The sequence below is a fragment of the Brachycentrus maculatus genome, unplaced genomic scaffold, assembly GCF_059751285.1.
Source record: "Brachycentrus maculatus isolate JH-2025_06_01 unplaced genomic scaffold, ASM5975128v1 h1tg000090l, whole genome shotgun sequence".
Lineage (NCBI taxonomy): Eukaryota > Metazoa > Arthropoda > Insecta > Trichoptera > Brachycentridae > Brachycentrus > Brachycentrus maculatus.
In genome coordinates this window covers 2753754-2825842 of record NW_028280844.1, presented here as the reverse complement: position 1 = coordinate 2825842, position 72089 = coordinate 2753754, and the positions used below count along the sequence as shown (strand labels likewise).

The 72089-nt window shown below is 30.2% G+C and overlaps 1 long non-coding RNA gene across 2 annotated transcripts; it reads left to right on the top strand.

Moving 5' to 3' along the window:
• The first annotated feature begins 18672 nt into the window (after positions 1 to 18672).
• On the top strand, positions 18673 to 66190 carry LOC148310668 (uncharacterized). 2 transcript variants are annotated; one of them, XR_015837376.1, is made up of 4 exons: positions 18673 to 18795; positions 20897 to 20979; positions 43727 to 43808; positions 65935 to 66190. It is a non-coding gene; the product is annotated as an uncharacterized LOC148310668 (long non-coding RNA). The 2 variants fall into 2 exon arrangements; XR_015837377.1 differs by lacking the exon at positions 65935 to 66190 and adding an exon at positions 45668 to 45812.
• The last annotated feature ends 5899 nt before the right edge of the window (positions 66191 to 72089 follow it).

The window sequence follows — 72089 nt, the reverse complement described above, 5'->3', positions numbered from 1 at the left end:
AAATTCAAATCTCAACTAAAGTTTAATTTTAATCTGTCACTCAGCGAACTAGTATTACAGCCAGCGCCACAACTCCAGGCGAGCTTACGCGCAAAAAATGGCAAGTTCACGAATCACGCCCTGGCAATATAAATCACAAGAGCTAGAGAGAGAGAGCCGGCGGCCATTTCGGTCACGTGAGGTCAGCCTGCACTGTCAAGGTCATCGAATAAAACGCATCGTGGGTAGAGCGCTCAAGATGCATTGTGAACTATGCTGTTATTGTTGAGTTTCACGTTACTACAGGGGAGTTAGGATAATATAATCGATACTTAGGAGAGATACAGCCTGCATAGGAAGTAACACATTCAATAATAATTTTGTAAATAAATGAACTCTTTCTAGATTATCTAATAAACGCGGTTCTTTTTTCAATATGCGTGTAAAACATTTATGTACCGATGTAAATTGCAAAACATTTTTTTTAAATAACTCTATAATCCTACGTAATTGGGTGTTATTTCATGTTTTAATTTGATTTTGATTCTATAAATATTCTGCTTTTTAAGTGGTAACTAAAAGCATTTAAATTATTCATTTCCATATAAGGGTCATTACTTAAAATAAAACAAGTTACTTTTCTTTTAACAAAATAATAATTTAATAAGAATAATAATTTTTATGTAATGTTAGTATATAACACTCACAGATGAGTGGTTATATACTAGTATAACTAACATTTTTGAAAAAAAAATAAAATAAAGTTTAAATGACTACCCACAAAGAAAATACTTAAAAATAAAACAATTAAATATAAAAGGTGTTTTCAAAAGTTTGATTTGAAATACTTACCCCCTCAAATAATTTATATAAAATGTGAGGTTTGTGGTTTGTAATAATTTATTTCGTTTATTTTAATTACATATATAAAATTATAAACTAATTTTAAATATTTTTTTTCAAAATTATTATTTTATATACTGATCAGAATGAAAAAAAAATATGGGTACATTATTAGGAGCTATGGTTACATTATTGGAAGGATTCTTATTAGGAGCACATAAAATAATGAGATAGTGAGGAGTAAAGCAAAGTAGATCAGGATTTGAGTTTCGAATGCCGGACAAGGTGTCAAATGAAGGAGACGAGCTCGTGCGGCCAACTAGCATCACGACCATCACGACATGCATATTTCATCCTTCTCCTTAGCCCCTCACCTGCCCCGCGCTAGAGCGAGACAGCTCCAAGTATCACCTAACAATGATAAAATGATGACTAGGACCGTTTTTCATTAGTGATCGGCCTACCGATTATCCCTTTCTATTCTCCTGGTATCTACCGTTTAAAATTAGGATAATTTGTTCCGCTGTGCACGACCGTTAAATGGATTTAATATGATTTACACCTGTAAAAACTGACATTAGTTCCTTATCTCACGTTTTGTGAAATATTAAACGTTTCGTGCTAACTAAACACTTTTGAATAATGAGAAAAATAATTTTAGATGACATTAAAAAAGTATCCGAGTTTTTTAAAATCGTGAAAAATAACGCGTTTGTATAAAAACAACACAAAAATACGTGATAAGGATTTTAATTTAAAATAATGATTTTTTAAACATCTTTGTATTTCTGTTAAAAAAAACATTTTTTTATACTCAATGGGTACCTCTCAATTAATATTTTTAAAAGTCAATATACGATAAATCGCAATGTATTTTTCTCTAAATCCTAGTAACATTTAACATGTTTTTTTTGCTTAAAACACGGTTTTTGAATAGAAAAATAAGTATTTCTTCAAAATTAAATATAGTATTGGAACGAAAATATTTGTTGAAAGGTGAGGAATTAAAAAAAAATGTAATAATATGTTTTCAATATTTGTACATTTAAAAAAAAATGCCTGGTACATTACATCTAAGAAAGATTTATATTATATAAGTATATTCATTAAAAATCCTTTTGAACATTCTTGAATCACTAGAATTCTAGTGATTCAATAACAACGCTTCAAATTTGGTTCATATAAATAGAACTTCTAAGAATTTGAGTAGTGTGGTTGTCAATAATGGGTAGAATTGGTGAATGTTACACGTGTGTAAAGTGATAACTTAAACCAGCCTATGACGGTCGTCTGCCCCGTAAATGCCCAGACTTCCACATTCTTCTTCATCTTTGATGAGATGTTAAAAATTAACATATACTTACATTTGTACGCAAAAATAAGGAGCATTTTTATTTGATAAATATTTACGGTATTTGAGTTATGACCTATGTGAGTCATGATAAAAATAATAATTGATTGAATATTTTTGTAATGAATTAGCTCTCTAATAGAGCGTATTCCTCGTGTATCTTTTACGAAGAATCCTGCATATAAGCCCGCAGATCTAAAATGCGTTAAAAGTGGGCACCTAATAGTCAGACGATGCAATCTCAACATGACGTGACACATTTCGAAAACACATGATTTCACCGCCGTAATGGAAAGTGAATAGATGAAAGAAAATATCGCTATTTTGAATCTGCAAGTCATCACGACACAATGAGATTACAACATCCCTATTTCACGGGAGTAATCCAGATGACTTCGAGAGGATGCTAAAGTGAATGAATCGAATGAATGAATTTAATAACACGCATTCTGCGAATTGGGCAACAACTGTTTTTTAATGGACAAAGCTATCAATATAGGAAAACTTTAAACTAACTAATCATCACGTCGCTTCCTCGCAGCGGTAAGCAAAGAGAATAGAACGCCACACTGTGTTTGCAAACAATCTTCGCCTCTTCCAAAGTCATGCATCTCCTCATACAAACACCCCGATTATTCCGACTCCTGACTTGTAAGTATTTGAAATACTTGATCACGCCAAGTTTTCCTCGATCTTGCTTTCCTTCTATTTTCAACGATATTCAACTCATACATTTGTTTTACTGTTTTTTCCTTTCTTATTTGATTCATATGCCCAAAAAATCTCAACACACCTTACTTAATTTTATCGATAGTGCTTATCTCAGCCCAGCATTTTTCTTATTTCACCATTCGAAGATCTATCACACATCGTTTTACCGCACATTCGTCTTAGATATCGGATTTCAACTTCATTCAGGCTACTGTAATCCTTTTTTGAAACCTCCATGCTTTTATTCTATACATTATCTGTACATACGTTATCATAAATTAACTGTTTCTATAACTTCGAAATAACAGCAATTTTTATTTTCTTAATTTTTCTGAGATATTAAAAGTAAATTTAATTTTAATACATTATTCACCTAAAATTTAAATAAAATTACTTAAAATAATATTCGTCTGCAATTTTTAATAACCCGTTGTCGGAATTTATCTTGATCAGGTTTAACAGAAAGTGTTCAGTCAATGAAATGTTTAGTAATACTAGAATAATACAATTAAAAAAAGCGTTAATAAAAAGCACTTAAAACAGACTGAGAATAATGCTTTGACATTTAAAAAAACGTTAATATAACCTTTGTTTGTAGTGCAAAAAAATCTCGTAAAATCTTCTACTTTTTATGAATTCTCGGAAAAGCCCAAAATAAAAATTAAGCTTAAGTTATTAAACTCGTAGTAGGTACATAGCATGTAATAAAATAGGTTTATCTTGAACAATTAATACACGTCGGAACGATAAATGACCAAACACCATTTAAATAAAAATAATATTTAAATGATACAATTTCCGAATGCCAAAAGTGAAGAATTCGCCGATATATTTTTTTTCTATTTCATTTCGCCATCAATATTCAGCATTGATATATTAGATTCGCCCGAAACCGTTCGTCAAAAGTGACATTTATTCCATTCTTCGGCGCAGGATATAAGTGAGGCCGGCTATGTGTTATGGCCACAAGTATCCATCCCATAAATCTTCCGTGTATTTTATTTAGTATGAATAAATCAAGAAGGACTATGAAAACGGCGGTCTTTCGTTTCGCAGAATTTGGAGCCTCGGAGTTTCTCGCTGAGAAATGCCTACCTACATTTTTCATTAATCGTGATAAATAAAAAAATTATTTTTTCAAAATATTTTTTTGACTAATAATATATGATAATAATATTGTTTAAAAATACGATTTCACAATTGTTGGGTAATATATACAAAATTAAACATGGTTATTGGATTGAATTATACTTTTATTTACATAAATATATGTGACGATAATATTTGATAATATGTGACGCGTTTCGTCTTATTAAAACATTATCAAACAGCGCTTGATAATGTCTTCATAAGACATCTTAATAAAGCAGTGTTTGATAATATCTTCATAAGACGAAACGTGTCACAAATTATCATATATATGTAAATAAAAGTAGAATTCAAGCCAATAAGCGTGTTTAATCGTGGATACATTACCCAAAAATTCAAAATGGAATTTTACCAACTGTCTGTAGTTACAATAAATACGATTTTACAAGTTTAAAAAAAAACTCCTAATATTTTAAATATGTTCAAATTTTGGTTCACAATATCTGGATATCTCCAAAAAGTATAATTAAGTTATATATTTTACGTAAATCTAACTTAGTATTTTTATTCATTTTTATTCAGAACTGAAAAATAATTAAAATATTGTATGATTGGCTGTTCCACTAAAAAAATGTTAAAATGAAAGAATTTTCTAACTTTTCTTAATAATGATAAGTTATTTATATTCTGCAAAAATACACACCTCCAATAGAAATTTTAAAGCATTTTTTTATTATTTCTTCCCTCAGACACTGGATTATTCATCCTACAGATAGAATATAAATATTATAGGTGTCTCAAATTGAGATGAAAATCTTTTGGTTTTATACGAAAGAAGTTGAAAGTCTGAGCATTTCTGAGCTTACTAGTGGCATTTGGCTGGCTTAAGTGATCACTTATATATTTATGAAACGTTGACCATACAACCCATTATTTACCATCCATATCACATTCATTTTTTGAAGGTGCAATTTTATTGGTTTCCATCCATATGCTAGTTCTCATATGATAGATTTTGAATGTATAGCTGATGGTCGGCTTTCAGTTGAGTAATTTATAAATTTTACTCCAATTGAACATAGATGAGATTTATTCGGGATTAGTTCACTTTTTTTTAGGAGGAAGAGTATGAAATAACATTTCAATTTTAATCCCTAGGATGGTCAGATTTCCATCTTCTTTCGCATAAAAATGATAAATCTTTATCTTACCTTGACTCTTGTAATTCAATTTTATTACTCACATGATAGATTTTCTTCAAATTGGCCTATAATTTATTAGATTTTTCTTTTTTCATAGTATTTTTTTTCGATACGACACTAAGATTTTTTAACATATTTCAAATCATTACACACGCAATATCTTTTGAATCTTTAATTGTTTCATGGGATAGAATTGTAAGAATTTCCGTTCGGTATGGCTTTGTATTATGCAAAATGAATGTCATGGCATGACCCGTATTTTTCACTTAAGGAATATGTTCGATTTTAGTGCCGTCTCTTAGTTCTTCGAATTATCGAATAAAGGCCTTAATTTTCCTGCTTGCGTCATATGACATCCTTAAAGGTAATAAAATTTGTTGATTAATATCTCCATTTATCAATAGATGTCTACTAAGAAAATACCCATTTACGCTTTGAAAATATATTTTATTTTTACATTTTGATATTTCAACATAGAATATGGAAGTATTTACTCCCATAATCTTCTTCGTCTATTTTGAGAAATCAAAAAGTAAAAATAACTCAAAAAGCAAATGGAAAAACCTAGATTTGTGGAGACGGATTTGGACATACCCAAAATGTTGTAAATATATTTTATTATTTTCTTTACAATTTTTATGATTTTTTTCTTAGGAATAACCCGCAAAGTATATTCTACTGTTACAGGCCTGTGTGCAGGTAGGATAGTTAGGACAAGGAAGGAAAATGTGAATAAATACATCACAAACACCCAGACAAATTAAAAATGAATCTTCCTTGAATTTATTTTGTAATTGGCGGTAATCGAACCCTTGACGCCAGTTTTGCAGTCGAGCATCTTACTCAACTACGCCATGGTGCCTGTTCATCACATTAATTTATATAACAATGGTTTTTCGGAATGTTAACTTTAAATCAAAAATACTAAAATTGTATCTTTTATCAACAAAATGTACAAATATCATTTTCTTTTATAAAAACTAAAACCTCAATTGGACGTATTTACTGGGCACGAAAAAATATAAAAACACCCAGATTTTTATGTCTACCGGTTTCGAGACGTACCCGTCTCTTCGTCAGGACAATCACTACCACAGCATGCAAACAATACTACCCTTCACTACCATAGCACTATTTACACACTTATTGTTTACATGCTGTGGTAGTGATTGTTTTAACGAAGAAACGGGTACGTCTCGAAACCGGTAGACATAAAAATCTCGGGGAGTGGTTATGTACTAATATTATTAACATTTTTGTAAAAATATAAATAAGTAAAAATGACTTACCACAAAGTAAATGCTTGAAATATTAATGATATCGAGTATAAAAAAAACCTTTTAACTTTGTTTTTTAGTGAAAAACATACGGACGGAATACTCTATCGAGATTAAATTTTCATAGATTTCGATGGCGAACCTTGAACTCACCGCTGTGTTTAATTTTCAACCACTGGAGAGATATATTAGTGTTTTATTTTTTATTTGTATTTGGCTGCCACTTTTTCAGGAGCTAGGCATAAAATTATTGAACACATTTCTCTCGGGGAAAAGTTTTATAAATTATTTTTTTCCTGACCTGAATATTTGGCATTTTGGATATACGATTGTTTGCCTCGCACCAACGCAACATTCAAATCCTAAAAAGGACAAAATAATGTGCAAAATATAATTAAAACTTATTTTATAACACAAAAATACTGCTCTACCCAATAGTGCATAGGGCACTGCATCAAATTGATTCAATTTTAAAAACGTACAAAAAATTAACTAACCATGACCCCGCTCTCCCGAAAGGGTAAGAAGAGAGAATAGAACGCTACACTATTCGCCTTTGCAAACATTCTTCGCCACTTCCACATTCATGCATCTCCTGATATATAATGTCGATTATTCCTACGCCTGACCTAACCACGTTCAAGTATTTGAAATACTTAATCATGCCAATTTTTTCTCAATTATCAATATTCTTTATCAATGTACTTATTTTTTTTCTGTACATAATGTTTAAATAAATTATTAAAATATATAAATAATAAACAAATAATACTTTACTCACTGGTTGTACTCTAGCTACTAATGTATTCCTTGCACATCGTTTCCACAACTTGACGCGTACAAGATTTTAATTAAAATTTAAGCTCTCGTTTTTTGTTGTTGTAACAATATTAAATATTATAAAACATGCAAGTAAGGCGGTCTGCAAAGCTCTTATTCATCCGGCTTCATTAATTCCCCACCTACCGCAGTGGCGCTGGTAATCAATTACTCCGCAAATCTTCCATGACAAGAATCTTCCACCTAGCGCGGTATAAAAAAGCTTTGCTTCGAACGTTTTGGTTGACCTGAGATATCCTCTTAGTTTTTAGAGTCCATTTTTTTACAATTTCGCAAACGTTCCTTCAACTGATGCAAGTAATGAGCATGTAAACTTGTTTGATTGATTTTGTTAACTGTATGTAAACATATTCGAAGGTTTTTTTTTAAATCGTAATAGTATTTAGGTATGTTACTATGTTTATTATAGACGGAGCATCCATCATTTTTTGACATCTCAAAATAAATAAAGAATAATATGGTAGTCTGTGTATTTACAGTGCTTATGACCTACCATATGTTTATTTAGTTATTTTTTTAGAATTCCAACATAATATTTACAAAAAAAATCCAATTACAGGTTCTCACTTAAAAGTAATCTAAAAAAACTGTCCTATACATTCGTCATATGCTAGTTATAAGAGATCACTTTAAATTTTTTACTTTTGTTATATTCACCATTCTACCCATGATTGACAACCACACATCACACAAACACACACACTCATCCAAAATTGAGACACCTATACTGAATAATGCATTGTTTGATAATATTTAAAAAAAAAAACAATTTTTAAATGGTCAAATATTCCACTGAAAGTAGCACCATCAGTCAAAATTTCAGTCAAGTATAAATATGGACGAGGCAATGATTGTGTGCAAAGACAGGTTGGTGTGGCGTTCTTTTCTCTCTGCCTACCCCTGCGGAGAAGCGGCGCGATGCTTATTTTTTGTGCTTTCATCATTTGAAAGAATTAAAAATTAACATAAAAAAGGAAATAAGCATCTCAGTACTGCTATAGGTACGTGTGAAGTTTACGCTACAGGGTTAGCGTAGGGTAATGGGCGCTATGTGGAGATAGTACAGGGGCGGCGCGACCCCTTTTACCTCCCAAATGCGCCCTTAATGACGCTTCTCGGACGGACGAAGATGGATGAGCCGCGATAGGCATCGATCCCATGTGCTGCGGGACCTCCGCTTACCAAGGGGCTGTGCACTAACTTACAAGTTTTCCGAATCCATTTGGAAATTTGTACTTGCACTAGAATCATGGGTTAAACTCATTAAAACTCCTAAAGAAAGATTTAAAGAAAAAAACTTTTTTTAAATTTACGTTCTCTCTTAAAAAACTAAGTTTTTTTTTCAAATTATTCAGTAGGTACCGTAGAACGGGGCTACTTGAACATTGATGTGTTACTTGAGCCCAGTATAAAAAATATACATATATATCTGTATTTGGTCTACAATAATGAACGTGACAATATGTGTCACCTGTCAGGGAAACAATGAATCATGTCGATACGTTCATTATTGTAGACCATACAGATCTAAATATTTTTTTTACTGGGCTCAAGTAACACATCAAAGTTTAAGTAGCCCCGTTCTACGGTACCACAAAATATAACGTTTTATGTGAAGGGTGGTATTGTTTGCATGCTGTAATAGTGATTGTCCTGACGAAGAGACGGGTACGTCTCAAAACCGGTATTCATGAAAATCTCGGTGAGTGGTTATTTACTAACATTATTAACAATTTTATTAAAAAAAAATTTTAAAAAAAGTTTTATGTGTCGTTTATGTAAAAAGAAAAAATATTCACAAAAACGTATTTATATGCGTAAATAAGACAGAGATTCTTTAGTAAATTTATGGCGAATTTACTGTGACATTTTTTAATAAAAATTGTAATTATTTTAACACATTGGGTGCGACGCTTAAAAAAATCATGCCGGAAAGTATACCCTAACCTAACACATAGTCTCAACACAATATTTTATATCAGTGTGTAATGAATAAAAAATACAAAAAAAAATAAATATGAAAAATGAATGTTTTATTTTCTCATTAATTCCATTAAATAAATAATAAAAATTAAGGTGTACCTATTTTTTTATCATTTTAACTGGTAATTTCAATTATAAATGATATTTGAGTACTGTTAGTAATCTATAAGTTTTTGTATTAGAATTTTAATAAAAAGTTTATTTCTCTGATTATTTCCTTGGGTGGATGATAGAACATTCTGTATTTCAACTGATATTCGTGTTAAATGGTGTGTCACTGAATACGTTTCAAACTAGATCCTTTTCTATTAGCGTTTTTTAAACGGTTACAGATGTATTACGTACATATTAATGTTAAAACGTGTGTTTTCAAATAATAAAAATATTAAATTGAATATAAACTTTACAGTGAAAAAAAATCTTAAATATTTATAAGAGTTTATCGAAAAAATTGTTAGATTTTTTGCGAATATTCTTTTTATACTTAATTACTATCATTTAAAAAAAATAAGGTTCACATAATATAATAATATATGAAGAAAATTATTTCGGAGCCATGACCAATATGAATAATAAGTATTAATTACAATAAAATTATACAAATTAACGTTTATTGTTCTGCTACACTAAATACAATATAATTTATGTAAAACACGACTCCGAGTCATTTTTTATCTCAGATAATATACGTCATACGTTCTTCCTCTCTCTAGTTTCATTATCTCGTATTGTAATTTGAAACTGAAGTTTAGTAACAAAATTTATTGTTTGTTTTATTTAATGCACAAGTATTATTTTCAAAACACATAAAACATTTTCAAGTTTTATAGCTTATTTTTTTGTTGTTATATGTTTATCGATTTTCTATATAATAATATTGTTCTTTTGTAAAAATCTCAATTCAGTTTTAGAAAATTCTATTTAAAAAAAAAGAAATCGTTATTACTGTTTTAGATCACCTAAATAAAATTTAAACTTTAAACCGTTTTAAAATATGTGTTTTTTTTGGTTTTTTGTATTAATATTTTTAACTTATGTATTAATTTTAAATCAAACACAGATTTTTTGAGTCTACTAAGTTGTATTTTATTAACAAAAAACACATAAAAAAAAATATTGTGACAATTGTTTCGCCTTGTTAGGGCATTACCAAACGAATTTTTTTTATGTGTTTTTTGTTAATAAAATATAACTTAGTAGACTCAAAAAATCTGTGTTTGATTTAAAATTAATACATAAATTAAAATGGAGTTCTACAAATTAAACGCCAAGTCAATAAATAATATTTTTAACATTTTTAAGAGTGATGATTTTTAATATGGGTAATAAAATATTTGTAAGATTATCAAATTACAAAATTTAAATACCTGGATATGGACAATATGCGATATATGGACAATATGTGATATAACGTTCATTATACCTACATATTTTTTATCCCATCCTTGTCTCATGTCTCTTCCTTTATATAGACCTCTCTTATACATAGTTGTGAAGAACTATAATTGGAACTCATGATTTTATTTTTTGTATTCTGTATGTATCATATATTGTAACTGTTGTTCTTCCTTCCAATAAAATAAAAAATAAATAAAAAAAATATTTATTACTAAGATACATACATCTATCGTTCACAACATTACATCGTACTTATATTAAATTTATAACCAGTCCCTAGCATTGACGGAAAAAAATATAATTCTCACCGCCAAGGAAGTACTAGTTAGCATATTACCAGGTTACAAATCTCGGTAATGGCTAAGGTATTAAGAATAAAAGAAACAGTAGTCTCTTCTTATCTCTTCCACAACGAAAATCGTGACTAATTGACCAGATGCACACGGTGTCACAAAAGCTACAATTCAAAAATTAATTATATTTTTGGTAAGACATAATGATTTTATTTAAAAAAAACACTTGTTTTTTACATGCGTATTATATTGTAACGACTAGTTTCGGCATTTAAAGATGCTTCCATCTACGAGTTTAAATACAAACTTTATAAATTGTTTACATATAAACTGAACAGTTTATATGTAAGCAATTTATGTGGTAAAAAGTGTTCAATTTATAATTTATATGTAAGCAGGTAAATGTAAATACCTGGACTTCAATACTCTTAATTGAAATGTCAATTATGTTGTCATATTATTCAATATATTATTTGTAACTATGACAAGCTTAAAAAAAATGATTAGGTCATCTTTCCATCGATTTTCATTAAGGAGGTATGTAAATTATATAAATAAAAAGGTATGAAATTGTTAATCCATTACAAAAAAAATAATCTTAAAATTAATACCAATTATTTAAAACATTAAAAATTCATATTAAACTCTTCTTTGAAATTAAAAATAATGTAATTAATAACATAAAAAAATATTGAATATTTTTTGCTGATACTTTGTGACACCTTTTATAAACATAATAAATTTAACTCAAAGTTTGTCCTTAACAACTTCTATTTTTGGTACTTTTTTTTCAACCGGTTTCAAGTACATATTCATCTCTGAAGATGACAACGTGGTCGTCGAAACCGGTTGGATAAATGTTGTGAAAAAAATTATTTTTATTATATAAAATTTAATTTAAAAATTATTTTCTTTGCACGAATGGCCACTATTTATGCATCACCGTATACACATATACACTCATATATTAGGATTTATTTTATTTATATACACATGTACTTGTTTAATGCTACTTTCTTCTCTTTAGTGAAGATAGCCCAGGATTTAATAGCTTAGTTCAACTTGCATCGGTTGACCAGATTATAACAAAATCGAGGGACATTAATATATCTGGGTTCTTATCAAATACCTATTTTAGAATTAAGGGCCGATAATTCATTCGAGAATGGTCTAATCCTTTCGTAATTATGAAAAACTCTATGAGTAATCCCATACCGTTTTATCGCTCCTGTCAAACGGGTTGAACGCGACTTATACAGTGAAATTTTGTTTGATACCATCGCTAAGTAGGGTCGATTGCCCAATCCTTTAATTATTATACATCAATGGGCGTAAAAACTCGGCTTTTATCAACTATGATCCATACTTTAAATATTTCTACAGAAATTGAGTAACAAATGATTGAGCTGAAAATGTTTTTGTAAAAGCCTCAATTTTACCAAAATTTAATTTGGAACATTTTTCTTGAATTCAGAATTCAATGGATAATTCTATGTAAAACTTTCAAACAAACTAAACATCATGGCGCTTCGCTGGAAAGGTAGGCAGAGAAATTAGAGTAATGTCTTTACGGACAATTTTCGCCTCTTTTACACATTATATATAAAGAAGCATTGTGAACTTTGTGGTATGGTAATACAACACTCTCCTTATTATTCATCGTTCACTTTATGTAATACCACTTAAAAATACTACTTCATGACAAGTGTCATGAAGTAGTGCTTTCTATGTAGCATTACACAAAGTTGACGATGAATTATGTTATATTACCATACCATTTTTAAGCGGTATTACACAAAGTGAAGGTTGAATGATAAAGATAATGTTTGATAATATTTATTGAGATATTAATTTTTGAGAAGCAATGTATTCTTCTTACATATCATAAACAGAGAAGGGTTAATTTCGTATAATAACCAAATTTATTTTTAGTTAAGAGTACTTAAATAATTATCGCTGCATTTGCAACGAATAATAAATACAAAAATCCACACAAACGTTTCTTACCTCCTTTAAAATAAAGTATATAAAAATAAACATGATAAAATAGAGTTTTGCCTTGACACTACTCCTGTCTGTATGCTGTGCTGGTCGGGGTGAAGAAGGCGTCTGTGTACGAGCCACCAACCTTGGAATTCGGATCTAACTAACTGAACTCACTAACAACTAATCCCTTTCACAGCCTACACTGGGGCACTTCTAGAAACTTGATGATAGTTTTCCAAATTTGTATTAATTTAGATTGGCAGTGACAGGAATATTGAAAGGTATAAAAATGGTAAATTCGTAGTAAAATCGGAATTCAGTTTTTTTGACATTTTCTTATAATTTTTGCTACTAAAAATATTGCTTCGCAAGAGTGGTCTACCAGGAGACAAAAACCAGAACTTTTGTATCAGATGCGTGTATGTGGTAATTTTCGATGTGGTGTTTATAGTTAGTAGTACCTAATAAGACTTTTTTAAATGCCTTTCATTGCCAAATTAAAAAAAAAATTGATGGCTGGCACATAATATGGAAAAATTGTGGGAATCATTAGTCCTATGGAGGCAGGCATATAGATAGGTCATAAAAGCAGGTAATGAGTTTTATCTCTGCACCGACGAAACGTTCTCTTCCTTAGCACCATTGCTGATCAATTAGCCGTAAAATGCTAATTTGTAACGGATAAGATCGCTCGCCTCCGCGTGAGTGTAGCAAATGAAGAACAGAGGAGGAACAGGGAAACAAAAGGGAAGAGGAGTCGTGTCATCAACAAGTAGAGGAAGTCACGACTGATCACAGAAATAGAAATTGAATACCACGAACTCGTTTGTGCTAGTCACATGCTCGTGTATATGGCTATTTATCAAATAATTTACCTACATGGCTCATATATATCTAAAATACATTTTAATGAATTACTCAATGTCTTACCTGCAGGAAATATAACGTTAATTATGAAATATTTTACAATTAAGTCATTTATAAAAATGCTTTTGTTTTTTTTTTCAATTTGCGAAAATCCAGTTTTGCCATCTGAAACTGTGTAAGTCGTAATACAAAAAGTCTCTATAATATATACAAATTCTCAACTGATGACACCACCCACAGCCAAAATTCTACATTCATCAAAATAACAACTAACATTCAAAAGCAATCCAAAAACTGTGCACATTATGGGAACAATGGTGAATATTACATAAGTGTTAGTGTTCACTAATGCCAGCCAAATACCAGGTCGTAAATCCTGGTATCCTCAGACTTCCGTCAAATAAAAATTATAGGTGCTTTGTCTCGGATAAGATATCTTTAATAAAATATTAATATATCGTCCGTAAGGCGAATAATCTAGTATCTGATAGTAATAAAATATTATCAAATTATTAACAGTAGACAAAAAAACGTAACAAAGAATGGATAAGACATGCGTAAGACCAAATATGAGGTATGCGGTGGACACAAGAACCGACACAATCAGAGCCAAAAACCCCTTCAAAACATCGGAAATTAACGTCTTAAAGGGCTATCACGGGAAAGACGCTCAGAGACAGGATTTGAAATGAGCATATAAGGAGGACTTGTTAGACCAAATATATCGTACGATACAGTAAAAAAAGAAGAAGATTTTGGAGAGACCATGTCAACAGGATAGATGAATCAAGGATCCCATACATTGCGGCTAGCGAGATACCACCTAGTCACCGACTTCTCGGAAGACCACCAAAAAGATGGAAGATAAGCTGGGCGTCAATATCACAAGATAAGTCACTTTCTTGATATAAACTGATTTTCAGATCTAATGTAAGAAAAAGAAGGAGAACAAAGAACGATATAGAATTTACCCAATGGTTTCACGCCTTGAAAACAAACTTCTTGATATTCTGTACTCCTATATTATGTTCACACATTCACTTTAGAAATTCAAGTATAATTTAATGTATTCAGCGTGTTCACTCGAACAATATCAGAGTCGAAAAAGTATCAGAGTGTTCGAAGAAAATAAAAAACAAGAAAGGGCATAAAATTATGAACGCTAAGTGCCCTTTGAGAAAAAAGGGATCTCTTGTCATCTGCTTAATATCTTTAGCAGACTTATCGTGAACAAGAGTTACTTATTATTTATGCATGTAAGTGTTAGGGTTGAGATTTTTTTATCTCTCTCAAAAAACAGATGCTTGTGATCTGAACTGTTGTAGCCCGGATTCAATGCGTAATTTATCATTTTGAGTGTGTCCAAATACTTGTTCACAAAATCTGGATTATCTCCAATTACAGGAGTTATTTTCATATTATTTTTTGACATTTCATCAAAGATGAAGAAGAATATGGAAGTCTGGGCATTTACGGGGCTTACGACCGTCATAGGCTGGTTTGAGTGATCACTTTACACACGTGTAACATTCACCAATTCTACCCATTATTGACAACCACACTACTCAAATTCTTCGAAGTTCTATATATATGAACCAATTTAGAAACTTTGTTCTTGAATCACTAGAACTTCACTAGAGACATCTATTGGTGAGATGTAAAGAAGCTTTTTTATTAAGCAGAAACTCTTATATTAGTATGTGAGATCCGAATGCCCAGACTTCCATATTCTTCTTCATCTTTGATGAAATGTCAAAAAATAATATGAAAATAACTCCTGTAATTGGAGATAATCCAGATTTTGTGAACAAGTATTTGGACACACTCAAAATGTTGTAAATAAATTATCTGGTCAAATTATAAGCTTAATAATAAAAATGAAAATGGTATTTTCTGGCGTTTCTCATGTGTGTGATTATAATCCGGGATTCGGATCTCACATACTAATATAAGAGTTTCTGCTTAATAAAAAAGCTTCTTTACATCTCACCAATAGATGTCTCTAGTGAAGTTCTAGTGATTCAAGAACAAAGTTTCTAAATTGGTTCATATATATAGAACTTCGAAGAATTTGAGTAGTGTGGTTGTCAATAATGGGTAGAATTGGTGAATGTTACACGTGTGTAAAGTGATCACTCAAACCAGCCTATGACGGTCGTAAGCCCCGTAAATGCCCAGACTTCCATATTCTTCTTCATCTTTGATGAAATGTCAAAAAATAATACGTAATTTATCAAATGCACATGCATTCTTTTAACATGTTCTTGTATTATATATGGTGATTATCAGAAACTCATTACTATATTTTTCAGTAATTATCCTCGTTTATTTGAATAGACATAGCTCTAACAAGAATTTTATGACATGTATGTTTAAGTATCAAACTAATTGAATAGTTTGTCAAAGTTGTCGCAAGATGGCTTGGCTTTATTTGAAGCACTCGTAGAGTGGATTAAAAGCAATAACGATATCGCGTCATGTCATTGAATACGTACGATGTACCTAACCGAAAAACGTGACCGGAACTTTGGCAGCGGACATTTAGGTGACGGACATTTGGCCGACAGAATATTTAGCCGACGGACATTTGACCGGTGAAAATTTGGCTGACGGACATTTTACCGAAAGACATTTGGCCGAACTGTAATTTTACTGACGGATTTGTCCAAACATGTTTTCAAATTTATTTTTATTTTTATTTTATTTTAAAAATGTGGATTTAATAAAAATATAAAACCACATTATCAATTTATAGTTAGTTTGTTTAGAACACCATGTCTTTTTTTGATCGTGAACTTTTGCTTCGCTTTGGGATTTGCGACAATTTTTCTTCTTCTTCTTCAAACCCTCATCTGCACCCGATGGTGCATAGGGCACTGCATCATATAAACGCAGTGTCATCTTGATCGTTAACACATGAAGGCAAGGTGATCACTCCTGCGCACCAGGTACCAGTCCAGGGTAATATTGAATAAATATTAGAGTGAAAAAAATTCAACATTCTCAAAAAGCTGTTTTAAGAAAAAGGTAAAAATATGTTTTATAATAGCACAACAACTCATTTTTGGCTACAATTGATCTAGTCCTAGTGAACGGATCGATATAATGATTCAGATCAACTGATGCGGTTCCACTAAATCACCAAATCCTACTCATCTCTGCCGCTTACCCGGGTATCACATATTTGAACGGGTATAATAGAGTTTTCAATTTGAAACAATTAAATGCAATTTACTGTATAAACAAACAAAATATACTTTCAAAAAGCAATTATGATTAGCAAACAAAATATATATATTGAAACGATTTATTAATCATCGACTGCCAACAATGAAGTTATTAAAAAATGAATAGTAGGAATTATTTGTAACACACGAGTTCGGATTTCCACCGATAAATTAACAAAAATGACATATTTCAAAAACCGATAATTCATTTAGTCCAACTGTATAACCAATCACATAATGCAAATGGGGACTTTTATTCACGGTTCAAAGACTCGATTTAAAAACAATAGGGATTTGCGTGATCCCCATTCAGAATAATCATATAAAATGAACCGGTTCATGAATTAATATTTTTAATGATTCAATAACAAAACTAATGAATAACGATCATTAGCCAATAGGTATTCATTTAATTATTCAATAGTGGTCATTATTGAAATTTTCAATTTTGAAACACATATTATAGAAAAAAGTATCTTTGAAAATCGCCTTTGTATTGGCATTAAGTGAATAGAGGCGTGTATATGGTAGGTATATGATTTTAATATCTAGCTATCGGTTTATGCAATTCAAAGAGATACTTAAGGGGATATTCGCAAGTACAAAATTTATTCCACCGGACAGGTAACATGTCTGTTCACTCTCGATTTTTTTAAAGAATGTATTTTGTATATTTTTTTTGTTTTTGAGAATATATATATATATATATATATATATATATATATATATATATATATATATATATATATATATATATATATATATATGTATATATATATATATGTATATATATATATATATATATATATATATATATATATATATATATATATATATATATATATATATATATATATATATATATATATATATATATATATATATATATATATATATATATATATATATATATATATATATATATATATATATATATAGATTTTTTTAATTCCAGACATTTCAATAACTCTTCAATTTTCAAAACCATTTGATTATATCGAAGAAAACCTTATTTTTTCAATGTAAAATTGGTGTTTTAAGAAGAAAATTAATTACGTAAAATGTTACCTGGATTTAGAAAAAAATTCAGTTGCGAATACTGGGCCTAAAATATACAATAAATTCAAAATTAAAAAATAATATTACGAACAATTCAATAAAAAATTGAAACAATAATTAGTTAAATTAAATTAATGGATAACGAGAGAATGAATAAGAAAGTATAATAAATGTTATTTTTGACATCTTAAGATTGATGAGGAAGAATATGGATATCTTGGATTTACAGGACCTACGACCGTCATGGCCTTAGTTATGTGATCACTTTACATAAGCATAATAATGTTCACCAATTCTACCCACGATTGTCAAATTTAATGTTTAAAAAAACTCCTAAAATTGGAGGTAAATTAGATTTGTAAGCAAGTATTTTGATGTTAAATCGACTTGCTTCAAAAGAAGCTGCTTGCTTCGAAACCGACCTTGTTATTATAAAGTCATAAAAAGAAATCTCAATATTGAAGTTATTTTTAAAGTCTTATAATGAGATTATTTGAAAAAAGTATCAAAGCATTAGGTACTTACCGACATACATTTATTTAAATATTATTCTACGCGTTATCTGAACGAATTTACTTGTTTATAATATTGATACACAGAATGTAAGGTTATATTTTATCATCCAGAATTATGTTTTAATCTAAAATAGAAACAAACATGGTAATAACATTTCCATATACCCACTCAAAAGTGAGTAAACATCTCTGTGTTCTCCCTTGTAATTTGATAAAATCAAGCATTACGTAGCGATTACGAAAGCATAACACACTTAAGGTATCCTCTCAGAAAATTTTACAAACGGTCAAAATCCAAACAAGTTGTATTGAAAAAGTTATTTTGGCTTATATTCGTTCAACCCTTTTGGCCCGGGGGCTAATTAAATTGGCCGAACAGAACCCACGGAAAACATTCGCAGAACCTCTCCTCATCTAGCAGTCTGTCACTAACATCATTTTATTTGAACGACAGCTCAATAACAAAATTAAACTTTTTGGCAGTTTGATATTATATTAATTAAATAATTTATAATTTAAATTAATACGAAATGAACGAAATTATTTGTAAATAAGCATCCTTTCTTATTAATATGTTTACATGATAATTAAAATACATTTTATTTTATGGAGTTCAATTCTATTAATCACATATTAACCCTATAAGTAAGCCAAACAATATAATTTCGATGGAAACGAGTTTGGATTTTTGTCCGATACATACAGATGTATGAAATTGCCTGATTTTTATATTGAAATAAAATTTAGTTAATTAACGCATACAAAATTCATCAATTTAATAAAGGTTGTTGATTTGTACCCAATTTTATTCATATTGTAGAAAGGGTAAACGAAAGAATAACGAAATTTTTATTGGGTACGTTGACAATTTATGGGATCTCCCTTTGGAGGATGATTTCGAATTGCTTGAAGTAAATGTGATCATTATAATTATTAGTGTATCACAAAAGCTCGCGGGTAGATTATCAGTAAAGTATAAAGTAAAGGTGGGGTGGCATCTTAAAGCCGAGTTCAGATTTATGCGGTGTTAATTTCTTTCCCCGTCTCGGGTCGTAAACTAATTTTATTTAGCACTTAGTGGCAAGAGACATTAGTATTACGCTTCGGTTGTTGACTTAAAAATTAGGTGCTAAGCCTAAAATAAAACCGGCAGCGGGGGAAATTGAAGTGAGAGCGAGGAGGACCAATAAGTATCGAATTGCGTTGAGAAATTTATGAAGTTAATAAAATTTCGTGAAATGGTGCGAAGTAATCCTGGATAAGTACAATGAGTTATACATTTATCTGGAACAAATAAAGGTTTAAAAGGGGAAGTAAATTTTGCATCATACCACTGATGTGATAATAAGAATGCATCTTTAAACAGAATCCATAATTATTCAAACAATTTTTTTCTGAAATCTAAGTTTTACTTAGTTTATAACATTTTTTCTTAAAATTTATTCTAACACGTGTTTTTTGACTTCAAATAATTCTAGCTGTACCTTTTTAACAAATTTTATAGAACTTTAAATATCACTTTTTTGTGTATTTTTTAAAAACTTATTTTCTTATCTTAACTTTTTTGGCGTTTCACTTAGATATATACAGAAAACTTTTTATTTATTTATTTTATTTTATTTGTTCGGGAATTGGGGTATGGTATAAAAAAAATTGTAGGAAAGAAAAAGAAAGGAGAGGAATTAATGAATTGGCCTAGATATAATTTTAATTCAATTTCTTCTAGAATGTAGGAAAATATTGTATTTTTTCTTTGTTATTGACTATTGTTTCTTTTAAAAATAAGTGAAGGTACTAAAAAGAAATATTTCAAATATAGACCTATTTATGTTTTTTTTGTATATCCAATATACGTTTAATAATATGTATGTACGTATTAAGGGAATGATATATTTTAAGCTTGTAATCCGAACAAAGTACCAGGTAACATGGAATGTATGTTTGATGATAGTATATTCACGTGTTGACAGAAACATAACATCAAATTGATTACGATCTTGTCGGAGTATACAAATATATATCACAACATTGATTTGAATAATTTGCTTTGGTAAATTATAAGGCAGAAAGCTTTTCATTTTGTCATTCAATATACAAGTAACATTTAAAATAAAAATCGACTCATGTATCATTCAGAAATTATCTAGATAAATTTGAAATCTGGATCATATTTTTACCTGAATTATTTTTTTGTGTAATCTGGATAAATTTGATATTTGGAAAATATTTTAACCGGATTTTTTTTTGTGTAATAGTATGTTCTATTTTTTTTACAGGAGCCATCTTCAGATTCCTGTGACACTGAACCAGTGTCATATAAAAAAGTTTGATTGAAGAAGGCTCATTTGACAGCGTGAAGGTAATATTGTTCAGTGTAATTAAAAAACATGTATTATATTTTTCACAGTAAACGTCAAAAATCGCATCCGTATTTTCGTATGCATTGTCGTATCGTATTTTCAAGATAAATAAAAAAACAGCAAACACAAAGAAAAAGGTTAAAGTCAGGGTATTTACAAGGCTCACGACCCGTTATAGGATGGTTGAAGTGATCATTATGTTACATATAATTTTATACGTGTAACATTCTCTATTCTGCCCACGATTGACAAGTACACTATTATTTTTTTAGATAATGCGGTAACGATGAAAACTGGTTTCTGTTCAAATAACAAATAATAATAATAATAATAAATATATATGTATATACATGTAGATATATATATATATATATATATATATATATATATATATATATATATATATATATATATATATATATATATATATATATAAATATATAAATTAATGTATACATATATTATTTTTATTATATTATTATATTAGCTCCTAACTAAGTTCCCATTACAAAATACTAACGAAATTTTTCAGTTATAACTTTCTTCACTGTCCATTTTATTAATATTAATCCATCCTTGTATTCTGCTTGCAACTTGAATCTTGAGATGAAACTTGTTAAGAAAAAAAATCTCATCTGGTTGCAGCGAGTTTGTAACACTACTTTTGAAATTAGTTTTTCCTTCGCATGCATAAAATATTAAATCAGAACATATTGTGAAGTTCCGTCCGAGAAGGAGGAAAACGGAGCGGCGAGATAAGGACAAGAGGATAAAGACTAGAATATTGCTCCGTCTAAAAATATATATTAAAAGACCACAGTACAAGTTATGTAATATGAGGGATTATTGAAAATCCATATTGCATTTGTTTTCAACGTTATATATATGTTTTTTGACATCTCATCAAAGATGAAGAAGAATAATAAGTCTGGGCATTTACGGGGCTGACGACCGATGTGTGTGATTATAATCCAGGATTCGGACCTCACATACTGATATAAGAGTTTCTGCTTAGTAAAAAGCTTCTTTACATCTCACCAATAGATGTCTCTAGTAAAGTTCTAGTGATTCAAGAACAAGGTTTCTAAATTGGTTCATATGTATTGAACTTCCGAGAATTTGAGTAGTGTGGTTGTCAATAATGGGTAGAATTGGTGAATGTTACACGTGTGTAAAGTGATCACTTAAACCAGCCTATGACGGTCGTCAGCCCCGTAAATGCCTAGACTTCCATATTCTTCTTCATCATTGATGAGATGTCAAAAAATAATATAATTATTACTAATACATACACATTATACTAGATAATAGTAGACATTTCTGTAAATACCGTAGTAGTCTTGAGGACGGCCTCTGCCTTAATTCGTAAGGCTCCATATACAAAATAATTTACAGCAAGTATATTTATCTCTTCTAAGGTCCCGGTAAAATCAGCAATTAATAACGCAAATCCTTGGTAATTTAGTCTCCAATTAGCGGGCGGGGGGATGGATCTTCGAAGGGATGAGGGTGCAAAAAATTACTTGGTGTGTTGTTTAATGGCATTCATATATCTCTGTGAAGAACAAGCATACATTAAGGAAATTTTCCACCCTTAAGGTGTGATTTAAGTGCTATGCAATGTAACTAATTGTTTTCATTTCACCGATACTTTGTCTTAGCTCGAAGAAGCTTCGCGCTCGCAGTGTACTTGTACAAAATAAATATGTATCCTATAAATATACACAAGTTTAAGGTAAGGGTGAAACTTAAAAAATACTTAGGTTATTTTTAAAAACTGAAAAAATATTCGATTTGGTAAGTTGAAAGATGAATAATAAAATGAATACGTATTGACAATTTTGTATGTGTTATCTTAAGTCGATTTAATTTTAGAATTTGTATGTTACATACGAGTATAGATACCTCAGAGGGTAAATGGTCTACATTATTACAAAACATCGGATTGATAAATATTTTTCACCTAAAAGTAGAAGTATTGACGCAATGTTGTCTTGATTATTACTTTAAATCTTTAAAATCTGAAAATATATAAACAGAGATGTATAAAAGAATGCAAAAAATATTAATGTAAAAGTAAAAAAGCAGATTCGAAAACAAGCTAGTGATTAAAAATGTTGTCTTTTACTTTAAAAAAAGTATGAAGTTAACATGTAAATTTGACGATAAATTAAAAATGTTTCCACCGTGGCATCATTAGCCTTAAAAATTAAAACAGCCGCACACAAAATAGAAATTTATTTCTAACAAACGACCATACTACTGAGTATAATCTAAATAATTACATTTTTAGTACCGACGGGGGCGTTGGGTATTTTTCACCTCCGAATCCGACAATCGTTTTCACCTTTGACAAAGGGTCAGAGTCCCTTAATTATTTAAAGATCTATGAGCCACTCACGGCGTAAGATGTACGGGACCCTTTATGGAGATTAAGGGGGGAGTCCTATATATTCTATGTGATAAACGCCGACCTATAAAGGGCCACGGGTTGGGCAAGTATGGGTGATTAATGCCGCGCCGCTAAATTGTTCAAGTATTTATATTAAAATTTGCCTATGGGGAGGAAATTCGGCGGGGGTGGCTGTTAGTATATAAAACCCTCGTTAATACGTAGATGCAAGTTTGTTCGGAGCGCAATACCCCGGTGACACGTTGACGAATTTACTGTTATTTTTTGTTATCCATGTGCGCTCATTTCAAATTTACATCCGTTTGAATATTTGGTAACTTATTTAGGTACCTACATTATGTGCGTTGATAAATCTGATAGAGGAAACAGCATGACCTCTGAATAATGTTCCATATGAGGTCAATCAGCCAAATCTGACAAATTGGAGTTTCAATACATATAATCATTATGTACATTTTATTTTATTGAATAAAGTTACAAGAGTTTTTTTTATGATTTAATTAATTTTTTAGACATTTTACCATTAAAATCCTAATATTAATAACGCTGTTCTCTCTAATAAAGAAAATAAGCTCTTGTGTACTGAAAAAATAAGTTTTTCTTCGAAATAAACAGAAAAGGGGAGTGAAATTACCTAAATCCATAGAAATTTGTTTACTCTACTAAAAAAAAAAACAAATCCTTCACCGCTTTTTGAAAAACCCTTTTCATACTTTGAATGTGATAACGTTAAACAAATGAATAAGAAATATGCTCATTTAACATTTAAATAGTGGAGCATTATGGTAATTTGGATAATATGTAGAACTCCGGCGCTTGTGGTTTGAACACCCGATTTTCTTATATCTACTTCTAAAATGTTTACTTGATGAGTATACGAAAATATTATTTCGGAGGAATGTTTTTGCTAATTGTGTGAAATGTTGCGAAAACTTTAACGAAACAATGTGTACGTAAATCTTAAAAGGTGATGATTTTTACTCTCCACATTCATCATATACTTATTTTTAAATATCTCTATATTATTGTTTGATGAAAAATAATTTGGATTAACGGCTATTTACAGAGTTCATATCCACTCATTTAGTAGTTTGAGTGATAACTCTATACAATGTATAAAATACACCATTCTAACCACATCAGTCGATTTTTTGGAAGTAGTATTATGCTTCAATTGAAAATATCTACTGTATGTTTCTTCGTCAGCGACATGTGTAGTTGAAATAAGTAGTTTTTTTTAATTAACAGAAATATTTATAAAATATACGAAAATTTCTTTAATGAATTATTTAACAAACAAGAAGACATCTGAATATACCATTTTCATATTTAATATTTTTTTTCACAGTAATCAATTTTCACAAGGTAAATATAAAAAAAAATATTTATTTTATCCAGTCATACATCGTGTAACAAACCGAAATCGTATTACATGTGCATTTCATATTCATATATATATATATATATATGTATGTATATATGTATATATATATATATATATATATATATATATATATATATATATATATATATATATATATATATATATATATATATATATATATATATATATATATATATATATATATATATATATATATATATATATATATATATATATATATATATATATATCTTTATGTGTGTGTGTGTGTATATATACATATAAATATTGTGTGTATATGAGTGGAGTTGTGAGTAACTACCATTACTCTATTGCCAGCCATACTCATGATTTTATGCCAGTAAATGCGTCTTCTTCCTGTAATAAAAAAAGTGGAGTTATAATAAAAATACCTAAATTGTTTTAAAGGTCCTTTTATATTGATAGAGAAAATGAGTTAAAATGCCTCCTCGTAGTGTACGTGGGCGATCCATGAATGAGGATTGAACTATGAATGAAGCAATTTAGTCCATTACAATGTGCCCGATATATCGACAGTAAAAAAAATGATGATGACGGTGCATTTATTGAAAATTTCACGTCCGTATGTAGGGACATTATCACGTTAATGACAGATCATTTCTGTTTTATTATAAGGACCTTTTGTGATACATAAAATTACTCGAGTGTTTTAAATTGAAGAGTATTAAAATGATAGCGATTTTAATGATCTGCAGCGACAAATTACAATTCATGTAAATACTTGAACTTATAATAGCTTAACCTACGTAGGTAGATCTTTATTACACTGCTCTTTTTTTCAAACAATCATCTATTTTCACTAGATAGGTACACATTTACAACGCATTATTAATTCTGTTATTATCATAAATGCCGGTCTAGATTGGATTTCAAATGGATATTTTTTAGGATACTTTAGTCGGAAATCAAATTTTATAGTTTTTATTGTTTTTTGAAGCTTAATGGGTGTAAAAATTTATCGTTGCAGTTTTCTTAGTAACTGGAAGAAAAAAAACTTATCGAAATAGAGAAAAAAAAATACGGTTAATTTTTTTTGTAATGTGTTAATAATTACCAATATTATTATATTTTTCATTTAAGTATCTGTTAATAAATAAATGGTTAACTTGCTAAATATTTCACTTATTTGTTTTTATTTTATTTTAACAATGATATTTATCGCACACAAGAAATAATTATGTGTTATAATAGTATATAACTTTTTTTGAGATGTAATTTTTATTTATTATTGCTATCGTTTCCTTTATTTGCTAAATAGTTTAAAGTTAGGTTTTATAAATATTTTAAATCAATTGAAATACTGTCACAGTGATATCTTGTGTTTTTAAAATACATACATTAATTTTCTTACGTTTTCCACTTACAAAAAAAAAACCTTTATTTCCATACAATAAAATTTTACATTGAAATTTTATCAAGAGATATAAAAATGTTTTCAATGTCCTATTTTTATTGTTATATATCTTAATCGTCTTAGGCAATAAAGGTAAAATTTAAATTGCATTCACGTGCCAACAGTAATAGTTATGATACAATATATAATTCGGTATTATGTCAGCCATTGTATTAGGGAAGGAATGCTGATTGGAAGGACGGAAGGGCTGATGTTACACTGTCACGAGTATAATAATATCCCCAAAGATTGAATCATCAAAGGATACACCTGGGATTTCAAGATTAATAATAATCATAGTATTGTCGTGTTTTTTTGTATTGTAATATTTTTCTACCTACTGTTGCAGCTATGGAATTATTTAAACAATACGTTTACCGTCATTTGTCACAGAAATATTTTAAGATAGAACCTTTTCATATTACTTATATATTGTTCTCATTTAATCATTGTATGCACTATTCGTTATTTTTTATATAGTTTTATTGTCATACAATTCAATGTAAAGTTTGTCCGATTTCATGGATATTTTTATTATATAATTAAATATGAAATATTTTATGGCGGGATATTCAATAACCCGCAACTTAATTTTCCTTAAGCCTAGGAGATATTTAACTCAATTGAATTTTTTGATTAAAACACCATTTTTATTCGAAAAATTTTTTTTTCATCCAAATAAATAAATTTTGAAAAGTAAAATGTTATTAAAAGATAAAGAGTTAATTTTTTTCAATATACGTTAAAAAATTTAATTCCAATAAATTTTCTAAAAAAATGTGTGCAAATACACGTGTGGCTCTTTTAGCTAGTCGCGTATTGAATTGTTTTAGAATACCCCCTTAATAATTTGATTAAGAAGCTAGTTTTCTTCGGCAGAAATTAGATGGTTAGAAGGTGATTATGAAAATATACAGTAGTTATATATGTTCTATACATATGATTTAGATTTTTTTCAATATAAATCAAATCACGATGTATTGTCCTAACGATTTTTTTTGACCAGTAAAATAAAGTAATTACTCGAGTAATCGACAGATCAGGTCATAAAATCTGTGATGCTAGGTATTCTATCTTCCTTCGTTTAAAAATGATAGATACTACGTCTCAAGTTTAGACACTAATAATATATAGGTGTTTTTTTTTAATACTTAAAATGTAATGTATTACACAAATTAATGACTACAGAGAGCGGAAAGAGATAAAAAGGAATTCAACGCGGCATAAACGTATGAGAAAAAATGTCACTAGTCTTTTTGGTGTAAAATCTTTAGGTGAGTTACAAATGACCGTTCCTCTGACGCTGGTGGTCGCGGGTACGCCCCTAGAATACCAAAGCTGACCTATCTAAACAAAGTGTCTATGGTAATTTTTCCCAAGCTTACCGCCATGTTTCGGAAATAGCCGATGAAGACTTCCCATTTGTAATGCATTTATATGCCATCCACACCGCTGTGAAATACTGTCTGTATAATTTTGTTTGTTTTTATTTTTTATTTTTATATTTTTTATTTCATGGTGGTCGTTACACAAGTTTAATTGAACTTAACTTTCACTAAGTACACAAAAACTACAACTTTATAAATGGATCTGTGGAATGTATCATAAATGCAACAAAATTGAAATATTTTATAATACTATAATACAATATTTCGAGTGTGTCAAAATGTTCGCTGACAAATTCGAGATTTGCACTGCATTTTTATAAAACATACATTTATTTTTATTTTAAAAGTAATATTGTCAATCATGCGTAGAATGATGAATGTTACACGATGTATAAAGTGATCACTTAAACCAGGCATTGTCATGTCGTAAGCCCATCAAATGATTAGATTTAAATATTCTAATCTTCATCTATATTGACATATCAATTTTTTATTATTATAATACATAGATCAAGAGTTTCTGCCCAGTGTGCGAATCTGTTAATTGACAGCATTCATCTTTGTTTTGAAGTATATATTATATGTACATACATCTATACATCAAATTTTCCGATCAAGATTTTCGTAATAAGTAAAAACATATGTTTATTTTAGTTCAATTTACTTTGTAAATATCACGTATCATTAAAAATTACCAAATAACCGGTTTCGATGCCCTCAACATCATTTTTGAACACAGCTATAAAGTGATTAATAATGATATGTTCAGCGCATCGAAACACAAATATATTATACAATGATTATAACAATGAGTGGTAGAAACCAAGTAAATAAAATTTTAAATAGAAATATATAAGAACAAAGTGACTACAGAATCAATCAACCATAGTAAAACAAACATTGTTTAAAATCACCTTTTCAACAAAGTTTGTTTTACTATAGTTGATCAAATCGTCTTTTATTTTTTTAAATGTACTTCGGCAAATTATATCTTAAAACGATTTTTAAGTATAATAATTTTTTATCAGGGATAGGGAATCGAAAACATAATAACTAGGTGCTTTTTTACTATTAAATAGGAGAAGGCGGTAGATTTTGTTTCATCCTATAGGAATTTAAATTTAAGCACTTATTTCCTTGTAATTTTACAGTTCAGTACAGGTGTTTATTTTAGTTCCATTGTTTATGGCGTTTTTAGAGCCTGTACGTTTTAAGACTCCGAATGTCGAAAATCGTGATTGGCACTTCGAATTCTGTCATTGTTCGCCTTGTCGTTTTACCGGGTTACTGTCCATACCTCAAACTACAGAGAAAAATATTATACAAAATAATTTGAGTGACATATAACAGTTTGAGGCTGGTAATGTTTGAAAGTTTTGATTTTCAAACGAGTTTTTCGACTCTCAACGCTTTTGAAACTTATTAGTTGACCATTTCGTGTTATTTCTGTATAAAACTGTCAGAAAATCATTTCAGCATAGCTTTGGATATCAATTTTTCGAAATAAGTGTATTAGACTTTTGTTCTTAGGAATAGATATGTACGTATATGATATAAAAACAATATCATAATATGATATAATAAAAAATCACTATTTATTACAATGTATTATGACACACGTTTCGATGTACCTACCGTAGAACGGGGCTACTTGAACTTTGATGTGTTACTTGAGCTCAGTACAAAAAAAATATTTAGATCGTGGTATCGATCGAAGTATCGTGACAATAAGTGTCACCTATCAGGGAAACAATGAATCATGTCGATACGTTCATTATTGTAGACCAAATACAGATATTTTTTTTTGGTACTAGGCTCAAGTAACACGTCAAAGTTCAAGCAGCCCCGTTCTACGGTATTCAGTATCGGATTACTACTAATTATTTAAAAAAATAAACAAAATGTGATGAGTTTCGATGTCCTCAACATTATTATCAAAAACAGTATTATAATGATTGATAATTATGCTGAATACATCGAAACACGTGTCACAATGAATTTTAAGAAATATTGGTATTTAGCAAATAAAATTAAAATTAAAAATAAGTTTTTCCCTGCAGAGCATGAAAATAAAGACAATTTTTGTCATAACGCTCGCATTTCATCTTAAGTTTGGTGAAAAGTTTGGTGAAATTTCTCGATAAAACAATATTTAAAATATTTATGCAGTGTCTGGCCTACGAAAGCTTATACTAGTAGACATTTCCGTTTCCGAGTTCTTCATTCATTGCTGCTATTCTTTTTACAAGTTTCTTTTTCTTCTCCTTTACATTTCCCATCCAGCAGTTATGTTATTCAGTCTATACTCCTTAACTTACGTTATCTTCGTCCCATCAAATAAATTCTACATTTTTATCCAATAATCTAGAACGCTAGATCTACGTTGGATTGATCGCCATATTTTCACATATTTTTCACGCCATTTTTAATACTCCGTCTGTCCTATGACCATCTTTGCGTCATTTGGTGATGTTAAGAGTCAGAATATAAGCAATTTAAAATTTTAATTTTTTTCAATAAAACAACATAATTCCGTTTCAAGTTTTATTATTTTCGTACAAAATTGAATTGAAGTACTCGCCTAAATAAATAAAATAAAACATTTTGATTGTATCTAAATACCTTCTCGTTCACAAATCTGGGTTTATCCATTTAGGAGTTAATTTACATTTTTGACATGTCAACATAGATGAAGAAGGATATGGAAGTCAGGGTATTTACAGGGCTTACGACCTGTCATAGGCTGGTTAAGTGATCACTTCAAATAAGAGCGTTAACTTTTTTTTTCTTTTTCCGTTTAACCAGACTCAGAAAGAGAAACGCGTGGCCGGTACAGCTAGTTATAAAATAATTTTTTTTTACATGTCAACATAGATGAAGTCGAATATTTAAGTCTGGGTATTGACAGGGCTTATAACCTGTCAAAATCTGATTTAATTGATTAAGTTTACATATAAAAACCAGAAATACTGCAAGGGTACTTATATATAAAGCACGTAGGTCATAATGTTGATATGTTAAAAATTTACATCTATATTTATTTAGATTTTGACGATACTTCATTCTTGCTGGATTTATTTATTGGATTTATTTATAACTATACAGAAAAGTGACATGTACGTATACAGTATATAGTGATACTTGTACACCTTTTTTTTATTCGAAGAAAAGGATCGTGGATCGTGAATCACAAGGTTTGAATACAAATTACAAACAAGGAAATAATATTTCAATTTAACATAACACGTACATTTACCCATTATATTATTTCACATTATGCCCATATAAAAGGGACAAATCAATCGGCAGGCTGTAAAAATACGTTCGACGTGTTACGACAGCATTTTCACTCGAGATCTTCGTTTTATTCGGATTTTTTTTTATGATTTCAATCCCTGTTTACAATTCCGCGGGTTTCTTTGTCGGTTTTGGAAATTTTTGTTTGTCACATAAACTTATTAGTACTTACTATGGGCGTTGAAAACTTTCTATGATCATCGGAGAGATATTTGTATAAGGAAAATATTACTATGATTCATTATTATGAGCATGTTTTAAGCAATGTTCAGACAATTACCATTGTTACAATGCTTAGATCCTGCTTTGACAACAGTCATGTCTTGCGGCGTGGTGTAATGTATAAATTTAATACAAGAGTCAGAACATTGATGACTAATTTTTGACAAAATTAAGTTTTAAAAATAATTTTTAAGGAGTCTCCACTTGATATGAAAGATGTATCGTTCTTCCTTTTTTATATGAAAAACAATGGAAGTCTAAGCACCCCAAGGCTTATGACCAGGCATTTGGCTGTCTTAAGCGATTACCATTTTGCACATTTATTGTATATTACATCAATTTTTAAACCTGTATGTATGAAATAATCTTAGATCCTTCCGCATAACAGTAAGGTATTTAATAAATTTGTGAAGTACGGCTGATAAAAAGTGAAGAATGATAGATGTTTCATATAAAATTGAGATAACTTTAGAATCGACATCTCATGATAGAATTAATAATATTAATATTGTTTAAAAATAATATTTAGTTACTTTAAGTGTTTACATTAAAAAAATTATTTTGAAATTCATATTTATTGCATAATTTATATGGCTCGTTTTCATAAAAATCACTTCAAGGGCGCTTTACAAATTTGCTGTAATTTCAACATTTTAAACTACTATTACATATACTTTCATCACGCCGGGGTAGGCAGAGAGTATGGAATGCCACTCGCTCCTATTCCAAACTACATTCGTCTCATAAAACTGTTTTTCTTAACTCATTCAATTCACATGGTTCACACACCTTTCTTAACTTTTTCTATAATGCTTTTTGCATTATTTTCATATTCTATTAATATTTCACATTCTATTCGAATATATTGCATACATCGTTTAGGCGCATATTCATTTAAGTGATCTCAATTATTTTTTTTTTTTGTTAAATATATCCCGTTTATTAAAAACACAAAAATATGGCACCTTGATTTAAAAATATATCATATATAACATTTCGAATGTGTTCACTTGTACTTATAATTGTTCACATATTTAACAACCACACTACTCAAATTTATCTTGGAGTTCCAAAAATTTGAGTAGTGTCGTTGTCAATCATGAGTACAATGAAGTATGTTGCACGCGTATAAATTGATCACTTAACTATGATAGGTTATCCCTGCTACCTGATGCCTAAACTTCCATATTCCTCTTCATCTATGTTGAGATGTCAAAAAAAAAAGTTTAAAATATATGCATAATTACAAAATTATATTATTTTTCCACGAGGGTCAAGTTTTTCAATACGAATCAACCTTTTTTTGTATCCACCTTAAAGCTCAAAAATGTAGGTAGTCGATTCTGGTAGGTACCCCATTAAACGCGGAGAAGTCGTGAGATGCTTGTATTGAAATGATAAATGTGCGTCATTCCGTAGGGACGGAATGCTTCATCTGACGTTTATCTATGAAACTCTAAAAGATAAATATGTAAAGGGGCAGTTAAAATGTTCATAATGGACAGATAGTAATGTAGCGTTGTGAGAATACACCGGCTCTAATTATATACACTTAATAACGTTTATTTAACATATTGTTACGGATATGTGGTTTGATTCATAGTGTCGCACGATATAAAAATAAAAATGAAATTCTAGAATGTCGCTCAAAAGAACAAACGCTAGGTTTGTTTTGTTTGGTATACCTACAGAAGGATACTACAAGTCGCTCACTTCTTTCAACATCGTCATATATAAAAAAAACTTGGTTTTTCAGGAGATCCTTTTTCAAAGTTTAAAAAATATAATCAAATGTATTAAAAATAAATATCAAGCCACTCATTGAACTTTTTACTGTGCAACAGATCTTTTAAGGTAAAACATGAATGTTTTTTCTCCATTTGAAAAATATTAAGTTTATTGAAAAAAATAATTAAACAATACATTTTCTTCTTAATGCATAAACAACACTTTCTGCCCTGTAGCGGAAAAATTTATGTTAAAAATATGCCGCTTTTGCTGGGATATGGTACATTTTCTGGGCATTCCGAAAACATACACAACTGAAAATTGACTGAACGATGTGTATGTATTTATAGAATGAAGGAAGTTTGGAGTGAGATTACATTTAGAATTACAACATTTTGAGTGTGTCCGAATACTTGTTCACAAATCTTGATTATCTCCAATTATGGGAGTTATTTTTCATATCATGTTTCTAGTGAACTTCTGGTGATTCAAGTACAATTTTTCGAAATTGGATCATATTGGTATATATGGAACTTATAAGAATTTGAGTAGTGTAATTGTCAATCATGGTTAGAATTGGTGAATGTTACACGTGTGTAAAGTGATCACATAAACCAGCCTATGACGATCGTAAGGTCCGTAAATGTCTTCTATGTATTCTATATTCTTCTTCATCTATGTTGAGATGTCAAAACATAACATTTAGATTTGCATATAGATTATAATTAATCTGTTATGAAGTTAAAGTATAAAATAATCTAAATAAAAACTGTATATCACCTTTAAAATAAAGTTTTATCAAAACGACGCTATACATATTAAGCAAATTGAATTTACAGCACTTTGAGTGTGTCCAAATACACAGACAAATTAGGATTATCTCCAATGATTAAAAAAATATATATTTTTTGACATCACAACATAGATGAAGAAGAGTATAGAAGTCTTGGCATTTACTGAGCTTTCGACTGTCATAGGCTGGTTTAAGTGATCACTTTACACACGTGTAGCATTCACCAATTTTACTTATAATTGACAATCACACCACTGAAATTCTTGAAACTTATTTATATATTTTTCAAATTCAAAATAAAGTGCTTGAATCATTAGAATTTTATTATAGACATCTATGGCCTGCTTTATAAAAAAGCTACTTTCATCTCAACATTGGTGAATGTTACACTTGTGTAAAGTGATCACTTAAACCAGCCTATGACGGCGAATTGAGGTGGGTATATTTTATGATTCTGGTCGCTCCAAGCGTCACATTAATGGTATTTTATATATTTAAAAAACGGTTGACAAGAACCGTGATGAATTACGCCATTCTAGTGAATCTTACCTAATTTAACGAGCCAAGGTTAATTAGAATTGTAGATCATTCAGTTTAATCAACAAAATACCCGTGATTAATTTGAACAACGTTAATGACTACCTCTTAAAGACATTTACCAGCCATTACGGAGTACGAGTAATCATGAAAAGAATTACGCAAGATTATTTTATATTGGATCACTCGCTAGTTGGTGCATATATTTCACTTTCTATTATTCTTACCTCAAATCTATTTTAATAAATAATAATAATAAAACCCTTATCTGCACCCCAATGGTGCATAGGGCACTGTGTCATATAAACGCAGTGTTATCTTAATCGTTTTTACACATGAAGAAAAGGTGATTAGCCCTTCGCTTCAGGTACCAGTCCATGGTAATATTGAATAAATATTACAGTGAAAAAATCACTTATATTTTATTTAACCCTCCTTGGGAATCGAACCCGGGACCTCCAGAACGGTAGCCGAGCGTGCTGACCATTACACTACGGAGGCGGACAAATCTATTTTACTGTAGGGAATTTACTGAATAAATGTGTAAAACAAAAAAAATATATATATATATATATATATATATATATATATATATATATATATATATATATATATATATATATATATATATATATATATATATATATATATATATATATATATATATATATATATATATATATATATATATATATATATTGAAGTACGGTAAACCCCCTTATAACGTTGAGATAAGTACCGCGTTATCAGAGAAAACGTTAAAGAGGGCAACGGTTTTTAAATTGGATTTGAATTTAATAATGAATCATTTCAGTCATTTTCGCTGGTTAAATGTAAAAATACAATTTAAAATGTTAACCCAATATAACGTTTCCAAACCACATTTTTTTTCGTTTTTTTATTTCAACTTTATAAGGGGGTTTACTGAATTCACAAAACTTTGAGTGTGTCTAAATTTTTGTTCACAAATTTGTATTTGACCACAAAGGAGTTATTTATATTGATATCTTGACATAGATTAAGAAGAATATTAAATTACGGATATATGCAGGGCTTACGACCTGTCATAGGCTAGTTTATGTGATCTCTTTATTCACGTGTAACATTTACCATTCTACCCATGTATGATGTATACACGTATATCAAGTATCACTCAAAGCAGACTGTGACAAGTCGTTAGCCCTGTAAATACCCAGACTACCATATTTTTCTTCATCTATGTTGAGATGCCGATATGTTTAATTCAAAAAAATATTTATAATCCAGCAGAATATTTTCAATAATAGGAGTATATAAATCGTATGCACGAAAACACATAAAAACACGAGATCAAATATATAGAAACACATCAAACAGAATCGAACATGTATTGCTTTTGGTCAAAGGAACTTTAAGTTTTACTTATTTAATCTGTATAACCTGCTTACATTATCCATAAAGTCTATTTAAAACTTACCTGCATGTAAAAAAGTTTATTGAAAATTAGATAATAAAAGTTAGCAGATTTAAAAAGGCCATATTTATCATATACGGTTGTATGATTCATGATAGAAAAATAACTAACAAATATCCTTATAAAGAAATATTGTAAAATGTGTCCTTGATACGGTAGAACTCAGTGAGGACACAATATTGCAAATTTTAGTTGTCAATATGTCTATGATAAAAAATAAATAAACAATTTAAAATAGTTAAACAAGTAACTGACTATAGTTTTGAGAATATTCTTGATAGTAATATCACCTTATCCAAATGTTACACTCTACGTCACAGTTTGTTTAAAGCTTCCATAAAAAGCTCATTTAATTATGTTTTTAAATCTCAAAGATGCGTAATATCCATATGTATATTTCTTTATACATATGTACCAATGTTCTCTAGAATGTTTTTAATTGCATCAAACATATTAACTATTTTTATTTTTAATGAGCTCTTTCCATTGAATTAACGATGTCACGAACCATGTTGAAAACTCAGGTAGGTTCCGTAGAAAAATATTTACATATTTTTGAAGGCTTTCAACACACCAGGCTGACTTAATACAATGAAATTGCTGTGTTATTTTTTTTACGAAAAAAAACTTTTTATTTTAGCAATGCTAGACCACTTACTTAGGCTTCTTAATATTACCCTCCAGACCCTAGAATTCAAATAAATATGGAAACTATGAAGATGTTAAGCGTTCTCACATCTTTAGGACTCGCTAGGTAACGGGGATATGACTCAAAAGGTCTGAACTGAATCAAACTGATCATGATCTACTTCTCTTGGTCGTCCAGCTAAATTCTTTAACCTACTTCTACAATGCGAACGGCAGAATCTATTTATACGCCTCCCAGTCCCAGATTTTATCCGATACGATATACAGCAGAGATTCAGTCATATATCTGACTTATTCTGTCCATTTTATTCAAAATTGTACATACCCACTTAATTTATGGGTTTTCTCTCTAAATGTGATTTGTTTTGACGTGTCATGTATATTAGGCAAATTATGTTACATGAGAGAGAAGAAAGATATAACGTAGAGAAAAGGAGAAAGAAAGGTATATATTCCGACGCCACAGGAGTAGACAAAAAAAAGTGACGTATACATATCGATACAAAGCGATAGAAAAGAAGAAGTTTAGCGTTTCAGATGTACACGTCAGACGCTTTATATGAACAGTGAGGTACCACGCGTTGTGCAAGGAACATTTATCATTGTGTTTTGTGATTATTTATAAAAATAATGTGTTATTGTATTTCTTTTGAGATGCTCTCTAAACACTAAATCTCTCTTATTTATTATTTTTTCAGAAGTTTTACTTCTATTACGTGTACGCTGCTGCACGCGCAATTTTTTGTTGGTGATTTTTCAAACCATTTCGATAGGTTCCTAGTTGTATGTTGAGCCGCTATGCATTTCAGCCCGTCCGCAGATCGCACGTGGTCGCGCTTCTAGCAGATACTATTTCATAATTTAAAAAGATGACATTTCAGTGTGGCGCTCTCGCAGTACGCTCGTAATAAATATGTCGCTGGGATATGTTACATTGCTCATAAACAGAATCGCTACCCATCCGTGGAGCAACTTACTACAGGCTGTTTGCCGCTTGCTGCGACATTGCAGAACAAAGTTATGCGAACACCCGTAATTTCAGAATGCTCTCATATGTGATTTTTACTACTTCAAATTTTAGTTTAAAATTTACTACCAGTAAAACTGCACTAGGTATTTTTTAGTATTTTTAAACACACGGGGTTTATTCTTGAGTAAAATCACTGCAAGAAATCGCGTGATTTACAATTTAAGATGAGACAAATAAATTTTTGTGTTAAGGCAATATGGAATATTCCCTTCCCACAATCTGTTGCGTTTCTGTGAGATATCTGTAGCATATCTTAATAACAATTCCTCAGAGAGTAAATCCAATATTTTTTTCATTGAAGATTTGGATATTCTTAAACAACTGATAAGATTTCTAAATATTAATATACCATGAAAATTGCATGTGTAATAAAAAATACATTATTATAGTCACAATTTTTGAAAAATCGGGAATAAACGAGAAGATATCCATTTTTAAACTTATTGAGAAAACAATTCTAGTACGTCATAAAATAATAAAAAGTAGTACATTATGTTTATACCATTTTTAGTATTTAACCATTTTATACCTGATAGTTCCATTAAAACATCATTGTTATAGACTAATAAATTATAGCACATTTAAATAAGGGTTTGATTTATTCACTTGCATTTTAATTTAAAAGACTAAATCAAAATAATTGAATTAATTTAAAATTTCATGTATGTATGGTACTTATTTTCATTACAATTTATTATTATGCCTGAGGGTTGAATCCATAGAACGGTGAAGGATAAAGGAACTGTTTCTTATTTTTATTTATATGTTTTTAAGTATTAATAATTATTTTTAGTAGGAATATGGACATCGGGGGAAAGGGTTTTGTCATTGTCGCATTGTTATTATTGAGTTTATTTTTTATTATATTTCTCTGTATTTCTAAAATGTTGCAGTTTATAACGTACTAATAATTTTTAGGATTTTTACGTTAATTTTGATATATTTCCTCTTTGTTCGTCAACATCTTTAAGACACAGTTATAAAATTAAGACTATTTTTCATGTACAGCATTTAAAAATGACGCGTAATGCACTGAACACGTATCACAATAGACTTTAAGGAATAGCAGCCTAGATAAATTTTTATTTTAAATATTTTAAATACTTTTTTTCCTGAAGGACGTTTTACTACGACATTTTTAGGCGTTGGTGTGCAACACGACATATCATGTAGGTTCTTGAGAATCTACGTGTAGGTATATATCACCAGTCACATTATGCATGGGGGCATTTTTCTAGTAATAACGTCGTCACGACGCGACCCAAAGTTGACTGTGAATTAGGTATGCGTCTATTCTCACAGTATCATAATGTATAATGAAAGTATATGGCACGAGGAACATCATTCATAACAGCTGCATTGTTAAGATTTTATTCCAACACTGAACATTTCTGAAATTATATATTTAAAATATGTTCTCTGCCCGGAAAGCTTTAACATTTTTTTCGAATGAATAATGTGTATTTTTATGATAAATGAAAAGATTGCAGCCTTAAATACGAGTATATTAATAACTATTTTTCTTCATCTGCTTTTTTTAAAAATAATCAGTTAAATTTTAAATATGCTTCTTACCTTATGTTTTTCTCATTTATTTCTTTTAAATATGCTTCTTACTCCTGTTTATTATACCTGTTTATTTTTTTAATATTTTGCCATGTATTAGTATAAGTTTAAGTTATTTAAAAAAAACTTTTTAGTTACTTTATTAATTGTGTTCCAGTCTTGTAAACCTTAATCCCATGTCCCAAAATGAGAAATAGAAATTACTCATCGGTAATATTATATGTATATATGACTTATGTATGTTATATGTTTTAAAAAGAATATAAAAAAAATATAATTTTAAAAAAGAGGATATGGATAAAACAAGTAATAAAATTTGGGAGACTAATGGCTGAAATATGACTAAAGAAAAGTCAAAATTCACCCTGTTTTGTATTTATTATGTAAAACGTTGTAATCTGTCTCCCGGAAATCAAGTACTAGTACAAACCATCTTAAAACTTATTTTAATTTTTTTTTATCAATAATGCTTATCTCAGCCTTTTATCAAATATCGTTTTGCCACACAACCGTCTGAGGAATCGAAATTATATAAAAAATTTAATAAAACTATTTTTATGACCTAAGCTTTTTATTTAGTTTTCAAAGTTTTTAAGCGGTGAAAACGTTAATAACGAATCCCGAAGTATTTGCCCAACGATTTATTATGCCTGCAGTTAATCCTAGACAATTCGCAATATAAGCCCTTATAGTAGAGTCTGAAAGCAGACTGTTTTTAATCACTTCTCTCCTCGCGTAAACCAAACACGGCACCATTCAAGTCTCTCCACACAGAGAACAGAAGATGTGAGTTGTGCCAAAGGATTGACAAGCACTGTGGACTCAGAAGATGGAAGTCTGTCGGAAGGATGTATATAAATTGCTTCAAATAAGTACCAGACGGTGTAAAGATGGGTGGATATTATGTTGATAGCAAAGAAAAACTCTTAAGTTAAACGTTCAAATCAGAACGCGATCGGCCGCGCCAGGGGCTAAACGACTTTTCGCACTCACTTTTTTTTTAAGTATATGCATGTACTGAAATTTGACTTTTTTTAGAATATTTATTGAAGAAATATTTATATTTTTTAAACTCCCTTCTTTCAATAACTCATCTCTTTCCAAAACCATATATATTTATACTGAAGTAAACTTTTTTTCAATACAAAACGGTATTAAAAGCAAAAAATTCCATTGACGTTAAATGTAACATGGATTTAAAGAAAATTAAGTTACCATTTATCGTATATTGGGATTTAAATGCGTCTAACATGATAAAATAGAAAAAAATGTTAAGATCCAGATTTTTAAAGTGTCCGATTTAAGGTAGCTATGACTACTTTAAGCCCAGGTAACATTAAACATAATTGATTTTTTGTTTGCTTAAAACATCATATTTGTTTGAAAAAATAATTTTTCTTAAGGAGTTATAACTATAATTAAAATTATTTTTGAATATTCACATTTAAAAAAAAATCAAATATATAGTCTTCTCGCGCAGCCGGTCGCGTACTGAAATGTATATTTGAGAGTACATCCTTTAGTAGCTGTACATAAATAATTACTGACTCTTACTGATGTTGTAGATTGTATCAAATTCAGGATTTTTTAATGGCAGTTTTATTTTATTAATTTTTTTAGTGTAAATTTTGTTGCTACCATTTTGAAACCTTTTAATAACAGCAATAATATACCTTAGTAGATAATTCATGAAAATCGCATGATTTCATTAGAAAATGTTCATTTGTTTGTGTTACACCACTGTACGAAGAGTCAGTAAACAGTTCTAAAAACAAATATGCGACTACAACGAATCGATTCTTCGAGAGATAAAGAAAGCAATTCCATCACAATTCACAAATAAGGGAAGTTACTATTGAAAACTTTTTCTTTTAACGGAAGCTTTTACAGAAAGAAAACCGAATGCATAACAATGTAACATTAATTAATACAATTTTTTAGGAGACTACCCTAATAAGCGAGGCAATAGATTAAAAATAATTGCATTATATTTAAACTGAAATTAAAACTGAACTAAACCAAAAATTTAATTCGAAAAAAAAAATGTACTTATACACAATATTTCATTGTTTATTTTCATGTAGTAATAAAACATGTTTTACAAATAGAAAATCAATCCTATATCAAATAATAATAAAAAATTAAATTACACATAATAAATACCACAAAAAATCTATTATGACACATGTTTTGATGCATTTCGCATCAATTTTATACACCAAAAATGACGTAAGCGAAAATGATATCACAATGGATTTTAAGAAATATTGGTATTTACTATGTTAAATAAAAATTCAAAATTAATAGATAATACCACAATGTGCGGAATCAATCATTGAAATTATTCGATCACGTTAATCTTAAATATGGGACAAATAATTAATTGTATACTATTTATGGCCCTTATTCATACCAAATCAAGCGTAGGTCAATGCAGTGTTATTTGATTTTTGGTGTGTAATTTTCATCGTTTGCAATTTTGGTATGTAATTTTCATCGTTTGCAATTTTGCGTTTGTAATTTTCATCAGAAAAAAGCAAGGTGATCAATCTTGCGCTTCTGGTACTAGTTCAGGGTTATATTTAATAAATGAGTTACAAAAAAACAAACATTATTTATTTTGACCCCTCTGGGAATCTAAACCGTGACTTCTAGCATGGTAGTCAGATATCCTAATTTATACAATCATGTAATTATTAAACTTATTCGTTGGGGAAAATGTAATTACAAGTTTAAAATGTGTAGAGCTGTGTTGATTTTCCAGTAATTTATTTCGTTATTATCTGGCAAACGAGAAATTAAAAAATATTTAAAGTATTATTATACAAACTTTTGATAATTGCTTTCCATAATTCAACCCCTTTAAAATGTTATTACATCATTTCGATTTTCAAATGCCTACGTTGAAGTTCTCTAAATTGGTTTCTTTTTGAGGACTTTCAACTGCAAATTAATATTCAAATAATCATTTAAGCCGTGTTTTATTATTACAGAAAGCTTTCTCAAGACAGATTTTAATTATCAATTTACAAAATGGTTTCGTAAAACCTTTTTTCATCGCCCACTCGAGCTGGAGGGATATTTCAAGACAACCCCGATTTTTGATAGAGACGCTTCAAAATTAAAACCAAAACTTTTCTAGTTAGCATGTTAATTTTATTTTACTTCTTTGCTCTATATAAAAACAAATGAGCAGTAACGTTGCTCTGAGCCATTCAAAACGGTCGCTATAAAACTCCCTCCCATTAAAAAATAGGCGCGAGAGAAAAACCAAATTTGGCTTAGGGCATACACAACGGTAATCTTTTATACTCTTATCAGCGTAAAAACAATTTAATTTAAGGTTTTATGCCGCGAAGCGCGATTATTCTGAAAAGGTATTGGCAATAAAGGTGTCACTTCCGAATTTTCCATTAGGCTAAGTCAACTGGTTAATTTTTTATAACTGGGAGGGGGCGTACTTTATTTTAATGCTTATATTTCAAACTAAAATCTAAAAAATATCGTATTTAATTTTAAACTGAACATTAATGCTTCTCGATTCATAGAATTAAACGTTGACGCACAGTTTGTTATAAATCATTACGAGAATGGGGTACAATTGGATTCAAATAAAAAATAAATACATTTCACGAAGGTCTCTGCAAATAGAAAAAATATATTAATATTTAAAGCATTTACTTTGTGGTTAGTCATTTTTACTTTTTTTTTACAAAAATGTTAATAATATTAGTATATAACCACTCACCGAGATTTTTATGTTTACCGGTTTCGAGACGTACCCGCCTCTTCGCCAGGACAATCACTACTGCAGCATGCAAACAATACTACCCTTCACTGCCAATATATTTACACACTTTAAACTACAAAAAATCTTGTGTAGTTTTAAGTTCTGCTCTTCTCTTATATTCTCTCTGCCTACCTCTGCGGAGAAGCGACGGGATAATTAGTTATTTAGTTAGATTCTTATACATATCTTGTGATCGGTGTAAGGAAAGGTAGAGAGAACTAGTGTTTTTTTTAAATTACCTAACGTCCAAGTGACTCAGCAATATACTTACGACTTATGCTACACCGCTTGTCATAGCCCTACTTAGGCTTTAACTTTGTAATATTTATAGTCTTTACCTACTCGAGAGTGGCTTTACTCTATGTTTAAAGTAACTATAGTCAAGTAATTCATGATTGAAAATTATAAGCAAAAACACTCACAACAAGTCGTATTATATTATTGTTACATTAAAGTCTACAATATTTTTTTGATGCCTGACCACAATACTAAATCTTTTAACCATTTTCTATTAACAAATCAATTGTTAATATCGTAGTCGTACAGGAGAAAGTGACCAACTGACAAAACGTAAAATGGTCAGGAGGGTCATTTGAGTCACTTTTTCTTGGCAAGAAAATAAACATCAATGCAGGTAGTCATTTTTAACAAGTCCATATATTATACTTCTAACTTTAAAATCCTTTGGGATTTTTTCAGGGCAATATTAAGCTAGTAGGATATCAAATAGTCAATGATCACGTTTTTGTAAACAAATGCACTTGGTCACTTTCTCCTGTATGACTACGATATGCTCCATCATTATTTTCCATTAATTCATTTGACATGTATTGTGCGAACTATCTTAACACATCTTCCTCGATTCTATCTTTTATATTTATTATTTCAATGAATTTTGCAACGAGTGCGGAAAAGCTTGCTTGAAATGATTATTACGGCGGTTGATGTAATCATCGCGCAGAATTTGGGTTATGTTAACGAAAATGAATTGCCCTTTAAATTTAGATAAACCTATCGCTTTGTTTTTCTTAATTAAAATTGTGTTTTTTTCGCTTTTTGCAGGTGAGTTCTTCGCGAGTTATTAGCCCCCTGCACGCCATCTCCAATAAGTTCTGGCCTCTGTTCGGGCTTTAGATTGTATCTGGTAATTATATATTTTCTTTTTACATAACGAAGCTGAAAATTTGATTTTATGTACTACAGTATATTTTTCACGGTGAATCAGATCACCTGGAGGGACAAAATACCAAACGACTGATAAAAAAATCCTGGTAAAAAAATTACAACTGAAATCTGATTCCAAAACTCTATTTGTCACAAAAAATATCACCATTACTTGCATACATTATTAATAATAAAAAAAAAAAACAAAATTATTCATATTTTTGACATCTCAACACAGATAAAGATCAATATGGAAATCTGGGTATTTACAGGGCTTACGACCTAACATAGGCTGGTTAAGTGATCACTTATACAAGCATACATTCAAATAAAATGGTCTTTGCTAAATAAAAGCTTTCTCAATCTAAAATAGATGGCTATTGTCAACTCATATGACATCTCAACGTAGATGAAGAAGAAACAAAGTATGGGTATTACATGGCTTACTTCATGTCACAGGCTGATAAGTGATTACTTAACACATGTGTAACATTCACCATTCTACCCATGATTGACAACCACATCACTCAATTTTTTAGAACTCCTAGATATGTTGAACTCATATGTACTGTACATATGTCGTACTTATGATCAATCTCGTGACGTCCCGTCATTGAGTTCACCAAAGCCATCAATTATTGGATTTAAATAGCTCTTATTAAGCAGATACATTTTATTTGTATGCAAGATCCTAAGCCGGATTATTTTAAATATAAGGAAATGCCTAAAAAATCTTATTTAAAATTTTTATGCTGGCCATACTTTGAGCAGTTATTTTTCACAAATGACTATTGTAAATTCAATCACGGAATGTCACGAGATTGAATCATCAGATCATATCAGAATGACTTCCAAAACTGTGAGTTTGTAGCTGTCAATCATGGGTAAATATTGCACGTGTGTAAATTTATCGCTTTACCAGCCAATGACAGTTCGTAAGCTCTGTCAAAGATGTCAAAAAGTAAAAATAAATCCCAAATGGAGAAAATTCAGAATTATGAACCAGTATATATGTAGATACTCAAAATGTCGTAAATTTCACTTAATTTGAAAACCCGGTTATTATGTATTTAATAATAATTTTAAAATATTTTTTCTCCTCACATATTTTTTGTTCATTTCAATGATTCGTTTAAACTAATGAAATATTTGAATTGAATTTTCGGTATCAGCTATATTAAAAATTATATAAAATAACGTTAGTTATGATTATTGTCATGAATTTTCTTTACAAAATAATGTTTTGTATAAAACCATTCTTAAGTATCGTGATTTCCTCGAATCACGGAACTGAACTATTTATATTATTAACCCGTTAGATGCCGTGGCAAGATAACGATCCGTTTGTTAGCTACCCGGTTCTATTAGAGTGTGATAGAATTGCGATACTTTTGTTAAATTAAGTATAATTCAAGTATTGAGCACAGATCGTAATGCAGATATGGTTAACGCTCTTCATTGAGAACAATGAATTTGTGAATGGAAAGCATTATTCCATACTATCTGTGGTTTCGCTTCAATTGTTGTTGGTTTACTAGAAAAAAATAAGACCTAGTTTCATTAAGTACACCATTTTGTTAATCGTTTATACATCGATATTTCAAAGAATAAAACACTTTTCATATAAATGACCGTTTCGTCAGATTAATAAAATCTTGAGATCGGAATCGTGATACGAGTTCGTTTTAAGAAACGTTTTTATAAGCTAAGATAACTAAAAATACTTTTATTTGCCATAAATATATGACATCATGTAATCAAATTTAATATTATTTTTTTTATATTTACATAAATCAAATTCAATATTATTTTTTTATATTTACATGTTCGCCCCCGTAGTGTAATGGTCAGCACGCTCGGCTACCGTTCTGGAGGTCCTGAGTTCGATTCCCAGGGGGGTCAAATAAATATAAGTGATTTTTTTCACTATAATATTTATTTAATATTACCCTGGACTGGTCCTGAAGCAGGGGGCTGATCACCTTTCCTTCATGTGTAAATGATCAAGATTACACTGCGTTTATATAAAGCAGTGCCCTATGCACCATTGGGGTGCGGATAAGGGTATTATATTATATTTATTATATATATATATATATTTACATATAATTTTCCGCCTCAGTAGTGTAATGGTTAGCTAGCTAGGCTACCGTTATAGAGGTCCCGGGTTCGATTCCCAGGGGGGGTCGTTAAGTATACGATATTACCCTGGACTGACAAATGAAGCGGAGGGCTGATCACATTTCCTTCATGTATTAACGATCAAGATAATACTTCGTTTATATGATGCAGTGCCCTTTGCACTATTGGTATGCGGATAAGGGTTTGAAGAAAAATAATATTGTGTTTTTTATTTATACATCCGTATTAACAAAAACTACAATCTTAAAGAAAATAACATATTTCAAGCAATCAAATGGACCAATTGCATTCAAATTTCTTTGAACGCTTTTTTTAATTCGCTTAATTCATGTTTTTATGTTTATATGCTAATCTTTATGTTAGTCTTTATATATGAAAACGTTAATGTTCGTATGTTCAAAATTTTACTTTTCCTTAAGTTATTTACCGCCATAATTTTGTTTGTAAAAGTGGACATGTCAGGAGTTGAAATAATCGTTGGGTATGTATGAGGAGATGCATGAATAAGGACGAGGCGAAAAATGTTTGCAAAGACAGAGTGGTGTGGCATTCTATTCTCTCTGATAACCCTTTCGAGGAAGTGGTGTGATGATTGGTAGTTAGTTAAGTTTTTTTAAATATATTTATTTATTTAATCTGCTTGTTTGAAATAAATCATAAGTATAATAAAATAACATGGATTTCAGACAGTTTCAGTGTATTTTCAGATTTGCTTAAAATTTAACATCTACCCTAAAACCGCGCCCTAGAAATGTCGGAGTTGAAAATTTATTTTAGTCTTCAGGAGACCCCACCTGGAAATAAAAGGTACTGATAGCTTTCCTGCACGCCACTGGTTAATAAATCGTAAAAAGGAAATACTTCTTTCTTTTTTAATTTAAATTAAAATAATCATTCTGTAACGTTTCTTCTTGGATTTTGTACAAGTGTAGGTAAAAGTTGAAAACGCGAAAAGAACATGTATGGACCTACCTTTAAAACTTTAAAACTTATTCAACTTTTTATTTTATTTCAAATAAAAGATAACAATAATTCAAAATGATAGATTTTACATCTAACATGAATTTTTATAGGACATATATTACAATTTCTTAATTGTACTTTTTTTTAGTTTTTTGTTGTTGACATTTCTATTTTATTCTATTTGTATTTTAAAATATATTTTTATAAAGTTATAATTAATTAAATTAAAGTTTATTATTTTACACAATATTTTTGTAAATCTGTTGCTATTTTTTTAAAATTATTTTTAACTATTCTCAATTTTTTTCACTCTCTAAAAATGTGTCTCTGTGTCTCTAAAAATATGACTAGCTTCGAACAACTTCTCATACTGTGTATTGTAAATTGAACACGTAAAATTTTCAACTTAAAACGTGTTATTCCAAAAGCACAAAATCACACACTGTTTTAACGAACTTTACCATTAATAAAAATTAAAATTAAAATAAACAAAAATATAAAGACCAAGTCATCGTGGTCTCAGAGATACTCTCAGATAAATGTAAATACAAATAAAATAAGTATTTGCTTATTTCATAATAATAAAAAAGAGAATTATAAAAATTGATTAAAATCATGTAATATTTCTTTTGTAAATGCTTAATACCTTCACTAAATATCACTGCGAGATTCGATCGTGCTACCAGATTCAAGTTATGACATATTTGCGAATTTCAGTGAACCGATTGCTATATATGATCAATATATTACAGTATAGGATAGTTCTGTTTTGGTCATAGGCATTAAAATTAATAGAGAGGGAAAAAAAATCCATTGCTAATAAAATTTATCACGACACTTAATGCTGTTTCCGTATTACACCATAGTACATATTGGGATTCTCTGAAACTGCACGCGATATTGATATTCCCCGAAATTGTGCATAATTTTGTTGTTTCGATACTCACATGCAGTCACGCTGTGCTATTGATATCATTACAGTACGTGTTAATATTAAAATATTTGCATGTTGACATATTTGATGTATGACCTCGTTTAACACTGTTTTGTCTAGCACTATAATTAAAGTGTATCCCTTGCGTTAAACAGGGTCTTACTGTGTTTCCCAACCTTGCGTAGATCCCAGGCATCCATAAAAATGATGGATAAAGCAGGAAGTAACCCCCTGCTTTCAAGGACATCTTCCAGCATCCATGCAAGAGACTCAAGTCCAGAAATTGTCCCCATCTGGACAATTGACGACCAGTAAGGATGCTAAGCTCTTTTGGAAGTCCATATGGGAGGAGAACGATGTGAAAAACCACAAACTGGTTACTCTGCCACAAGTGGGCTGGGGGGCTGAAACCATCTCCAGGATGCGACTGTGGGACCGACTCTCCGGCACATAGTGGGGGAGTGCCCCACCAGGAGACGTCCTCCTGACCTTAAAGGCCTTCACGAAGCAACGCCAAGAGCGATAAAGTGGATGGAGAGTCTAAACCTGTGCCTGTAACGTGGCCCAAAGAATTGTGTACTTTTTTCCATATACCTTACGAAAAGTAAAGTAAGTTATTGGGTTTAAAGCCTTTTTCAATCCCCGTAAATGCAACCTTTTCCGTAGTTTAGCAATACCGTTCTTAGATGTCAGTCCTCGTCTGATTCTAAATTAACAAGATGGCGAATTCAATAAGCCAAAGAAACGTCAGAAAGCGCCCTTCATTCGCCGAATATCCAAACCTGTGTTCGGACCATTTGGATTGAAAGTGCTAATATGTTCGACAATGCCAGCAGCAGTTCTCTATATTGATTTTACTCTTGACAGCAGACAGCGGAGATGTTTGCTTAGGATTCCGTGCTATTTTTGTTGAAAAAATAATGTAACGTCTTGTGAGGGTTCATAGGGGATATTTGAAATATCAAGAATTCGCAGCTCACATTGGCCTCTTATAAATCCTATATGCATGTTATTAAAATATAGATGACTGAAAACGTGACTAAAATTGAAAATCTTAATAAATATTCTCTTAATGAACATGGTTGTCTTATAAAATTATGAACCGAGCGACTTTAAACATAAATATTTAGTAAATTTTTATAATCGATTAGCTATTTCGGTCTTATTGAACAGTGTTATTACAGTCATAAAACCATCGACTAATAGCTCATGTAATCCTTTTATATACATTCATAAATAAAGTAATTTTAGACAATTTATTTAGCACCATTTTAGTAAAATACTGCCTCAAGGTCTCTTCACTGTGATTGAATCGGGATGAAAATGAGATAGTGGAATTGATTTAGCAAACGTTGCGTTTTTAATTTTTTCTAAAGATTGTCTTACTCTAAATATTTCTAACAACTGGCAAAAGAGTATTCCATATCATTAATCCCGGCTACAGCAAATGCTCAGTCGTCATATTTAGTGCGCTGGTTGCAAGCTGGTCGAATCACTTTACCCATAGCAGTTGCCGTAAGCGATCTAATCGTCAGACGCCCATCAACCAATTATTCTGGAATACACAGATCTTTTAGATACTCTGAAGCTATATTATGTATCAATTTATACATGGATAGACAGAATATATACTTAACCCTTCTGAGAAAGCGAATCAAAAGTATATACATACATAACAATATAGTACGTTATACACTTTATCATTGCCGATCTAAAATTGATACTCAAGTTTTCTTAAAAAAGAATATCAAAAATACCGATACAAGGATTTTTATTACATCAATAGCGACTGGGTCGTGACCCTTATTTTCGACGACGCTGAAGTATAAAAAGTATCAAATGTGTTTTTACTATTTGAATTTATTCCTCAAATTTCATACTGCATGAGAGAAAAGATTTATTTTTAAACAATTAGGCTTCATTTTTGTCACACAAGAGTACCTTCATATATATAAGAGACACAAATCGTAACCTTATAAACTTAGACAGAGTACAACCACACCCTCATCCCTCTCAATTTATTTTGATTATAAGTAATCATCTGTACGTATAACGCGTGATACTACTTAAGCAGGGAAGCGTGTGTTTCAGTAAAAGTGCTGAAAATTTCAGCGAAGGACGCGTCGCCTCCGCCATATTTGTTTTGGGTAATGTGTTTTCACTGTCATCTTATTTAAGCATAATGTCTAATAACTTTTCAGGATATCTCCATTTCTCTTGAGTTCCTGAAACAGGACCCTACCGCGCTTTGTCTTTGTAACTTATGTAGGTATGAATTAAGTTATCAAGGAAAGTTTATGCTTTGTATGCAGCGGTCCTACTACATAACATTTTTATAAGGATCAAGGTGTAAAGTTTACACCGTTTAAGTTTAACTTTATAAAACTTCATTTTTTTTGTAAGTATTATTTTACAAACATTTTGTTCACTGAAAGAATTGGTATTAAAACTGTATAGTTATGACTCAACTTTTTTTTACTAAAAAATATGGTATCAAATGAATGCAGCTAGTTTTAAAAAATAGGAGCATTCCATTGACAGATGATCATAACTTTTGATTTTTTTTTTCTAAAAAACTATTAATGTTGTTGCTAGGTGAAAAGTCAATAGTGAAGTGAGTGTTATTCCTGCTTATCGCAAAGTCAAACAATTTATTTATAATCGATAAATATTTCCGTACAGAAATATTAACTGTTAAAATTCTAAATCCTTTTTAACTACAATCGTTTTGCTTTATTCTAGGTGTGGTCCAAAAAAAACGATTTAAAGGTTTTTCGAAACATTTTTAAATTTATTTTTCTTTATTATCTAAATATTTTTGGCGTTGCACTGAATTATATGCAGAAAGTTACAACAGACCTATATTTTTCGTTCTAAAGGAAATATTATATATTTTTGTTTGCTTTGATAATTGTTTTTTAACTAACGCAGCAGGCACGAAGTAGGCAGAGAGAATAAACGCCACATGATTCTGTCTTTACAAGTATTATTTGCCTCTTTTAAATTCATGCACCGCCTCATACATACCCGCCGATTATTCCAACTGCTTTCAAGTATTTGACAAACATCACACCGTATTTTTTTCGGTCTTCCTCTGTCGTTACTTCTAACAACACTCGCTTCATTCATTTGTTTTGTCATTTTCTCCCCACTCATTTGTTCCACATGTTCAAAACATATTTGTTTTCTTTGAGAGTAAAATTAATAATTAAATAAATCAAAAGAAAAGATTTTGTTTTTTGATGAATTCAATAATCTTTTCAGTACAGCAATTTAAAATCTCTAAATATAAATGTTTTCACTTTAATGCAATACTATAATAGTAACAGAAGCCAATACAATTTGAAATCCTAATAAAAGTTACATCTTAACGATAATTGCTCGACTTAATTTATAAGCAGTTACTTTAAAGGCCTTAATCGAGCTTCGAAGTGAAAGCTTCAAGATTATAGTATTTCTTATTATACCGCTTCAATCATCGACGTAAAAATTATGACTTCATAAAGCTCCTCATATAATTTCCTATGATACTTTGTTTACTGTAAGGTGCACATTTTACCTGAAGGCTTTAACATATTTCTACGTTATTTTTACTCCTGTTATACCCCCGAGGGAAGGGTTTTTATAAGCTATAACGTTTTTTATAACACCTGCTCAGAAGCGGTAAAATTTTAACGTTCTCAGCCTATAATAATGTTTAGAAAAATCTTGAAATACCTCACGGAATTTTTCCCTCGTAGCGGAGGAAGGAGTTAATAGAGTTTTATTTAAACTATATAAGCAATATTTAAGAGATTTTATTTAATCGTTTTAATACACTATCTTCGCTATTAGCTACTTTTTGCTAAATAACTAAACAAATTATGTTTCCTTTTGGTAATAACTTTATTTACAGTCGACTTTTTACCGAAAATAATATTGATTTCACAACATTTTGAGTATATCCAAATACTAGTTCACAAATCTGACTTTTCTCGACTTATATTTACATTTTGACATCTCAATGATATAGTGCAGTACCCTATGCACTATTAAGTGGATAGAGGACAGTACTTTTTACAGTAATAGTTTTTTTGTTGTTGTTTGTTTAAACTTTCTTCTAGAATCTCTACATTTGTGGTTAAGATAAAATGATTGTAAAATATGTTGGTCATAAGAATAGCCCTCTTTTGAGTTATTTTTGTAAGAATTTGTCAGAATTCTAGTATATTTTATTTTAGTTCTAAATATATTGTAAATTGCCTTTAAATGGAATAATTTTCACAAGGCTATATTGTTTGTTTGAAGATATTAGTTTTATTTCTGGTCTTTTAAATATGTCGAAAATATGTTATCACCTGGTACATTCTTTTCTTTTTTAGTGTCAAACTTAAATCTTAATTTAAGAACGCAATCACAAATGCTATGTAAATATCTTGATAAATATATTTTAATTCCGTAGTAATGTCATATGGAGAAATTTTTTAGTAAATAAATAATTATAGCATATGGTATCATATTAACATAATGCCATTACATTGAAATTACTAAGTGTTTTCATAAAAAGCGTCTTGAAGCAGAAGATTATTTTCAATTATTTTTTCTCCAGTTTAGGGATAATAATGGTCCATAATATAAATCTTTAAAAATATTGTTAACGTAATAAAGCACCGAGATACTTATCTTGAAACATGTTTACTCTTTAAGCTCTGTATCAGATAAACCCCCAAGATACAAAGATACCTACCTACCCTTATCCAGTAATTTCTCCTAAACAGGGTTTGGAAGTTTAATTAAATATATTAACAGGCGTAAATCTTTCGACGTTTAAAGTTTGCCCATTCCAAAGCAGGGAATTAAAACCAGTTCACTTAATTGTTGGGAAAATTCTATTAGGTAATATTAATAAAATCGTCTGCTTGAATGTTTACAAAATTCTGTAGAAATATCTCAAGTGGTCTTAATTATTATATTGAACAAAAACATTAAAGTGTTTCGAACATAATTTTGTGATACATCGCAATTATCGTTGTAAAATGAGCAGATTTATAAAAAAAATATTATAAACATCTCTATAGATGAAAAAGAGTCGTTTTAGTTTTTTTGTTGAGAAGGATTTATAGAAGTCTGGAAATTCACATGGCCTTCAACGTTTACCGACTGTGTTGATATAACTATGATATCTACTATTATTACTACTCAAACTTTCACACCAATTTTCTGCAGGAATAGGCAGAGAGGATGGAATGCCACACTCTTCTGTCCTGACATACACTCCTAGCTTCCTTCACGGCCATACATGCCCTTCGATTACGTATACTTTTGACATCACTAGATTTTAAGTTCCGATTGATCTGGTCGTGCCAAGTTTTTTTGGCCATCCTCGTTCTGTTCTCTCTTACACAATTGCCAAATATACTTTCTTAGTCATTCTCTTCGTATGTATTCACTCCGCATGTCAATGTCACCTTAAACTTTTCTTAATCCTTTTAATTATCCCTAGTTTAGGCTGTTATATCTTTATAACAAAAATTAAGGATTAAATTTAGTCATTTGCATAAAGATCTTAAGATGCCGATTAAAAAATGTTCAAAAATAATAATAATTTTTATTATTTTGAAAAATTCATATAGCACCGTTAAAACTATCGCTAAATACCACCTCTAGGGTGGTTTGCTGTGATAAATTATTTATTATTTTAAAAAATATATTACTTACTTTAAAGGCCTTAATCGAGCTTCGAAGTGAAAGTTTCAATATTATAGTATTTCTTATTACACCGCTTCAATCATCGACGTAAAAATTATGACTTCATAAAGCTCCACATATAATTTCCTGTGAGACTTTGTTTACTGTACGGTGCACATTACACCTGAAGGCTTTTACATACTTACTTACTTACTGTTATATAATTTATATAAAAGTTGGATTGCCAACTAATGTTATATAATATAAACATGTTGATTAGTTTATAAATTAAACACTTGTACTCGTATAGTAGTACTATTAATTTTAAATTTATTATTAGATTAAAACCAATATTTTTAGCTTTTCCACTTTTTTATTTGACCAGCGACCGGGTTTCGTCGTTACCGACATCACCAGTCTGATGATGTCGGTAACGATGAAACCCGGTCGCTGGTCAAATAAAAAAGTGGAAAAGCTAAAAATATTGGTTTTAATCTAATAATAAATTTAAAATGCAATTCCATCACGAAGTGTCAGTGGATAATATAAATCTATTAATTTTAAGTTTAATTTCATTACACACGACTAGTTTCGAAAACTACAGTTGAATTTCATCAACAAGTGATTACAAAAACTCCGTTCACTCCACAAATTTAATGCCAAATCAATAAACAATATAATGGAAAGATATTAGGAATCAAACATTATCATAGGTAGTGTTACATTTATATTATTTTATTTAGTTCTCCGTTATAAAATTCAGGGTTGAAGCATGAATCGCCTTTGAAAAAAAATCTTAATATCAACTTAATATCAAACTGCGTACAGGTAAAATTTGCGTTATAAATTACATTACGACAGCTACTGGCGGTAGTAAAGTCAACCGCCTTTGCATCTGCATAAAAGTCAATCGATCTGACATAAACAATGATAATCATGTCTCTTCTTCTCAGAAAGACGATATTGTTTGGCATTACGTATCGACGGAAATATTCAGTATGTGCACCGGCCGATGCATTATCGGAATCGTGAGTCACAGATCGCGATAGTGCATTGTTGCATTTTCGAGAACACTTTGGCATACAGGTCTCGAAAATATTTCTTTATCCGCCGAGTAAGTAAATAATTGTGTTAGCTTTAAAACAATTCTGGGTTGCCGGTTCATGTGAAGCAGGGCTACCACAAAAGTCATCGGCAAAGAGAAACGTAATTTAGTCAGAAAATATTTATGAAATTTTCGACAAGATCTGTATTTATTGTAGATTACAATTGGTATACGGGTATAAGTTTTTTTGGGAATATGATAAATGGTATAGATTTTTATTTATTGATTTGGTGCTTAATTTGTAGATCCTCATAATTTATATTTTTAATATTGAAATGAGGATTTTAATTCTATGTTTTTTATTCAATAAAAAAAAAAACTTTAAAAGCCTTAAATCAGTGTTTGATTCTAATGGTTAAAATATAATATATATATATATATATATATATATATATATATATATATATATATATATATATATATATATATATATATATATATATATATATATATATATATATATATATATATATATATATATATATATATATATATATATATATATATATATATAGGTACATACATATTTGAACTAAACATAAATAATATGCGGAAACTGTCTCCAAGCTTTTCTGTTGACTACCAGATTCTTTGCATCCACCCAAGTCAGATCCGCGTCCCAAAGTTCTGTCGAGAACTGCCGACGAATTTTAAGAATGTCATAATAAAACACAAATTATAATAACCATAATTTTATATTTCACTAAAATACCGTGCTGTTGCGTGATTGGGTAGATATTTGACTATGAATCTGGTGGCACGGGTTCAATTCTCCCCAGTACAATATACACGTACATATACATGCTTTTCATATACATTAAAAAAAAGCATTTTTTCGTTGACTAAATATTATTTTATTTTGCGTATGTAAATCGATTAATAACCTTAAGATTTAGGGAATTTTTCACTTTAATTACCTATAAAAATAAGTTATTTCATATTTAAGTCAACACAAAATTTTCATGATCGAGTCGCATAGTGCCAACCCTGTTTGTGAACTCCAAAGTTTATATCTTTGTTTATTTGGTCGTATCACGACATGGGACTACATTCCTCCCTCTAGTGGCAGACATCTGAAGTATGTATCCCGCGGCATTTTTTGTAGCAGTATCACTTTATTTAGAAAAAGATCCTCTGAAAATACTAAGCCAGTCTCATTTTAATCCTCAAAAATTCCATCCTATTGTTTCGATTTTAGTATCTTTTTTCTCCGCAAGAAATTCCTTTTTATTTGCCTACTCAATATAAGCTGTTCATCATCGGATATATACGAATATCATATATGTTGAGAACACTTAATACAACCTCAAAAGGTATCCAATTTTTAGTGAATAAGTATTATTTGTTTTTTAAAGGTATTAGAAATACACACTCCATATGCATATTCTATTAGAAGTGTCAATTATCATCTCATTTTGTGGATAATACTCAATATTGGCACGCAAGTGTTTCTGGTTTTTTGATAGTTAACAAACGAATGAGTATGATATATATTTTTCTCATAACTTTTGGTCATTGATTTAACCACATTTTCTTTTAACTCATAGAAAATTTGGCAAGCATTGAAATCCCATTTTATCCGTCAGAAAAAGATTTTTTTTAATTAAAATAAACAAACTATTTTTCCCTACCATTAACTCGACAGTACTCTTTTTTACATCCCATTTCGTTTTAAATTAATTTCACTGTAAATAATTTATCTTTACTAATTGTTTGAAAGCTTTATTTTTGAACGCCAGCAGTTTCAACACTCCATCAATCATACACTTTTCATAATGAACATTGCATTTTTTACTTCGTCCAATATGACATGAACACGTTACAGTAACACGCGAAGGTATTTCAGAATGTGCGGATCGCATAAAAAGTATGGAGATAAATATGTCGTCTCGTGTCGTCTCTTTTGGCGGTCAAAGCCAGTCAGTATCTTATTCTCCTGACGGCTTACTTTGATCCTATACTGCTATGATGTATGTACTCCTGATACATATTTCGCATTTTCGTGCTTACTGTTTATTATCTTGAGTTTGTTTATTCCGGAGAAACGGAAGCGAAGAAAAACACACCCAAGACTGAACTTGCGTATATTTAAATATTATTTTTAACTGAAAACATAAACAATACATATTGAATTGATGGAGCGCATGTTATATAATATTAAGCACACACAAAAATTATATTTCCTCCATTTCTTCTTTTAGTTTAAGCTTTACTTTTGTTTTAGCCGTTAATTTTCTTACCTAAATAATATTTTCTTTTATATTCGTTTTTAATTTGCGCACGTTGAAACATGACAAATATGTTTTATATAAGATATAATTTATTGGAAGGGTTGTAAAAATAATTAATAAAAATTAATAATTCTTAACTACATACATTATTTTGAGTGCATCCAAAATTTTATTTCCTTTTTAAAGACAAATATTTGTGCTTTTATTCCATGTACAAATAATTTAAGTCTAAACATCCCGTTAAAAATAATAGGAGATTGAAAATTTAACCTAGAGACTCCGCGACACTGACCACGGGATAACCCAACTTAGTAGTTATTTATATTATCTTCGCTTTGGAGTTATTTTTTTAATATTTATGATATCTAATTTATTTTTATTTTATTCTATTTCTTTGGAAATTATATGGCTTGTACATAAAAAAATAGTAAGATTGACAATGACAAAAGCCAATTAAATAATTCCAAATATATGTTAAGAATACTGTTGTATATTAACAGACAAAAAAGAGAAGAGAGGATGGGCATATGTGAGTTTATGTGTGTGTGTGTGTGTATGTGTGAGGGCGCGAGTAAATCTTAACATAGACGAAGAAGAATATGGAAGTCTGGGAAGTTATTTATTTCGGTTATGAATTTTAATTTTTTTAATATATAAATATGTTTACTTCACCCTGTTTTGTCTCTACTATGTAAAACTTTTAGATCCGTCTCATAGAAATTATCTGCGAACCGATAAGACGAAAACATATTTTTGTTTGTTTTCATAAGGAAACCGAGATTAAAAAAAGGGGAAAAAAGAAATGCTTACTGATAACTTCCTAAGCTCGGGTTCCAAATATTTTACCACAGAACTTTTGACATTCCAAAGCCCATCCGTTAGTCAAGTTGATAGGAACGAAAATGTCAACTTAATTTATGATCCACTGTGATTAATTTGTAGTAATAATCATAAATATTCCAAGATTGGTTAGTAGTTTTATTTCGTTGTTAAATATGCATATTGCATAAAGGTGTATATCTCGTTAATTGGACAACGATTGATGGAAAAGCTTTGAAAAAGCGAGATCAAAGAATTTTCGCGTAGAGTGCCATCGTTAGAGCTGAATTAATCATAAGTGGTTTTTGTTACAAAGATAATATTTTGTTACAATGTGAACACTTGCTAAAATCGTTTTTTTTACTTTGGCGTGGTAAATCATATTTTATTAAATAAGTAATTTTGTCAAACGATTCTGTTTTTTCAATCTACGGATGAACAACCAAAATACAACATAGAAAAATAAAAAATAAAATTGGGGGATACAATAACATCTAGTAAGGTTGCATAAAATGCAAAACTATGAGATAAGATAAAATATAAACTATGTGGTATGGTCCGAGAACATATCCGTATTTTTTGTTTTTGTTTTTAAGAAAAGATAAATATTTATGTTACACAAATATTTCAATTTCATACTATTTCTGTGAACCTAAACGGCTCATTATTAGAAATAGGTATCAAATTGTGGTGGAGTGGATTCAAATCGAGAAACTCTGACTTAAGAGTCCGCGACACTAACCACGGGACCACACCCCGACAACATAATAAGAAAATCAGTATAAAACTGTTACTGCTACCATTACCAGCTCGTAACCAGCGTTTTATATTTGGGGATGCCTTTGCTGTTGCGGTATCGATGCCAATATTTATGCCAATATTTATTTATTTTATTTATTTTATTTATTTCATAATACATAGATACATTAAAATACACATATTTATTTCATATATACAATTACTATATGTATTACGGCTCTTTGGGCATGGCCTGTGTTGAGCCGAATACTAACATGTTGATACAATTTTATAATTATTTTTTATTTTTTATTTTTTATTTTTTAACAATATTTATTTTTTAATTATTAGATTATATACATAACATACAGATTACATCGATGGCATGGAATGCTCTTCCACCAGCAGTAAGAGAAAAGGAGAGACAGATGATCTTTAGGAAAAAACTAAAAGCGACTTTTTTTGCCAAATCATTTCCACAATTTCCTTTTTCTCCATTTCAATAACATCCAAGCTCCCTAGAGGTAGTATTTTACGAAAATGGCGATATTCAAATTTGCCGAAATTCATCATATTATTACTACACTATTTTTCTGGAGGAAAAGGTAGAGATGATAGAACGCTACACTCGCCTTAACTGACATACACTTTTTAGCTTCCTCTACAGATACTTACTTATACATGATTTTTGATTACGTAGACTTTAGACATGAACAGATTTCATGTTCTGATTAATTTGCTTAAACCAAATACTTCTTAGTCATTCTCCCATCATTCATCCCTGCACATATCCAAACATCTTCAAATAACCTTTTTTATATTGTCAACTATCTCTTAATCAGCCTCACATAACTTCCTTACATCAAAAAATGATACATTAAATTTTTCCACACATTTATTAAAAATATTGCAGTTTTCACAAAATTGGATATGATTTCATATTATTTTTTGATATCTCATCATAGATGAAGAAGAATATGGAAGGTCTGGGCATTTACGGGGCTGACGATTGTCATAGGCTGGTTTGAGTGATCACTTTACACACGTGTATCATTCACCGATTCTACCCATTATTGACAACCACACTACTCAAATTCTTGGAAGTTTGAGTATATGAACCAATTTTAAAACATTGTTATTGAATCACTAGAACTTCTTAAGTGACATCTATTGGTGAGATAACTCTATAATATAACTATAATTGGAGATAATCCAGAATTGTGAATGTAGTATTTGGACAAATTCAAAATGTTGTGGATAAAACTTATTAAAAGATAAGGAATTACTTAAGATCCCCTTAAGACTTTTTTTAGGATAACAGGGAAGTTATTATAAATCATTTGATCTGAATATTGACGAGTGTGAAACGCCTCTTAAACATGAATGTTTTCATTAAAAAACTAGCATCAATTTACTACGTGGAAAAACACTGAAATAGCGGACATTCTTTTCCATTCCAATTTGTCGTTTTGTGTCATTTTTTTGGCGGGAACACGACTTCGTCCGACGTTTTGTTATTGTGTCATGCGTTTTCATCCGCCATATTGTTGGTCACTCGTACCTCCGTGTACCGAGCATTGTGGGCCTCGCACAAAGCGAGACCGTCCGGCACATTCGAACTTCGCCGAATGAATTCAATATGGACAAATTAAATTAAATGAATCGAAAATGTTGAAGCATGTTTTTTCCATTGCTGATTCACGTTCCGCGTACGGAACGAGACCAATTTATGGAGGCAGAGCGTGAATTTTTCCTCGTCAGTTCAGTGTTTTCATACGAGTAACACGGAACTAATCAGTCACCACGAAATTGTAACACCTTTTATTGCCATTCGGATATACGTAGTTATCTAAAGTACGCAGTCGTAGAGATTTAAATATTAGTATTTTAGCATACATGGAAAAAAATCTCAGTGTTCCTTTGTTTAAGGCGGGATAATCGATGGCCAGCAACTTAATGATCTTTAAACTCAGGGAACATTTTACCTAATTGAATTTTTTGCATAAACCACCGTTTTTATATAAAATTTGTTGTTATTCGTAATAAATATATGGTTTTGAAAAGAAAACAGTCATTGAAAGGAAAGTAGCTAAAAAGGATTTTAAAAAATTACGATATATATTCTTTAAAAAAACGTGTGGCTTTTTGGGCAGCCGGTCGCCTACTGAATGTTGAGAGTTTGAGAGTATACTCTTAAGTTGAAAAAACCTGCAAAAAACTCAAATAGACTCGCGTAGATCGTAGTATATCGCGTTTACCTGATTCGGCACCCTATGCACCATTTGTGTATGTAGATTGGAGGCAGAAATGTATGGAGAAGAGGATATTTTGGGCCCTAATAACTTCCTAAAGCAACTCTTGTCGTAAAGAATCCTCACCGTGGTATTACTGAAGATAAATTATTTACCTACTACTACTACTTCTACTACTACCATGAAACTGTTTCTCCGCAGGAGTAGGCAGAGCAGATAAAACGCCACACTCTTCTGCCCTAACATATACTCTTCGTATTCTTCTCATCCACACATCTAGTCATACATGCCCTCCGATTACGTAGACTTTTGACACCACTAGATTTTAGGTTCTGATTGATCTGACCGTGCCAAGTCTATTTCGGCCGTCCTCGTTCTGTTCTCCCGCTCACATTCGCCACATATAATATATACGTCATTCATGTCTTATCCATTCACTCCATATGTCCATATCACCTTAAATAACTTTTCTTAATCTTTTCAATTACCCCCAGTTCAGACTTACATTCCTCTATTACATATATCTTCGTTTTTAATTCTGTCATACAATGATTTTTCCACACATAATTTGAGGGAGCGCATTATTTACCAATACCATATATTTTATTACATAGCGACGTCATTAACTGTTCAAGGTCCAACAAAAAGTTTTTTTTTTCACTCAAACAAGACCGCCTCAAGCGCTCGTACATATTATTTGTAATGACACCTTGCGACCTGTGCTCTAGTTTGAAGATCGTAGTTTTCGTAATTATATTGTCACTCACCTTCTTATCTCTCCACCCGCAACATGAACATTACCTCTTGTTTAGTCGTTAATTACACCACTCTCCTTTGTATTAGGTGTCATTAGATCGAAGACATTAACTGAAAGATTTGGTAGCTGCCCGTCCAAATTACGGGTAATTTTGTTTCGGAATATTTATAGATGAACACTTTTTCACGTAAGTATCATCACAGATACAAAATAAGAACACCGTAGAGAAAAAAATACCTTTTTACTCCACAAATCAAAAAAAATAGGTTGCTTCCTGATACATGAAACATGTTTTAGAATTATCGATATTTTAGTAAATATGAAGTAAAGACAATTAAAAAGATTAAGAAAAGTTATTTAAGGTGGTAGGGACATGTGAAGCAAACGGATAATGAGATAATGACTAAAAAAATATGTTTGGCAAACGTGAACGGGAAAACATATTGAGGATACCTAAAAAGACATGGCACGACCAGATCAATCAGAACTTAAAATCCAGTGGGGTCAAAAGTCTGCATAATGGAAGGATATGTCGCTCACTGCTTTCAAGAACGTCATAAATCAAAAAAAAATATTTTTCAGGAGAACGTTTTTAAAGTTTAAAAATATAATACAATGTATTAAAAATAAATATCAAGCCACTTATTGAACTTTTAGATGTGTAACAGATCTTTTTAGGTAAAACCTGAAGGTTTTTTTCTCCATTTAAAAGATATTTAGTATATTTAAAAAAATTATTAAAACGTACCTTTTCTTCAAAATGCAAAAACAGCACTTTGTGCACTGTAGCGGGTAAATATTAAGTTAAAAATATGCCGCTTTGGCTGGGATATAGTACATTTTCTAGGCATTCCAAAAACATGCACAACTGATAATTGACGATTTTTTATATATGACGTTGTTGAAAAGAGTGAGCGATGTATGACTAGATGTATGGACGTGAAGATATCATGAAGTGAGTCAGGACAGAAGCGTGTGGCGTTCCATCTTCTCTGCCTACCTTTGCAAAAAATGGTGTGATGATAGTAGCAGTAGTTATAGTAGTAAATATGAACATTAAATCATAAATATAATGTTAAATTATTTAACAGTATTTGAAGTTATCACATGAACTAGCCATTGGCATGCTCAAACCAACCAAGTGTTTATGCTGAAACTTTTCCAAAAAACGTAATAATTTATGTTTAGATATCATTAATTTCCGTTTTCTTAATAACCTCGCAAATTTGTTTTATTATTTCCGATTGATTTGTTATATTGTAAGCTTGCAGTCCCGCCATTGGTATCGCAGATTAATAGTGTCATGTAATCACAGAAACATAGTCACACGGTAAATACTGTATTTTGCTCCAAAATTTGAAAATTCCAAATTGACAATAAAATAACAACTATGTAATTTTTTCCACATTAATTTTATTTGACCAGCAACCGGGTTTCGTCGTAACCGATATCATCAGACTCGTTATTTTATTCTATAAAATGCAGTAGCACCAAGAAATGTCAGTACAAAGCTTAAATCTAATCCAAATTGAGAATTAAAAACTGCTCGCAGTCAGGTGTATTGCGCGCAGAACAAGATTAACATCATTTCACTATAAATTGACATGAGCTTTTAACATTTTTCATTACTTTAACACACTGCGCGGTCGCGATATATATAGTTTGTTAAATGTTAGTCAATATATGTAGATTTCGAAGAATCACCAATATCCTATCCGCTGGCCTTTCGATTTTGCACAGAGTTCAAATTAGAGGCGATTCCCACCTCGGTACAATTTTCATTGTTTCACACGCTTTTCGGTCGGAATAACGGGTCTCCTTTGATGCACGGACAGCGGACAAAGGAAAACTCAAAGGGGATAAGTGCCGTTGGAATTTGAGAAATGAGCCACTAAAAATCGCGCCTTTCAGAATATGTATATAAACGTTTATCTCCCTATAATATTAAAATAGAAAATATATCAAAATGATAAATTTTATTAAAATGTATGGCTACCTGAAACTGAATAATTTTACTAGAAAATTTTCCATGATGCTGTTTTCTGAATGCCATTTGTCAAAACATAGGTAAAAGTATAGGTAAAAGACAAAAAAAACGGTAAAGCTTTTTTTACCTTTTTTTTAAATTTTGATACACTTAAATTTGATGAAATAAAAAATTATAAAGGTAGTTTTATTTATTAAAATATATAAATATATATATACACAGTTACATGGACATATGTTGATAACATTTTTTTTTTACTATTTGTTCATCGCATAAAAAGATACTTCATCCCAGGACTTAAACATATAAAAATTTTAAAAAATATAAAAAATTTGCTAATCGCTGTTTCAATTTACTTTTCTACACTTTTCTTTCTAACGATTTTTCTACCCAGATCACCTTTATCATTCCAGCATAGCTATAAAAAATGACAGTATTTTATTTCATTGATAAAAATAATTGAATTACGTGGTAACAGGCCCTTGTTTTGATTAAATGGTTATATCCAAAATTGAAAGGTTTCCATTTTAAAAATACTTTATACTTATTCAATTATGTTATTTATCATAAAATAACAGAAAATAAGGAATATTTTACAAGTATTGAGAAAATATTTTAATCTTATTGACTGCACCTCGGTGGGATTTGTAAAATGAGTACAAAAGGTTTTAAGACAAAATTATCACCTCGCTGTGACCCAAAACAAAAGCGTCGGAAACCCAAGTGCAAGTTTGTGGAAAATTGCTATTGTTGTAGGTAGGTACCACAACTATTGAACCAGGGACGGCTCACCTGCTTAAGTAATGGCAACGGTTACTTATTCGTTTTTCAAGCCCCATAGTATAACTACACCCTAAATATATATTAAATATGTTAAAAGAAATATTTTTCACAGTAATATTTATTCAATACTATCCTGGACCAGTACCTGAAGCGGAGGGCTGATCACCTTTCCTTCATGTGTAAACAACGATCATGATAACTCTGCGTTTATATAACGCAGTGCCCTATGCACCATTGGGGTGCGGATAAGGGTTTTATTAGTATTATTATTTAAAAAAATTATATGTACTATTTAAAAATATTTTAAACCAAAAATCTCCTCAAGTAATTCTTCGTTTTCTTTGACACAACGTTGCATTCGACTACGAATGTGTTTGGTAATTATTTATATATATTTTTAAATAATTATATATATATATATATATATATATATATATATATATATATATATATATATATATATATATATATATATATATATATATATATATATATATATATATATATATATATATATATATATATATATATATATATATATATATATATATATATATATATATATATATATATATATATATATATATATATATATATATATATATATATATATATATATATATATATATATATATATATATATATATATATATATATATATATATATATATATATATATATATATATATATATATATATATATATATATATATATATATATATATATATATATATATATATATATATATATATATATATATATATATATATATATATATATATATATATATATATATATATATATATATATATTTATATATATATATATATATATATATATATATATATATATATATATATATATATATATATATATTTATATATATATATATATATATATATATATATATATATATATATATATTATATATATATATATATATATATATATATATATATATATATATATATATATATATATATATATATATATATATATATATATATATATATATATATATATAGGAGTCGGGAGTCAGAGTCAAGTCAGGAGTCGAAACAATCGGTGGGTTGGTATGTATGAGGACAGAGTAGTGTGGCGTTCTATTCTCTCAGCCTACATCTGCGAGAAGTGGCGTGATATTAAAAAAAAAAATATTTAAAAAAATAAAAACTGAGTATTTTTTCAATTTCCTGTACTGGACCTGTCGATACGCTATAATACAGTCACTTGTATAGAGAGGCGATTTGTAACATGGCGTCCCATTGTGTCTGCCGTCAGAAGGTTAACAATCACTTCAACCGTCGCCGTCGCAGCTAACTTCACGTCACTGTGATAAAGATCTCCTAAGAATCCGCGCACGCCCGGGAATCGTGTCAAAAGCTTAGAATAACTAACGGAATCAATAGGAATACAGAATACGTGCAACAAAACGTTCGTCATTTGTCAGAACCTCTTTAGATGCTGCGGTCTCATTGGCGCGAGTACCTACTTGTGCCTCGTAACAACGTATCAAGAGGATTAATCATATTTTGAGTACCTGCTTACCTACCTTGATACATCCTAATCGATTTTTAAATATAAAATCTGTCACTCCGTTCAGCGTAATAGATATATTGATAAAATGACGACTCATACATATATATTACATATACACATTAATATTACTATCCTTAATCGCATACAAGTCTAACTAACTAACCAACCATCACGCTATTTCTCCACAGGGTCGGCAGAGAGATACTATAGATAATAGAGAAGAGAACGAGATACATATATAATAGAGAACGCCACACAAATCTGTCTAGCTGGATTGCAAACGATCTTCTCCTCTATTACATTCACGCATCTCTTCATACAAACCCGCCGATTATTCCGAAATCGTCGTGCAGAGAATTTAAATTTAAATAAACAGTTATTCAAATATCATAGTATGAATCAAAAAAATAGTTTAAATGAAGTATATATGTATATGTGTGTGTATTTGTATTGTCCTGTTCACATTTCAATATGATTTAATAAATGAAAATCGAATAATTTTTTACTATATATTTTCCTTTATTTCTTTAATTGTTATTATTTTTTGCTTCTCTCTCTCCCTCTCTCTCTCTCTACTTCCTCTTATATCCTTTTTATTATTACAATGCATTTCGTTTGTAATAGCCAAAATCACTTGCAAACGAGTAAAAGCTGAAAAAGTTATTGTGTATGAAAATACTACGTTGCATTTTTTCATAAAAAATGAATATATAATTAAAATGTAACTTTGTTTTAAAAATCGTCATGATTTTTAAAACAAAGTTACAAAAAAATCACAAAGTTAGTGCTTCAAATATAAATTATAATTGTATATATTTATGCTTATTATTTTATTTAATATATTCTATTTAATATATCTTGCCAACTCTAATGTATGGAAGTGAAACATGGAGTTGGCAAAAGAAGGATTAAAGTAGAATGAATGCAGTCGAAATGCGATATCTTAGAAGAATGTGCGACAAAACGATGTATGAAAGATGTTTGAATACGAAAGACAGAGTGGTGTGGCGTTCTATTCTCTCTGCCTACCCCTGCGGGGAAGCGGCGTGATGGTTAGTTAGTTAATTACTTAGTTTATTATTTTATTTAATATATTCTGGCTGCAATAAAGTATTGAAATCTGTGGGGTTAAAAATAGCATCATTATGAAGTGTTCACAATAGACTCACGATGAAGGTTTTCTCTTTTAAGCAGGACAATAACATTACCTGAGTTAGAGCAGCGTTCAATAAAGATAAATGGTTATCGTTTTGAGATGACGTTAAGTACAAACTTAGCCGTGTTGTTATACGATATCTGACGCGATCTACAACGCAGATCCTATTACTCCCGCACTAAAAGATGATATCGGTCCACTATTGGTCTGATAACTAACAAAGGGTTGAAACCAGGGAATATTTGATTTATCGATTTGTCATTCAATAACATCTCGAATATGTTAAACTAATATATAGTTTATATATCGCTCACTCCTCTCAAGAACGTCATATATCAAAATTCGTCAATTTTCAGTTGTGGATGTTCTCACAATGCCCATAAAATGTACTATATCCCAGCAAAAGCGGCATATTTTTAACTTAATATTTACCCGCTACAGGGCAAAAAGTGTTGTTTTTGCATTTTGAAGAAAAGGTATTGTTTAATTATTTTTTTTCAATAAACTTCATATTTTTCAAATGGAGAAAAATATTAATGTTTTTCCTAAAAAGATCTGTTGGACATTAAAAAGTTCAATAAGTGGCTTGATATTTATTTTTAAAAGATTGTATTATATTTTTAAACATCTAAAACGATCTCCTGAAAAATCGTGTTTTTTTTTTTATTTATGACGTTGAAAGGAGTGAGTGATATGTCCATTTGCATGTATTTCTTAATCAAATCCTGTAACACATGTTCTCAATTCAGTTGGACCTTAATTCAGTTGATGTTGCTCGTCTATTCAAATATGCGTTTATGGTATCTCGAGTCGATTGTTGTAACCGTATACACACGGGCCTACCAAACAATAAAATGACTTGATTGCAATCAGTGTTAAATTCTGCAGCGTGACTAATTTTTGAAATTTCTAAATTCGGCCACATCACCCCACTACTTCAAAAACTGCACTGATTACACTTTCCCGAAAGGGTTGAGTATAAAACTATGTCTACTCATTTATAAATAGTTACATAATATAGCTTTTGAGTATCTAAAAGAGTTGTGTATTCCAGACGAATTTGTTGATAGACGTCTCATGCTTCGATCGGCTTTAACAACTGCTATAAGTAAAATGCTACTTATAGCAGCTCGCAACTAGCGCATTATTTTGTCGAGCATGTCTTAGCTGTTGCAGAACCGATGGCGTGTTATGCTCTTCCACCAGTAATTAAAAACACAGACTAAGATGATCAGGTCACAGACACCGTGACATAGTTAGTTAGATACGAAACTGGAGTTACGGGTTCGATTCCCACCAGGTGCAAAATAAATTCTAAGATTTTTTCCTAATTAGTCTAGGTGTTTGTGATGTATTTTTCACATTCATCTTGCCTATTCTTATTATCCTACCAGCAGAGAAGCCTCTAAAAGTAAAAACTTGGCGGGTTATTCCTTTACAATTCTTTCCAGAAACAAAACGTTAAATTTGATCAATTATTTCAACCATCTCCTTTTCCCCAATTCAATCTCAGTGAAGCGTCAAATAATTCAAAATAATATTGTTCGTCAATTAGAGCTAAGGATATAATTCATATGAAATACACACAAAACTATTACGATTCGTTACGATAAGTACAAAAGTACGAGGGGTCGATATGAATGTTATTTAAAAATGACCATTTGTGAATGAGATCACCAATAAACACAATATAAGAGTACTCAGGCTTCGTAAGTACTAGCCATTTTTATTAGCGTAATGTGCTTTTAATTTCTTATTTGATTATCCCAGTTGATTGCATTATAGCAATTATAATTGAGGAACTAATAACTCGAAGCTTCGGTGTATCTCGGATAGCTCTTCGACCTTCATCAATTATTACACATGTACCTATTATAGATCACGTCAGATCAATCATTGTCTTTTTTGGGCGTGGTTAAGCCTCACGTTTGTCCGTATTTACATGAACTGTTACACAATATGCTATTATTTTTGATGAGCCGTTTTTGTCTCGTATCGATTGAGTTCTGCAGCGTGACTTGCTGAGCTATACGTAATACTATTTATTTATTTATTTATTTATACATATAATTAAACGCTATGCTTAGAGCTTATTGTTAGTTTATTTTATTTTTGATATTATCAACCTAATCACATTTCCTTTTCGTGTTTAATGATCAAGATAATATCGGTCATATACGATGCAGTGCCCTACGCACAATGGGGTACGAATAATGGTTAGATGCGGAATACTCTTGTATCAGTAGTAAGAAACCAACCAAACGTATTTGGTTGCTAAATCATTTCTATATTTCTGCATACATACTGGGATACGCCTGAAAACATGATTAAAAATTGAAAATAATATTTTGAGATAAGGTTAATGATCCTGTTAGAATCTTGAATAAATCTAAATGAAAAGGTACCTTTTCTATACTCTCTGCTTACCCCTGCGGAAAAGCTGCGTGATGGTTTTTTTTTTTAAGAATGGAACATTTGTGTTTTTATTATTTACGCAAATATTTCAATTGTATACTATTTATGTTAGCCTAAGCGGCTCATTATTAGAAATAGGTTTAAAATTGTGGTAGAGTGGGTTCGAACCGAGAGACTCTGACTTAAGAGTCCGTGACACTAGCCACGGGACCACAACCCGACACGGTTAGTAAGTAAGTTTTATATTTTTTAAATTCAATATGCAAACTCGTATAAAAAATAGTAAATAAGTATTGGTCCACAAACTATTTGTAGTTTACATGAAAAAACCTTTAATAAAGAGTGAAGACATATTTAAACATTTTTTTCTTTACGTATCCTAATTTATATAAAAAAACCCTTATCCGCAAATGGTGCATAGGGCACTGTGTCATATTAACGCAGTGTTATCTTGATCGTTTATACATGAAGGAAAGGTGATCAGCCCTCCGCTTCAGGTAGCAGTCCATGGTAATTTTGAAAAAATATTACAGTGAAAAAATCACTAATATTTATTTTAACCCCCTTGGGAATCGAACCCGGGACCTCCAGAATGGTAGCCGAGCGTGCTGACCATTGCACTACGGAGGCGGACTGAATTTACGTCTGCAAAAATATGTTTACGAACAACTGCTTTATATATACTTCTCCCAGAAGTAATAGAAACAAAAATAATAATAATAGCTACCAATTGTAAAAATAAATTGAATTCCGCTATGTATTTGTAATACAACACGTTAATTGATTCAAATAAATTAATTTGTTTGGATAATTTTTATCCATAAATTAATATATTTACATAAATGGTATGATTATTGCGGTCAGGGAATATTAACTTTCGCTATTGTATAAAACGCAAAATGTAATCAAACCCGTCCCACGCGAATCCATGGTTTATGTTTATAATTTACAATATATGTTAGGTACAGTGACGTGGTTAATTTTGGGGTCATAAAATATATTGAGTCATTTAGGCTGAGACGAGTCGGAAACTAATGGAGCATCAATAAGGGAATCAAAATAATGCCATACACATGTCACTTAAGCAAAATAATTGAGTTAATTAAAGGAACTATAAATCGCGCGGTCGCTTTTAGACTATTACAGCTCAAAAATGACATTTCTAGAGACTAGATATGCGCATATCCATGCCTGAAGATGACAAGATGGTTGCCGAAACCAGTTGGAAAAAACAACCAAAAATAAAAATTATTAAGGAAAAAGTTTATGTTTTTTTTTTTTATAAAGTATAAAAACTGTTAACTTTATGAATAATAAAAACAAATACTTTATATGATAATAAAAAAACAACTTTAATTTCCACATTAATATTATTTGACCAGCGACCGGGTTTCATCGTAACCGACATCATCAGACTGATGACGGTTACGACGAAACTCGATCGCTGGCCAAATACAATTTTTACTGAAAAAACCAGTAAGTTGTTACTTTATTACATAAATTACAGTTTCATCAAGAAATGTCAGTACCTACAAAACTTATATCTAACAGATACTTTCTATATCTGGATAATTATGAATTAAAGTTTGGTTTTTTTGCAGCTAACATGCATAAGGAGTATCATTATTATTGCATTCGACTGTAGTAAAGTAAACAAAAATGTACGCATATACGAACCACCGTATACTTTACACATCACTGTGCACCGACGCCGACGCCTCTGACGCAAGCTTCGCGCGACGCCAGTTTCGTTCGGCGTCGCGAAGCTACAGCCGCTATTGTTTCGTACAGTACACACTGGTTAAACAGTAACTAGATGCGAGTAATTACGCCCAGAGCGCACGAGTGCACTGCTTTTTTTACTGTACTAAGATATAAAAATAAAATAAAAATATGCTGTATGAGTCGTGTCGAATTCTTCCTATTGCTTTTAAAAATGTTCCCCTATTTTAGGCAATCCGAAATACCTCCTCGACACACTATACTCCTGTCCACTTGCATATATTATGAAGCCAGGAGCTTTCTTCCGACACCTCTTTGATCCTTGATCTAACCCTTGACGATCCATAGCAGTACAAAATTACATCCATTATTCTTCTCTTTAATTATCCTTATCTTCACTCAATAGTGCATAGGGCACAGCATTGCAAAGAATCAGTTTTATCTTAATTTTCAAATACATTAATAAAAGTTGATAAACCCGATATTTCAGGTGCCAGTTTAAGGTAATGTGAAATAATTGTTTGAGTGAAAAATTACATACATATATTTTGACCCCCTTGAGAATCGAACCCGGGACCTCCAGCACGGAAGCCAAACTCTGAGTCATTAACCAAAGTCTAAAAGTAGCGGACAATACAAATATTTATAAAGTTAATGAAGAAAAATAAATAGAAGTTATGAAATTAATTTTAAAAATTAAACACTTGGATAATACCATTTATTGTGTTTCATTTCATTTTCCACAACTAGTTTCTAAAACTGCTGTATTTTTCATCGACACGTGATTACCAAAACTAATAAACTAATTATTTATCACCTGTTGATAAAAAAATAACGACAGATATCGAAACTAGTCGTGTGTAATGAAATAAAACTAAATAAGTCGTATTAAACAAGTGTTTTTAAAATAATCAAGGTGTTATTCCATAAAGTTAATTTCAAATCAATTAGTAATAATCAATAAGAAAATGAATAATAATTACTAATATAAGAGTTTCTGCTTAGTAAAAAGCTTCTTTACATCTCACCAATAGATGTCTCTAGTGAAGT